The sequence below is a fragment of the Gadus chalcogrammus genome, unplaced genomic scaffold (genome assembly GCF_026213295.1).
Source record: "Gadus chalcogrammus isolate NIFS_2021 unplaced genomic scaffold, NIFS_Gcha_1.0 GACHA073, whole genome shotgun sequence".
In the NCBI taxonomy this organism is placed as follows: Eukaryota; Metazoa; Chordata; class Actinopteri; order Gadiformes; family Gadidae; genus Gadus; species Gadus chalcogrammus.
The window spans coordinates 200,284-261,231 of record NW_026613508.1 but is presented as its reverse complement, the minus strand read 5'-3'; the positions used below and the strand labels follow the sequence as shown (position 1 = coordinate 261,231).

The 60,948-nt window shown below is 45.0% G+C and overlaps 2 protein-coding genes and 2 long non-coding RNA genes across 4 annotated transcripts; all 4 read left to right on the top strand.

Moving 5' to 3' along the window:
- Nucleotides 1-815: 815 nt before the first annotated feature.
- On the top strand, nucleotides 816-24,623 carry LOC130378370 (uncharacterized). The gene is made up of 4 exons (XR_008894673.1): nucleotides 816-929; nucleotides 10,441-10,579; nucleotides 21,033-21,112; nucleotides 24,546-24,623. It is a non-coding gene; the product is annotated as an uncharacterized LOC130378370 (long non-coding RNA).
- Nucleotides 24,624-25,103: 480 nt separating this feature from the next.
- Nucleotides 25,104-26,052, top strand: LOC130378361 (uncharacterized). The gene is made up of 3 exons (XR_008894665.1): nucleotides 25,104-25,188; nucleotides 25,799-25,940; nucleotides 26,037-26,052. It is a non-coding gene; the product is annotated as an uncharacterized LOC130378361 (long non-coding RNA).
- Nucleotides 26,053-26,096: 44 nt separating this feature from the next.
- On the top strand, nucleotides 26,097-27,599 carry LOC130378364 (histone-lysine N-methyltransferase PRDM9-like). The gene is made up of 4 exons (XM_056585145.1): nucleotides 26,097-26,101; nucleotides 26,298-26,488; nucleotides 26,908-27,171; nucleotides 27,583-27,599. Exons 1-4 carry the CDS (start codon nucleotides 26,097-26,099, stop codon nucleotides 27,597-27,599), a joined length of 477 nt encoding a protein of 158 aa, XP_056441120.1.
- A 23,571-nt stretch (nucleotides 27,600-51,170) lies between these two features.
- On the top strand, nucleotides 51,171-57,036 carry LOC130378363 (translation initiation factor IF-2-like). Its single transcript, XM_056585144.1, has 5 exons — nucleotides 51,171-51,277; nucleotides 51,392-51,585; nucleotides 55,052-55,279; nucleotides 55,688-55,874; nucleotides 56,790-57,036. Exons 1-5 carry the CDS (start codon nucleotides 51,171-51,173, stop codon nucleotides 57,034-57,036), a joined length of 963 nt encoding a protein of 320 aa, XP_056441119.1.
- Nucleotides 57,037-60,948: the final 3,912 nt, after the last annotated feature.

Below are 60,948 nucleotides of genomic sequence, written 5' to 3'. Positions count from 1 at the left end.
GATGCGGAAGCATATCTCTCCTTAATGTTGCCCTGCGCCACTGAGCAGTACATGTGCCGTGGGCTCTACCAGAAGGGGCGGGACTTCGCCCAAGTTTTCCCGCTTCTTCTCAGTTTGGGGCCGAATCAACTGAACAATAGAATCTCGGATCTCCATTTTTGTGCCATTCAAGTGCATGTGGTAAGGCATATTATGCTCTGAAATGTATTATATTCTAAACTTGTTTGGTTATTATATAATTTAATGGCTTACATAACTAAGCATAAGTGGACGACGTAAGTGATTTATGGTCAGAATCCCTCCAATCATCGTGTTGACTAGTCAGCGCCAATTCACTAACCAACGTTAAGTAACTCTTATTAACTTAGCAAAGGGATGTTAGCCGTCGACATTTACCCCAGATGTTCTAATTATGTTTCATTGTTATTCGATTGATCTGGACTCAAGCTGTAGGCCGACCAGTCAGATGAGTAACTCAGTGGAGGAGGTGAGACACCATATCAATACTTTAAACATCTGTTCATGCAACATTGGTGAGTTAATCACCATTAAATACGATCAGATAAGACCAATGTGTTCATGAAAGGGACCCTCCATGGAGAGTGGCAATTTAGGAGACCGATATTACTTTATTTATGCAAAATGTGTGGGATTTACAACAGTGAATTGGCTGCTCTATAGCAACTGTTGACTTTGATATATTCAGTATTACCTAGAATGTGTTACAGTTGTAGTTAAGGTTGTTTATCTACAAAGTGGTAAGGTTGTAGATGAACAGTATTGGACAATATGTTGTCTGTTTGTTGTGAAGGAGGACTTTGCGGATATCAGGGCATACTTTTCCACAACAAAATGGAACCGCCTCTGTATGGCAGAGAAAAAAAGATTCCTGCAGATCAAGGAAAACCATTTGGTTATGTCGTCTCTTGGTAAACCACTCATACTTAAATACTGTTTTACTGAGTACATTGCTATACATACAGACACAGGTGGTGCTGCTGTACACATCACTGCTTCTTTGTGTCTGTGTCTGTGTGTGTGTGTGTGTGTGTGTGTGTGTGTGTGTGTGTGTGTGTGTGTGTGTGTGTGTGTGTGTGTGTGTGTGTGTGTGTGTGTGTGAGTGTGTGTGTCTGTATGTGTGTGTCTGTATGTGTGTGTGTCTGTGTGTGTGTTTGTATGTTTCTTTGTATGTGTGTGTGTGTGCAGGCCCGGCTCTGGGCATAGGCAGTATAGGCGAATGCTACGGGCGCATCCATCCGCCGGGGGCGCCGAAAATATGGGATTTTTTTTTTTTTTATACTGTATTCATCTAACTTTAACTTCAATGTTTATATTTCTTAATACCAGTAGTTATTTCGAAATAAATATTAGACAACATAACATAACATGCAAAATAAAAGAGCGCCCTAGTTTCCACTTCCTCCGCGCCCCCCCCCCCTAAAAGGGACTGCGGTCATGCCAGCCGACTCATCGAGATCGGCGGTCATGCCAGCCGACCCAGTTTTTTGCCGTACCTGTATATACTAGCCATTACGGTAATAGCGTCTCAGAACTAGTTTAAAGTAAAAGCATTCGTCGGGTAGCCTACAGACAAAAAGACAGTCAATAAAAGCAAATACTATCAAAGGAAGTGTACGGCCGTTGTGGTATTTACTTTCAAAATAAAAGCCCACCAAACATTCCAATCTGAGACACATTACAAATGATTTTGGATTCGATTTAAAAGAAAATGCCCTGTTATTCCATGCTCATTTCACTTCAGGGTTATAGTTCACAACCCCATAGGGTCACCCAAGAAGTTCCAGAACATTCTGATGTGGAGTTTCAAAATAAAAGCCCAGATTCCAATATGAGACATGTTACAATGATTTTGGATTCAATTTCAAAGAAAATGCCCTGTTATTTCAGGCCATTTCACTTCATGGTTATAGTTCGCGACCCCATGGGGTCACGCAAGAAGTTTCAGAACATTCTGATGTGGAGTTTCAAAATAAAAGCCAACCAAAATATGAGACTTATATTTCAATATCTAGTGGGCTTTTAATTAGAAATTACACATCAGAATATCCTGAAACTTCTTGGGTGACACTATGGGGTCTTAAACTTTGACCCTGAAGTGGAATGAGTCTGGAATAACAGGGAGTTTTCTTTTAAATTTAAACCAAAAAAATATGTAATAAGTCTCATATGTCAATATCTAGTGGGCTTTTAACTTGAAACTACCCATCAGAGTATCCTGAAACTTCTTGGGTATCACTATGGGGTTGTGAACTATAACCATGAAGTGAAATGAGCCTGAAATAACAGGGCATTTTCTTTTAAATTGAATCCAAAATCATATGTAATATGTCTCAGATTGAAATGTTTGGTGGGCTTTTATTTTGAAAGTAAATACCACAACGGCCGTAAACTTCCTTTGATAGTATTTGCTTTTATTGACTGTCTTTTTGTATGTACCCGACGAATGCTTTTATTTTAAACTAGTTCTGAGACGCTATTACCGTAATGGCTAGTATATACAGGTACGGCAAAAAACTGGGTCGGCTGGCTTGACCGCAGATCTCGATGAGTCGGCTGGCATGACCGCAGTTAAAAGGGGTAGGGGGCACCAGCAAAAATCTTGCCTAGGGCACCAAATTGGTCAGAGCCGGCCCTGTGTGTGTGTGTGTGTGTGTGGTGTGTGTGTGTGTGTGTGTGGGTGTGTGTGTGGTGTGTGTGTGTGTGCTGTGGTGTGTGTGTGTGTGTGTTAGGCCTGCAGCGGATTCGAATTGTATCCGAATCCGTTCGGTTCGTTTACCACAGTTCGGAGCATTCTGGAGATCCGCGGATTTCGGTTTCATGAAGGCATTGCCTTAAGGTACGGCCACACCAACCGCGTTGCTCGCGTTAGGGGCGTTGAAAATCGGCAATTTTGCATAGGGAACCATTGGTCTGGGCACGGTACACGCGTTGAAGCGTTGAAGCGTTGCGTTGGGGGCGTTAGGCGCGGCAGTTGCACGTAATTACGCACGTAAACGCAGTAACGCGCCCAATGCACCAACGCCCGGAGTTCAGAAAATTGAACTTTCAACGCTCCAACGCGTGACGCTTAGCCGCGGTAGCCAATCAGCGTGGAGCTTGACCCGACGTCACTGGCAGAGAGTAGTGATCTTGCACAGAAGCATACGGCCGACATCTTTCTTCATGGCTGCCGCGGGTTTTTAAAAGATAGTAAAAGGTAGTAAATTAAATTAGGCCAAATTAAAGCCAGTAAAAAGTAGTAAAAAGTAGTAAACGTCATCTGACGAGGTAGTACATTTTCGAACCCTGATCCAACTGGACCAATGGCTTTTTCAATTAATGTTACCTACGTGAAGGCCTAGTTTCTTCAATAAATTTGTGTGAATATATTTTTATGTTGCGAGTAGGACCTGTGACCTAGGATCACGTGTACCGCGCACGCGCGTTAAAGTCAGTTTGGGTACCCGGCTGGCTTGCTACCAAACCTCTCCGTGAGTTCGCATCAAAATGGGTAAATGTAAATTTTCAGACCTCTGGCTGGAGGAATCAGCCTTTAAAGACTGGCTTAAGGTGCAAACACACCAAGCGCGTTACTCGCGTACGACGCGTATAAAATCGGCATTTTTTCCATAGGGAACCATTGGTTTACGCGCGTATGAGACGCGTACACGCGTTACATGCGTATAAGCAACATTTTACTCGCGTTAGGGGCGTATGAGGCGCGTATATATACGCGCGTACATATACGCGCGTACATATACGCGCGTACATATACGCGCGTACATATACGCGCGTACATATACGCGCGTACATATACGCGCGTACGCGAGGAGTTCAAAAAATTGAACTTTTTACGCTCATACGCGCCGCAATAGCCAATCAGCGTTGAGCTTGACCCGACGTCACTGGCAGAGAGTAGTGAGCTTGGACAGAAGCATACGGGCCGACATCTTTCTTTATTCTGGTGGAATATTAACATAGTTACGCCATTAAATTCGGTTTCTGGAAACATTTTTAGCCAAGAATGTGCATTTACTTTCATAATGTTCGCCCTCTGTGCATTGTGAAGGATGTTTGTTTGATAGTTATGACGAAGAGGGAACGCTCCGTTCACTTGCATGGACAGAGTCTCTGGTTACTAAGCAACCTCAACGTCTTGGCGGACTATATATCTGCTGATCAACACTACGAATGCTGGAAACACACCAGACACACCATGTGAAGTTATTTAACCAGATTATTGATATTTATATCTGAGATTATTTAATCTAATCCGATCTAAACTCTATCACCCAAACACGACGGCGTTTGGGTTTCCTACCTCGGACTCCAGCGCAGCCATGTCCATGGCAGCCACGGCCGGCAACTTTCTTTATTCTGTGTGGAAATAGTAACATAGTTACGCCATTAAATACGTTTATGGAAACATTTCTAGCGAGAAATGTGCATTTTACTTTCATAATGTTCACTCTGTGAATGTGAAGGATGTTTGGTTTGATAGTTATGACGAAGAGTGAACGCTCCGTTCACTTGCATGGACAGAGTCTCTGATTGCTAAGCAACCTCAACGTCTTGGCAGACTATATATCTGCTGATCAACACTACGAATGCTGGAAACACACCAGACACACCATGTGAAGTTATTTAACCAGATTATTGTTATTTATATCCGAGATTATTTAATCTAATCCGATCTAAACTCTATCACCCAAACACGACGGCGTTTGGGTTTCTTACCTCGGACTCCAGCGCAGCCATGTCCATGGCAGCCACGGCCGGCAACTTTCTTTAGTCTGGGTGGAAATAGTAACATAGTTACGCCATTAAATGCGTTTATGGAAACATTTCTAGCGAGAAATGTGCATTTTACTTTCATAATGTTCGCTCGGTGAATGTGAAGGATGTTTGGTTTGATAGTTATGACGAAGAGTGAACGCTCCGTTCACTTGCATGGACAGAGTCTCTGATTGCTAAGCAACCTCAACGTCTTGGCGGACTATTTCTCTGCTGATCAACACTACGAATGCTGGAAACACACCAGACACACCATGTGAAGTTATTTAACCCGATTATTGTTATTTATATCCGAGATAATTTAATCTAACCCGATCTAAGCTCTATCATGTACCCAAACACGGCGTCGTTTGGGTTTCCTACCTCGGACTCCAGAGCTGAGTTGAGATTTTTTCTGGTTGCCCGAACGGGCAAGTGGATTTTGGGTGGATGTTAATATAAAAGCTATTTATTCAAATGTTTAAAGAAATTGCAGAACAGCCTTTTTGTTCCGCAAAACCACACAAAAAAGAAAGTAGTTGCAATTGATCAGCGCACTGTCTTCTCTTCTCTCGGAAAGCGAGTTAACAGACACGCATCGCTTAAGTGCGAATATTAAGCCCCGCCTTCTGTCCCACTCACTCGCCAGTGCGGTCTCTGGCAGTGATTCGCTAAAAGTTAGCCAACACAGCTAGCATCTCCAGTGCAGCACCTCCGCGAACGGTTTAGGTAGAAGTTAAATGGAGTAGTGATGGAGGAGTGCAGTTTGGAAGTACTTTGGATTCAGGCAAATTATCAAGGAAAGTCAAGAACACTGTTTTGGGTTTCATAACTGTGCACATGCACACAGCAATAGCGATCTTTTTCACGAAATTGGACCCTCACAAACTACTGTATATATCATGAAAGCTGAGCCTCCACTTATTCCAACAGTCCAAACCATATCATTCTGTGACTAAAACTCGCAAATAACAACTTAAGAAGAAACGTCCCCTTTTCTTTTAACAACCAAAAATGAAGTACCGTATTTTCCGGACTATAAGTCGCGGTTTTTTTGTAGTTTGGCTTGCCCTGCGACTTATATTTCGAAGCGACTTATATGTCAAAATTGTGCGTACATAATCTTCGGCCGCAAGATGGCACCGTCATTCATTAGGCCTACAACTGAATGCTGCAAGCCTACTGCACCACCGAATAAATTATATTCTCGTTGTCATCGTCCTCAATGTTCTCCGGTTCAACCAAAGCTACCCCAGCCTTAGCTGCAATGTTGTGCAACATAGCTGTCACACATATCACAGCGCATGACTTGGCCAGCGAAAACTGGAGCCATCCGCTGGACTTGTGAAGGCATCTAAAGCGAAACTTCCACCTCCCGATCGTGCGCTCAGGTTTAGGACCGCGGCGCATACGCGTCCGGTGGAATCTCGGTGTCACTGAATTCGGTATACTCTCAGAACTACGAGTGGGACCGACACACCTATATTGCTATTGCAATTTTATTCAGTCTCTCCAGACTAAACGTTCTTGTTTAAATGTTTAAAAATAAATGCGACTTATACACCGATGCGACGTATATATGTTTTTTTCCTCGTCATGGAGCATTTTTTGACTGATGCGACTAATACTCGGGAGCGACGTATAGTCCGGAAAATACGGTATTACCTTTGTGATTTTTGTCTACAAAGTTGATTCTGATCGAATAAAACCACTATAAACAGATTATCCAGTATCTGGGCCAAATTTTGCAACTTAACATGGTGTTTTCAATCAATGAATAAGAGAAGGTTTCTTAGGAAATAGGTAAATTGCCTTCAAACAGAAAACATATTCTTTAGCGCAATCTAGTGGCCATATATTTATTTGCGAGTGTTTGGCTTGGTGCATTCGATTGCCCTGAAGTTTAAATAGACGTGTCAAGTGTCAAAATTGTAAGATATCTACCTTTATTTGTGTCTCATAGTAAGACAGTGCTCCCAATTATTTCAGGTGGAAATGTTATCTTCCACTTATGCTGTGTTCCATGGCTTTATTCACTTTAACCAAGTATTATCCCCATTGAATATTTCACTTGCACAACAATCTTTCTTTTGGCCCAAAGATGACATTATCGCCCTTGCAGTTGTGGAGATATAATCTATTTACTTTGGGTATGTTCTTTCCTGAAAAAAACTTTTCCCCTGATATAAAAAATGGTATAGAATATCTATATTTTTCCAGGAATAGTGTTGAAGTTAGAAAATCCAGTATCGTGACTGACAACCCTACTAGAAACGCGATTGTGATTATTCAGTTAGAGCTACAAGAAACTTGAAAGTTAAAAAGACATATCTTTGCTACTACCTCTGACATTTAGTTATGTACATTTGCATAAAATCATGCGGGTCTACATATAACTTGGTGATAGCTTTAATAGGTTGGAATGGTGGACTGAAATCGGGGCCCCCGTGTTTTTTTTTGCATGTTTTGGACACTCGGGTAAAGAGAGGGGCGGTACTGTCAACCGACCACCATCTGGTTGTGAGTTGGATCAGGGAATGGGGGAAATTTCCGGATAGACCTGGTAAGCCCAAACGAGTAGTGAGGGTGAACTGGGAACGTCTGGAGGAGGCCCCCGTCCTAGGTATCTTCAACTCACACCTCCGGCGGAGCTTTTCTGGCATTCCTGTGGAGGTTGGGGGCATGGAACCGGAGTGGGCGGTGTTCAAAGCCTCCATTGCTGAAGCTGCGGTGGCTAGCTGTGGCCTCAGGGTCTTAGGCTCCTCAAGGGGCGGTAACCCTCGGACACCGTGGTGGACACCGGTGGTCAGGGAAGCCGTCCGACTGAAGAAGGAGGCCTTCCGGGATATGATATCCTGGAGGACTCCTGACTCGGTTGCAGGGTACCGACAGGCTCGAAGGGCTGCAGCGGCTGCCGTGTCGGAGGCTAAGCAGCGGGTGTGGGAGAAGTTCGGAGAGGCCATGGAGAAGGACTTTCGGTCGGCACCAAAGTGTTTCTGGAAGACTATCCGGCACCTCAGGAGGGGGAAACGGGGAACCATCCAAGCTGTGTACAGTAAGGATGGGACTCTGTGACCTCAACTGAGGAGGTCGCCGGACGTTGGAAGGAACACTTTGAGGAACTCCTGAATCCGAATAACACGCCCTCTATGTTGGAGGCAGAGCTCGAGGTTGATGGTGTTTCGTCGTCAATTTCCCTGGTGGAGAGTCACTTGAGGGTAGTCAAAACATCTCCGCAGTGGCAAAGCCCCAGGGATTGTATGAGATCCAGCCAGAATGCTAAAAGGCTCTGGGTGTTGAGGGGCTGTCATGGTTGACACGCCTATTCAACATCGCGTGGGAGTCGGGTACAGTGCCAAAGGAGTGGCAAACCGTGGTGGTGGTTCCCCTGTTCAAAAAGGGGGACCAGAGAGTGTGTGCCAATATCGGGGTATCACACTTCTCAGCCTCCCTGGTAAAGTTCTACTCCAAGGTGCTGGAAAGGGAGGGTTCGGCCGATCGTCGAACCTCAGATTGAAGAGGAACAATGCGGTTTTCGCTCCCCGGACGTGGAACTACGGACCAGCTCTTTACTCTCGCAAGGATCCTGGAGGGGGCCTGGGAGTATCCCATGCCGGTCTACATGTGTTTTGTGGATCTGGAGAAGGCGTATGAACCGGGTCCCCCGGAGAAACTGTGGGAGGTGCTGCGGGAGTATGGGGTAAGGGGGTCTATCCTCAGGGCCATCCAATCTTTGTACTCCCAAAGCGAGAGCTGGGTTCGTGTTCTCGGCAGCCAGTCCAGTTTCGTTCTCAGTGGGTGCTGGTCTCGCCAGGGGCTGCGCCTTGTCACCAATCCTGTTTTGTGATATACATGGACAGGATATCGAGGCGTAGTCGTGGTTGCGGAGGGGTTGCAGTTCGGTGGTCTGAGGATCTCGTCACTGCTTTTTTGCAGATGATGTTGGTCCTCATTGGATCATCGGCCTGTGACCTTCAGCACTCACTGGATCGGCTGGCGGCCGAGTGTGAAGCGGCTGGGATGAGGATCAGCACCGCTAAATCTGAGGCCATGACTTTTAGCAGGAAACCGGTGGATTGCTTACTCCGGGTAGGAAATGAGTCCTTAGCCCAGAGTGAAGGAGGTTCAAGTACCTCGGGGTCTTGTTCGCGAGTGAGGGTACTATGGAGCGTGAGATTGGCCGAGAATCGGAGCAGCGGGGGCGGGTATGCGTTCGCTTTACCGCACCGTGTGAACGAAAAGAGAGCTGAGCCGCAAGGCAAAGCTCTCGATCTACCGGTCGATCTTCGTTCCTATCCTCACCTATGGTCATGAGGGCTGGGTGATGACCGAAAGGACGAGATCGCGGGTACAAGCGGCCGAGATGAGTTTTCTCAGAAGGGTGGCTGGCGTCTCCCTTAGGGATAGGTGAGAAGCTCAGCCATCCGGAGAACTCGGATTAGAGCCGCTGCTCCTTTAAGGAGTCAGCTGAGGTGGTTCGGGCATCTGGTAAGGATGCCCACTGGGCGCCTTCCTTGGGAGGTGTTTCAGGCACGTCCAGTGGGGAGGGAGACCTCGGGGAAGACCCAGGACTAGGTGGAGACATTATATCTCAACACTGGCCTGGGAACGCCTCGGGATCCCCCCGTCAGAGCTGGTCAATGTGGCCCGGGAAAGGGAAGTCTGGGGCCCCCTGCTTGAGCTGCCTCCCCCCGCGACCCGACCCTGATAAGCGGTGACGATGAGGATGAGGATGAGGGTCAACAAATCACACGCGGGGAAAAACACATGATCATTAGCATGAGCATCGACAAACTGAGGATTTTACCCATGAGGGCGGGGTGTCAATCAGCAACCGTACAGCGATCTGATTGGATGACGGATCCGTCGCTGCCAAAAAGTTTAACATTTTTCAACTTTCTGACGGAGCCGAAGGCTCCAACGGAACGTACGGATCCACAATGCATTGCGCGTCCGTCCCCATTAAAGTCAATGGGGATCACGCAACGGACGCATGTAGTGGGCACGGGGCGTAACGCGGTTGGTGTGGCCGCACCATTATGTAGCGTATTTTGCCTACTGTAGCCTACGTCCGATACCAAAGGGTGTTTAGGACCCAGCGGAATGCATTCTCTCCAGTGCTGCCCGAGCCAATGAGACTTTTCCTGCCCCTCCCTTCAGCCTGTCAGCGTTAAAAACAAACTGGGCTTTAAACGATTCCTAAATTTAAAGAAAGTAATTGATACAATTATATTCTAAATATACGGGAGATAAATACAAACGGGTGATAAGCGGGATAACGGCCTTCGATGTCAACCGGTTCGATGGAAATAATGGACAGGTAGAGGCAACTCTGGCTTCATGCTGCGCTCGTCGCCAGAGTTCTAAGCCTCGTCGGCCGTTATCCCTTACATGTTACACTCAGTGCACCATGTTTTCAAATGCATTTAGGGGAACATTTATTGCACAAAAAAGCCTTGCAAGTTGTCTGATTGCAGTCAATTAACACATTGCAAATAGCCTGTGGGTCTCATTCATTTTTGTGTTACTCCCCCAAACCCTCCGTCAAAAAAAAGTCTGCCTTTTTACTATCACGGACATGATCCTAATCCGAACCGTATCCGAAACCGAGGCCCAAAACGGTTATCTGAACCGAACCGTGGACACACTGATCCGTTTCACCACTAGTGTGTGTGTGTGTGTGTGTCAGGCCTGTCCTTTGTGGCTCCAGCCTTCATGAGGAGAGAGAAGCCCGGCCAGGTGAGAGTCTGCTCACCTGAAGAGACAGACTCTGAGGAGGAGCAGCTCTGGACCTCTGGATTGACCGGTACAAAGACATTTACAAGACATTTCTGGAAGGAGTAATGTGCAGTGAACATTATCCCTTTCAAAGCCCTGAAGATACATTAGCCCGCATCATTTACCAAAGATATAGCAACAAAAAGGGGTTTTATTGATTTAAAGGGATTTTATTGCATCTGAAAAAAGGAAAACCTCTAATAAACATTTTTAATAATAGGTTGTACCTCATAGTAAATTAGCAGGTTATATTACCCATTTTAGTCAGTTAGTTGAAGTGAGTCGTTTATATACTTTATTAGATTAGATTAGATTAGATTAGGCTTTATTGATCCTTTTGGGATGACTCCCTCAAGGAAATTGATTGTCCAGTAGCTTACAGAAAGAAACACAACACAATATTAAATTATATACAATATAAGATAAACAATACACTCTTAGATAACTATAAAAAGTAAAATAAAAAGTAAACAGTAAACAATAATTATAATATAATATAAGATAAACAATAAACTTGACTAACTAACTATAAAAAGTAAACAAAAACCAGTAAACAGTAAACAGTAAACAATAAACTCTGAGCTAATATAGAAAGTAGATAATAATAGAAGTAAAACAGGATTCAAGTAAAATAAAAGATAAATGTAGGGAACTGTATAGAGGATTAATATAAATAAATAAATATAAATAAATAAATGTAAACATAAATAAACATATATATATACATATACACATGCACACACATATACATATACATATACACACATACACATATATACATAAACATACACATACATACTAGGGCTGGTAACATTCCCCAGAAATTAAATTTGAATATTGGTCTTAAAAAATGGTCTGAATATCGAATATATTCGAATATTAGAAGTGAGAAGTGATATTAGAAGAGAAGTGGTCGGGCTGTAAAACGCTGTTAGCTTGGGTTGTTTGGGAAGCGGGCCGTCTGCTTCGTCTTCACCAACTTTGTTCCATTCGGTCGGGTGGAACAAAGACAACAACTATTAAATGCATCCTCAAATTTGTGGTAGTCGAGTGATATGCCAGTTCCGCATCGCATAACTTGCAAACAGCCTTGGATTTGTCGACAACTTTACCTCCAACTGACCAGAATCCAAAAAAGCGCCAAACAGTACTTCTTAAATTATCTGGCTTAACAATCACTTTGTCCGTGGCGGTGTTGTTGACTTCACCGGATTCCATTTCCCCGGTTTGTTTTTCGGGCTCGCTGGTTTGTGTTTCATACATTTTCATACATTTATCGGTGTCTACAGTGAGGTGGGGAGGTGGAGGTGGTGGAGCGCAGTCCATGCTTCCTTGTTGTGACACGTGACTGCAGCTACACACAGGCCAGTAAGCGACGCACCATGGGACACAACGGAGGAGAATCAATGCGCGCGCTGCCCTGAGCAATAAAATATATATTTTGTAAATTATTCGAATATTCATTTTCACGTTCGAATATACATATTTTTCCCATATTCGAGGAATATCCGAAATTCGAATATTAATTTACCAGCCCTAATACATACACACATACACATACGGCATTGTGGATAAATATCATATCATATATGAAATGACGGTGAGCAAGGGGTGGCTGACAGTTAAATTAAATTAAATAAATTAGCAGTTCAAATTAAGCAGTGGAATAGGTTATATCTCTCCTCTTTACTCTATTACTACTATTACTTCTATTTTATTTCCTCCTACTTCCCTCCGAGTGAGGAGTTGTATAGTGTGATGGCATGAGGGACAAAGGAGTTCTTTAGTCTGTTGGTCCTAACTTTGGGAAGGAGCAGCCTTCCACTGAACAGGCTCCTCTGGTTGTTGATGACAGTGTGCAAGGGGTGGCTGGCATTGTCAATAATGTCCAGCAGTTTGTCCAGTGTCCTCCTCTCTGCCACTGTCACCAGTGGTTCCAGCTTCATGCCGACCACAGAGCCAGCCCGCCTGATCAATTTATCCAGTCTGGAGGTGTCCCTCTTGTTTATGCTGCCTCCCCAGCACACCACAGTGTAGAAGAGGACGCTGGCAACCACAGACTGATAAAACATCCACAGCAATTTGCTGCAGATGTTGAATGACCGCAATCTCCTCAGGAAGTACAACCTGCTTTGTGTCTTCCCATACAGGTAGCTGGTGTGTGTTTTCCAGTCCAGTTTGTTATCCAGCCAGACCCCGAGGTAATGGTAGGAATTCACAGCCTCCACCTCAGCTCCGTCTAGCAGGACTGGTCTCGGACTTGGTCTGGATCTTCCAAAGTCAATGACCAGCTCTTTTGTCTTAGAGGTGTTGAGCCGTAGCCGGTTAGTGTGGCACCAGAGAGCAAAGTCCCCCACCAGACTCCGATACTCCCCCTCTCTGTCACCCCTAATACACCCAACGATGGCTGTGTCATCGGCATACTTCTGTAGATGACATAGCTCAGAGTTGTAGCAAAAGTCTGAGGTGTACAGAGTGAAGAGAAGAGGGGCCAGCACTGTACCCTGGGGGGCTCCAGTGCTGCTGACCACAGTGTCAGACGTGATGTCCTTCAGCCTGACATACTGTGGTCAGTGAGGTAATCATCAATCCAGTCCACCAGATAGGGTTCCACTCCCCATCCTGTTCAGTTTGTCGTGAAGCATAGGGGGCTGGATGGTGTTAAAGGCACTGAGAAGTCCAAGAGAGAATCCTCACTGTGCCGCTTCCCTTATCCAGATGGGAGTGGACTCGGTGTAGCATTGTAGAGGATGGCATCCTCGTCACCAACATCTGGCTGGTACGCGAACTGCAGGCGGTCCTGGGCGTGTTGTACCTGGGGTCTGAGGAGGTTGAGGAAGAGCCGCTCCAACGTCTTCATCAGGTGTGAAGTGAGTGCCACCGGTGGGAAGTCATTCAGCTCGCTGGTCCTGTTCTTCTTCGGAACCGGAACGATGCAGGATGTCTCCAGATCGTGGGCACTCTCCCTAGCCGCAGGCTAAGGTTGTAGATCCGTTGTAGCGGCTCTCCCAGTTCTGCAGCGTAGGTCTTCAGCAGTCTCGGACACACTTTGTCTGGGCCTGCTGCTTTCCTGGGCTGGAGCTTCCTCAGCTGTCCTCTGACCTGGTCTATGGTGATGTGAGGCGGGGATTGTGTTGAGGGTGGGGGGGGAGGAGGGGGATGTTGTGGTGTCTGGGGGGAGGTGTGTAGAGGAAGAAGGAGAGATGGCTGTGGTGAGGGTGGGGGTGGTGGTGGTGGTGGTGGTGGGGGGGACGAGGGCTGGTTGAACCTGTTGAAGAAGTCATTCAGCTCGTTCGCCCTCTCCGTTGTCTGCATTGTCCCCCCTGTAGCTCTGGTCTTTGTGTTGTGACCTGTGATGGTCCTCACACCTTCCCAGACCTCCCTCATGTTGTTCTCCCTCAGCTTCTGCTCCACCTTTCTCCTATAGCTGTCCTTAGCTTTCCCTCACACAGTGTTTCACCTCCTTCTGTGCTGCCTTCATGGCCTCCCTGTCCCTGCTCCTGAAGGCAGCCTTCTTCTTGTTGAGGACAGCCTTGACTTCCCCGCGTTACCCATGGCTTGTTATTAGGGTAGCAGCGGACAGTCCTGACAGGGGAGACCACGTCTGCGCAGAAGTTGAGGTACTCCGTCAGACAGTGTGTCATCCCCTCTATGTCCTCACCATGCGGGTCGATCAACACATCCCATACTGTGGTGTCGAAACAGTCTCTCAGGGCACTTTCCATCTCAGGGGACCACCTCCTGATGGTGCGGTTGTCACCGGCTGTCTTTGGACCAGGGGGATGTACAGTGGCTGTAGGTGAACCAGGTTGTGATCAGACTTCCCCAGTGGGGGGAGGGGAGTCGCTCTATATGCATTCCCTCACATTAGCATAGAGGAGATCAATTGTCCTGTTGTTTCTGGTAGTACAGTCTACAACCTGGTGAAAAACTGCCAAAGTAGAATCCAAAGTTACATGATTAAAGTCCCCAGAGATGATCATAAATGCCTCAGGGTGCTGTGTCTGCAGCCTTGCTGTGACGGAGTGTATCTTCTCACAGGCAGTGGCTGCGTCCGCTCTCGGAGAATGTAAACACAGACGGTGATCACATGACTAAAATCCCTCGGCAGATAATATGGCCGCAGGCTAACAGCTAGCAGCTCGAGGTCCCGGCAACATGAGTCTTTATGGAGATATGTCCTGGGTTACACCAGCGGTTGTTGACATACATGATGAGACCCCCACCTTTGCTTTTTCCGCTCGCTTTAGTGTCTCTGTCGGCTCTCACGGCAGTGAATCCCAGCAGGTCCACGTTAGCATCCGGTACAAGGTGGTTGAGCCATGTCTCTGTAAGATGAACAAGCTGCTGTCACGGTAGATCCGTTGGTTGTTCAGCGCGGACAGCTCGTCGATCTTGTTCGGCAGCGAGTTCACATTCCCCATGATTACGGAGGGAATAGATGGTTTGTAGCGCCTACGATTATCCGCAAGCTCAGCCTTTATCTTAGCTCCAGCCTTGCAGCCCCTTGGTCTCCTCCTCAGCTCCGCTGGGATTGGGTGTCGTATCCCAGCCCGTCCGTTTGTTTGTTTGTTGTTTGTTTTGTCCGTTTGTCCGTTTGTTTGCAAAGCCAGTAGTTCCTCTCTTGAGTAAGTGAGAGAGCTGGCTCTTGGTTGCATTTTTAGAAAAAATAAATAGAATAGAAGTATCTATAGTATATATTATATAGTTTAGTATAGTACAGTATATATATTAAACACACAATAAGTAGAAAGAAGTTAAAAACGGGAGAGCTACTGGAGAGGCAGCCGTCTCCCACAGCGCCATGGCAACAAGAAGTGTCCCTTTTATTGTCAGTTAGTAGGAGTTAGTAGCATACATCCTTACTTATAGTTAGTCAGATATAGTATGTAAGTTAGGTTTTATACTTCATTGGTATATGAATAGTAGCTTATACTACCTTTTTAGTCAGTTAGTAGTCAGTAGGATACTTCCTTACTTAGATTCAGTAAGTAGTTATTTGGTTATTTGAGTACCTTGTGGCAGCAGCAGAGAGAGGTCATGTTTCCCGAAGCTCCGCTAGGCATTGGAAAAAACTACTTAATTCATCATTTAGATCTACTTTATCTTATTTTATTTCATGATCATAATACCTAACAGTATATAGTTTGTTTTCGTCGTCCTCCATCGCTCGATTCAACAATACATTTTGGCACTTTTTACTCCCGGATCAGACCGCAGAAAAAGCCTTGGACTTTCCTATCGCCAACATGCCTCTGTACTCGGATATCTCAGGCACGGAGACTGGGAAATGCACAGACTGCACCAAAATGCAACAGAGGGTGGCTTTAATTGAAACAAGACTAGCAGCATTAGAAAAATGCAAAGGACCCCTACAGGATACAGTGCCGATGGGTGAGTTTGCTGAGCTCACTCAGATACAGCAAGATGATCAAAGCTACACTGTATCCTTCCCGAAGCTGGACAAGAGAGAGACAGTTCCAGCTGCGTTTCAATGGCACAGAGTCGGCGCTAAGCCAAAACAACATACCAAAGTGAATCAACAAGATCACTCAACGCCAAATGCTAAACTACCCAAAGCTAAAGTTATCAGCCGGATTAGCCCGTCACTGAAATTAACCCTGCCACTGAAGAACCGGTTCCTGCCACTTCAAGAGTCCACGAACGAGCCTGCCACCCATGCACCCCTGAGCCCCGAGATGCGTCCGGACGGACAGTGCGGACAGAGACGGAACATGAACCAGTCGCCATGGAGGCGAGCTGCGCATGCCTCGGCCACCTGTGCACCCCTGACCCCTGAAATGTGTCCGGACAGACGGTACGGACAGACATGGAACAACCAGTCGCCACGGAGGCGGGCTGCGCATGTGTCTGCCACCGTCCAACAAGGGCCCATCTCAGAGGAAGCAGATGAACCAGACACTCTGATTATAGGAGACTCAACCATCAAGGATATAACCGGTAAGAAGATCAAAACATGCAACTTCCCATATGGAATGGTTAGTGATATCAACCATAAACTAGCCAAAATCATATTGGAAAACCCCAAAATCTCACAGATTATTGTGCATGCAGGATTTAATGATATTCAAAGAGAACAGTCAGAACTTCTGAAGAGGGATTACACTGATCTATTGGATACACAGGACAAAATACACATCAACTCTTTCATCAGTGGACCCATACCATCAGTTGACAGGGGAATAAACAGATTCAGTCGTCTACTTGCACTGAATACATGGCTTTCCAGAGTCTGCAATGAAAGAGGAAGGGGCTTTATTGACAATTTCAACTTATTCTGGGGGCGCAAATATCTTTTCAGAGCAGATGGCCTACACCCAAACAGGTTAGGCTCAAAACTGTTGAGGGACAATCTTCTCTTCTCGCTTTACGCACAGGCCACAATCTTGCCATGGTCTGAAGCACAGGCCGCAATCAGAGCACAGGTTGAGAAGAAGCGAGACTACAGCCTCCCCCACACATCTACTCTGCCACTATCTGACACACAGATAGCAGACAGCCCACAGACCTTGAAGAGAGACAACAGCCCGCCCGACGCCATCAACACTGTGCCTTCCCCAATCGCTGATGCTGGCTTGACGAGGAACGGCCACCCCCCTCCTCTGCATTACAGACCAAAGACCTTGAAGAGAGACAACAGCCTGCCCGACACCATGGACACCGTGCCCTCCCCCATCGCTGATGCTGGCTTGGCGAGGAACGGCCACCCCCCTCCTCATCTCTCCCATAGCCACAACAACTCCAGCTCCACTGTCTCCTCCCTTTGCGATTTTCCAGCTGAATTTAAGAAACAGGAATATGTAGGCATCAAACTTGCATCTGTGTCAATGATAGCATCGCCAGGTCATTCCCACAGGCTGATAACACCAAAGCGGAGGGCGCCCCAGCCCCCTGCCCCCTGTACTGATAGTAGTCCTGAGTATTACTGAGACAAAAAAGGGTTCAGCCGTAGACAAAGTATAAAGGACGTTTCGCATAATCTGCTGAACCCAAGGTTGCCTATGTCAAAACATGGCAACTTTTGCATTCCTGCTGTAACCACTAAGAGAGTAAACAAAGGGAAACGTAGACACACTGCTAACCTCACAAATCTCATACATATTTCCTCCAAACCAAAACAACCTTAAAGCCTATCAACAACACCATCAGGATGGCTCTACTTAATGTTAGGTCTCTTAATAACAAATCATTTTTAGTTAATGATTTTATTACCACCTCTAAACTGGATTTTATGTTTTTAACTGAAACATGGCTGGAACAAAATAACAGTGCAACCGTTCTGATAGAGACAGCTCCTCCCAACTATAACTTTTTTGATGCATGTAGATCTGGAAAAAGAGGTGGAGGGGTTGCTGTTATATTTAAAAAAGATTTTCAGGGGAAACAGATGTTATTTGGTGATTTTCCATCATTCGAATACCTTTGTGCTGTATTGAAATGCTCCCCCAGAGTTCTCCTATTAATTATTTACAGGCCACCCACATACCCACAATTTTTTCGATGAATTCACAGAATTATTGTCTAGCATCTCCACAGAATTTGACTGTCTAGTTATAACTGGTGACTTCAATTTTCATACTGATGATTTGAATGACAAGTGTGCAAAAAAACTTTTTACCATTTTGGACACATTTGAACTGTCCCAACATGTGAAAGAGACTACTCATTGTAAGGGCCACACTCTAGACCTGGTTATCACAAAGGGCCTCAATGTTTCTGATCTCTCTGTGACTGATCCTTCCTTGTCTGACCACTTTTGTGTTTTCTTTAATATATCTTTTATTCCCGACATACAGACAAAATCAAATACTGTCAAAAAACGGTATATCAATGAAGAATCGTATGTACTTTTTAGAAAGGCCATCTCCTTACTACCACCTCTCAACCCATGTTCTGCTGATGATCTTGTAGAAAACTTTAATTTGAAAATTTTGAAAATCATGGATGTCATTGCACCTTATAAGGTTAAAACGGTTTCTGGAAAGCAAAAGGCACCCTGGAGAAAAGCTGCCTCTGTAACAGCACAGAAAAAAGAATGCAGGAAGGTTGAACGCATCTGGCGTAAAACAAAACTTCAAATTCACCATGATATCTACAAAGAGAGCCTCCGTGCCTACAATTCAGACTTAAAAAGTGCTAGAGAAACATTTTTCTCCAATATCATTAAATCCAATAATAATAATGCAAAAACCCTATTTGCAACTGTTGACAGACTGACCAACCCCCCAACACAAATTCCACCTGATCTCCATTCCACACAGAAATGCAATGAGTTTGCAGCTTTTTATACTGATAAAATTGAAGGCATCAGACGCGCCATCAATATCTCCACTTCAAACAAAAATGTTGGACTACCACCCTGTTCAGGCAAAAGTAACGTGGCAGGGATGGCATGCTTTAATGTTATTGACTCTAAAACTCTTGTGGAAACTGTTACACAACTAAAGCCATCCACCTGTTGCCTTGATTCGTTACCTACCAACCTCTTTAAGAATGTTTTTGACTGCCTAGCAATAGACATATTGCAGATAGTTAACAACTCTCTCCAGTCAGGCAACTTCCCAAAAGCCCTGAAAACTGCAGTTATTAAACCCCTTTTAAAAAAGCGGAGCCTAGACACCTCTATTATTAACAACTACAGACCAATATCAAATCTGCCCTTCATAAGTAAAATCATTGAGAAAGTTGTCCTCCAGCAACTTAATCACTTCCTGGCATCAACTGGTTGTTATGACACCTTCCAATCAGGATTTCGACCCCTGCACAGCACTGAGACCGCCCTCATTAAAGTTGTAAACGACATCCGTCTTAACACAGACTCTGGCAAAACCTCAATACTAATGCTACTAGACCTCAGTGCTGCATTCGACACTGTAGACCATACAATACTTCTGGACAGGTTAGAAAACTTGGTGGGGCTTTCAGGCACAGTCTTAAATTGGTTCAGATCCTACCTACAAAATAGGAACTGCTTTGTTTCCATCGGCGACTTTGTATCAGAATCAACCAACGTGATGTGTGGAGTCCCACAAGGTTCGATCTTAGGACCCTCTTTATTCAACATCTACATGCTCCCACTAGGGCAAATCATGCATAATAACAATATTGACCATCATTGCTATGCTGATGACACGCAAATCTATGTATCGCTATCACCAAATGACTATCGGCCCATAGATCTGCTGTGCCAGTGCATTGAGCAAGTGAAAGACTGGATGTGCCGAAATTTCCTTCAGCTAAATGAGGATAAAACTGAGATAATTGTATTTGGTGCTAAAACGGAAAGGCTTAAAGTAACCCAACACCTTCACTCTCTGTCCCTGAAAACCTCAATCAAAGCCAGAAACCTAGGGGTTATCATGGATTCTGATTTACATTTCGAAAGTCACATCAAATCAGTTACAAAATCTGCATATTATCACCTTAAAAATGTAGCAAGACTTAGAGGGCTCATGTCCACAGAAGACTTACAAAAACTTGTACATGCCTTTATCACTAGTAAGCTTGATTACTGCAATGGTCTCCTTACAGGTCTCCCAAAACAAACTCTAAGGAAGCTTCAGCTTGTTCAGAATGCTGCTGCTAGAGTATTAACAAAGACCAAAAAATTTGAACATATTACACCAATTCTTAAATCGTTACATTGGCTTCCTGTAGGTCAGAGAATTGATTTTAAAATCATGTTGCTAACCTATAAATCCCTACATGGTTTTGGCCCAAAATATTTAACTGATATGCTTCCACTACATAAGCCTTCTAGAACACTAAGATCTTCTGAGACCAATCTGTTAATTATCCCCAGAGTAAACACGAAACATGGGAAAGCAGGATTTAGTTACTATGCAACCAATAGCTGGAATAAACTCCCTGAGGATTTAAGACTTGCCCCAACTCTGAGCACCTTCAAAACAAGATTGAAGACTTTTATGTTTTCTTTAGCTTTCTGCTAAATCTTAAATACTTTAGCTTTATTTTACTAAAATGCCTTTTTAACTTTCCCTTTATTTTCAATTTAATTTTCTCACTTTCTTAAATACATTGCCTTTTTAACTTTCTATTTTACTCATTTCTTTGCATATGTTTTCTTTTACTTATCTATTATTTTATTTTAATGTATAACAATGTTTATATGTGAAGCACTTTGAGTCTGCCTTGTGTATGAAAAGTGCTATATAAATAAAGTTGCCTTGCCTTGCCTTGCCTTGCCTTGCCTTAAATATTAATTGATTGTAAGTCAGAAAGTTAAATACTAACTTATAGTAAGTTAATAGTAATAGGTTTTATACTGCCTTGGTTGTTAATAGCTTCTAAGCTACCTTTAAGTCAGTTAGTCATAGTTAATATAGTACATCCTTACATATGGTCTGTTTGTTGTAGTAATAGGTCACATCCTAACTCATATAGTCAGTTGGTAATAGTTAGCAGGTTACATCCTAACCTAAAGCCAGTTATGTCAGCAGGTGCTCGAGTGTGGAAGCCACCAACAGTCAGACAGGGGTCTCTACAACAGCCCAGTACGTCAGATGCAGTGTCTGTACAGGTATAAAACAGCACACATCACCTTCAGCAGCCTTACCATGTCCTGTCCTCTATGGTACGAGACCTGCTTCATGTCCGTGTGACAGCAGACTCATGGATTAAGGGTATTAATTACACCAGCACGATGTATAACCTTAGACGTATTGTTGCTAGGAGGTAAGGTACCTACTAGGGGTGTACGGTATAAACGGTGCTGAAGGTATACTGGTGTGAATTTGCACTACGGTATAGATTTTGACGTTACCTCGGGACCGGTGTGACTGGTAGACAATGTTGTGTGTAACGCGTAACAAAGTAAGTAATGCGTTAATACAGTTCCCTAACTACTTTTTCATGTAAAAAGTAAAGTTACGAGCAACTACTGAAAATATGGTAACGAAACATAGTTCCTTTTTCAATTCGGCACCACGTTACTTTTCCCAGGGACAGATTGACAGCGATACTGCCTGAGAAGGCAGTATGCAAGCACGCAGCAAGCGCTCCTGCGTGCTCGCGCAATAGTCCCTTCACGAGCTCTCATTCCACAACGTACGAGACAGACACTGGAAGCGTGAAGCCGTCGCTGCAATCAGACATTGCTTCCGCAGGCATTTTGAATGCCAGTGGTGGAACGAGCTGACAAACGTTGTCACTGTTTACCTGTCTAAGGACATGGTTCCCTTTCAAAATGTCGATAGAAAGGTTTTTAAAGAGATGGTCAAAACACTCGATCCCAGGTACGCGTTTCCTGCCCACACACACTTCAGCCAAATTAAGATGCCAAAACTATACGGCAAGGTCCGCAAGCAAGTGGAGAAACAAATCCATACTATTAAACATTAGTGTTTTTCAGAGATGGAAGTAACTTCAGAAAATAATTTTTTTGATGTGGTTTTGCTGCCTTTCCAGTATTTTTCCCCCTTCAGAGGCATTTATATCGAAATTAGAAAATAAAATTAACATACCGTGATATAATACCGTTACCGTCTATTCCTCAAATCATACCGTGATATACATTTTAGTCCATACCGTACAGCCCTAGTACCTACTAGGGGTGGGGGAAAAAATCGATTTTCCGAATTTAATCGATTCTCTCTAGAACGATTCGTTCTCGATTCAGAAAGGTTCATAATCGGAATTTTAAAAATGAAATTAGTTCGCCTGCTGCAACATTCTGTTCGCCCGCTGCAGAACGCAACAGAAAACTCTCCTCTCTGCTCCGCTATACACGCATGCGCACTAAGCGCACTAAACGCACATGTTGAATGTTTATAAACAAAGTTTATAAACATTCAACTGCAAGCTCAACTCTGCCAGGATACGACGGGCAACATTGCAGAGTCATCAATTACCCGCGATATAAAGAAGGCGATCAATGAGGACCTCAGCAAAAGGTACACGTCTGACCTAGAGAGAAGAACACTTCGTTCAGCTTCTGCTCTGGACCCGAGATTCAAGGGACTGCCTTTCCTTTCTGAAGATGATGTAGCGGAAACATTTGGAAGAGTTGTTGCTGAAGCTGCATCACTTGAGGTAAATTTCATTTTATTGTATGTAGCATTATTGTAAGATTTTAGGCTGGCCTACTTAATGCATAATACGGGCTCATGTATTGTCCGGAGGTCATTATCCAAAAATAAGTCCCGACGGGGCAAACAGCGCCCCGACGCGCAGCATACGACGGACAATACATTATCCCTAACATTATAGCCTACGGTTACTTGCCAAAACGATAAAAGACATTCCTCCAAAATACCTAATTTTAATGATTTAGTTGCCGTTTTGTGATTTCCGCTAAGAAATAAATAGTTCTTCAAGCAAATAGAACTTTTAAGTTCCAGGCGTTGCGAAGAAAGCCATTACGTGCTGACTTCAAATTAATATGAGTCTGTTACGTTAAATGACCGTACCACTTTCGGAATTATATGAAATATGTGAATTAGAGGCACAAAACACAATATTGAATAGATATTGAACAGTAACCTAATACCTAATTTATGGTTTGACTTGTTTTATTTCGTTTTTTATATTATTTTATTTATTTCTTATATGGTTAGGATTGGAGATATTTACATTATATGGCAATGTAAAATGAGGCTACTGTGGTGATCTGTTCTTATTGTGTTTACCTACAGCAACAGGTAAGAGTGGAAGAACATGAAGTCACAGAGGGCACCCAACCTACAGAGGAGCAGAACCAAAGCTCCCCCCCTGCCAAGAGAAGAGCACCATCCTCTTTGTTGGAGAATCTGCTGGGGAATACCTTCTCTAGTGCAACTCAGCCCATCTCTGCCTATGCTCAAGCTGAGGAGGAGGTTAACAAGTTCCGTGGTGCTCCACCAGTTCCTCTCTCTGAGGACCCTCTCAGCTGGTGGAGGAAAAATGAGATTATGTATCCCCTGCTCTCCAAGTTGGGCAAGCGATACTTTTGTATTCCGGCCACCAGTGTCACTGCAGAAAGAGTGTTCTCTACTGCAGGAGATATTGTGACTGCCCAGCGGAGCACACTCACACCAGAGCATGTAGACCAGCTCCTGTTTTTACACAAGAACTTGCATATGCCATGAGCTTGTTTTCTTTGTCAGATCACAACACTACATTACTTAGATATGTTAACACATTTCACCCCCCTTTCTCTGGCAATTTTTGCTTTGTGTACTAAAGATGCAGAGACACTGCCTCGTTTCTGTGCTTTGAGAACTATGTATATATGTTATTTTGTTGGTCCAAGTTGTGTTTTGCTATTTATACAGTGTGAGATGCAGTTAGCTCTACGTTAGCCTAATGATTGGGTAGAAATATTGCCTTCAATTTAATGTTAGTCACATGAATATGAGAACTTGCATATTCCATGAGCATCCACCAGTTATTAACTGGAAATGAAGCACCTTTAAAATGCAAGCGCCATAAAGTAGCATATTATTGTGTAACATTATTTTCTTTCTCAGGGACATGCTGCTTATTATCAAAAATAAAAGTGGCATTTTGTGTTTGAAGTCTTATTCTTATCATTGACTAAGAGCAGCTTTTTCTTTAATAATTTAAAAGAAAAATTAATGTATTTACATTTTAACTTGGCTACTTCCATATTGTGTTGAAATGCAAGCTGCATTGGTTATTGTGTTGTCGATAGAAATTCATATTTGTGACAAAGATATTTTTTCTTTTATAAAAAGGTAATTCATCTATTGATTTTTTTGAGCAATGCAATAATCGATGCAGCTTGCATTTCAACATAAAATGGATGTGTTAAAAAAAAAATATATATATATTATAAAAAAAAAAAAAAATTTATTACAAAATCGATTTAAAATCGATAATCGATTTAAAATCGAATCGTTGACCTCTGAATTGATTTCGAATCGAATCGTGAGATGCCAAGAGATTCCCACCCCTAGTACCTACCCACATTAATAAAACAGTGAGTACTCCTAACTAGTCGTTCTGTCTTTCAGAGTCTCTCAGGGCGGGGCTGGAGTGACCAGGAGGTCTATGGAGGGACCACTCCTTCTCATCCAGAGATCGACCGCCCCAGAGGAGGAGTAGAGAGGGGCTCTGCAGTCCAGGAGGAGGTCTCATTGGGTTAGCTCTGATCCCACCACTGCTTCCCTGCAATAACACCTTGTTGTGCACTTATAGTCTGTAACTGTGTGTGTGTGTGTGTGTGTGTGTGTGTGTGTGTGTGTGTGTGTGTGTGTGTGTGTGTGTGTGTGTGTGTGTGTGTGTGTGTGTGAATCAGTTATCCATGAACATATGAAGGGCTCAAGTGTTTATTCAAGAGAGACGAACCTGAGAAATTTTCTCAGAGTTAACTACAAAGAACCGGAAGTACCTAAGGATGACGACTACTTCTCTCCCCACCTCTTTTTCATTCACAAACCAATTTTTAATCTTCCTGTTTCTGTCTATTTAATATAGATTTGTAGCTGAAGCTCTCTTGGACGTTATAAATAAATGAACTCTCCAGTCTGTGATGTGTGTAGGACTTTCTTCCTCAAAGAGTGCGAGGTCCACGGTCCTATCGTCTTCGTGGCTGATCGCCCCGTTGCTGTCAGAGAGAAAGACAGAGCCAAGAAGACGCTGCCCGCTGGGTTTGAGGTATATGTCGTACTTTAACACAACAAAGTTCTCCCCGTCCAATGAGACAGTATAACATTCATTGTTTAATACATTTCCCAGCTAATGTATATAAAAACAGTAATGTGAACAGTTATATTGCCAAAGCAGATCGATATACTGTATCCCTCCCCCAATGGTTCTTCTTCCTGAATCGTGCTTTCCGTCTATCTCTCCCTCTCTCCCCCCATTTCCCTCTATCTGCCTCTCTTTGTGACTCCCTCTCTGAACTCCCCCCCCCCCCCCCCTGCCCCAACCCCCTCTTTCCTTTCCTCCCTCCCTCTTCCTGTCTAAATCTCTCTTTCTCACTTGTTTCCCAACTACTCATCTCCATTCATTTCTTATCATATCTTATCTTCCTCTCCCCCCCTCCATCTCACCACCTCTCTTCCTCTCTCCATTCCTCTCACCTCTCTTTGTCTCTCCCTGCCTCATTCTCTCTACATCTCTCTTCTCCATGTGTCTCCATCTCGCTCTCCTCTACCTCTCTTGTATTCTATCTCTCCTCCCTCCTCCACCTCTCCCTCCCTCTATGTATTCCTCTCACTCTACGACTCTCCTCCTCTCTCCATCTCTGTCTCATGTGGGGTAGATCAGAGATTCTGGGATCCCTGGGGCCGGTCTAGGGGTGTTTTACTGTGGAGACGGTGGCCTTCCCATTGGAACACACTTTGGACCCTACGAAGGACACAGGACCGATGAAGAGGGAGCCCTAGAGTGGATACTCCTGGGAGGTCAGTGTGTTTGTATTCATTTATTTTGATCTAGTCTTGTATGTGTGCTTTTGTGTTTATTGGATGGCATAGAGTCTGATTAAAACATTTCTCCAGATCTACAAGAGCAGACACAAGGATTACATTGATGCAAAGAGAGAGACACTTTCTAACTGGATGAGGTAGGACCCTATTCACTTTTATACCATCTACTGCTTGAATAATGTTGACAATTTTCTTACTTACATTACTTTATTGATAACATTTATATTTCTCCATGTCTGTTATCTGATTAGATCCACAACATTTTCTGTGTTGCTATGACATATGCAGAAGATACACTGTAAAGGTGTGTTGACGTACCTGTCTGTTTGTTAGGTACGTCAATTGTGCTCGCAATGAAGAGGAACAGAACCTAATAGCGTTTCAGCACAAAGGAGGAATTCCTTATCGCACCTGTGGCCTCGTGACTTCAGGAGCAGAGCTCTTGGTCTGGTATGGGGACGAATACGCCAGACATCTGGGAATCGGATTTGATCGACTGTGGAACAACAAGAGCTCTACTAAAGGTCTGCCTTCAAGTCTGTCTTTCTGTCAGGGTTTGGTTTCTATGCGGCACTTCATGACCACATCTCTCATTTTAATTCAAAAGAGCTTGGACAATAAACATCTACATTAACAAAGCAGGTCAGAAATTATACAGGAAATAGTAAAGTTTTAACATAAATTTAAACATAATAAACAAAAGATGACAACATAATAGAAAAATATTCTTACTTGGAAAATGTCTAAATATACAGTACCATGGAGGTTTCAAAAAAACTATACAAGTATACTAATTCAGGTATGCTTGATTAGGCTGATTAGGCTGTGCAGCCTTATCAAGCCCCAAAGCCTAAACCACCTGACTCTGGCCAGGTGAGGCTGCTTAAACCAGCCATCAGCAGCACTCTCAAAAATAAAATAAATATGACACTCTTTCTCCTAGGAGGGAAATCCCAGCTGACACCAGCACAGGCTTTCCCCTGTCCCGAGTGTCCGTACTCCTACACGTCTCAGATCTTCCTCCACAAACAAATGAAGAGGAGCCATGGCGACCTGTACGGCCGACTGCTGAGGAGTGGAGAAATCAAGGTGGAGCCTAGTCTCCTCCCATACGTCGCAGCCTCCTATCAAGAACCGATCGGAGCCTCCCCGGGAACCGTCCAAAGCACGAGCCAGATTCCAGCAGAAGGAGCCGGACATTACAGATGTGAGAAGTGCAGTAAAACCTTTAGTCGCCCTCGTAGTCTGAAGAGACACCAGCGCATCCACATGGGAGAGAAACCATACCTCTGTAAACAGTGTGGGAAAACATTTAGACAATCTAGTGATCTGACGGTACACCAGCGCATCCAAACAGGAGAGAAACCATACCACTGTAAACAGTGTGGGAAAACATTTAGTCACTCTGGTGATCTGAAGAATCACCAGCGCATCCACACGGGAGAGGAACCATACCACTGTCAGAAGTGTGGGAAAACATTTAGTCGATCTGGTCATCTCAAGAGACACCAACAACTTCACAGAGGAGTCTCCAACCAAACAACCATGTGAAGAAACTAAATGGTTCCCAGACATGTGTTATTCAAATCTAATGGTTCTTGCTGTTATATGGTAAAAGGGCACATGAACGGTTAATTGTTTATCTTATCAACTTTATGTATTTATTTATATTCATGTCTGTATGAGTGAAGGGTTTTACCCAAAAAATGTTCAGAAAAAAAAAAGTTTGAGAGAGATAATGTTATTATCTGAATTATTTAACTTCCATTTGTCATCAGTAAGGTATCTTATATCTGACGTCATTGTTATATTTACTTTATTCTTTATTCTTTATTCTTTATTTCAAGGATAGCCCCTTGAGATGTATCATCTCATTTTCGAGGGGGTCCTTACAATAATGATAAATAATACAATGAAAGTAAAAAGTAAGTTATAAACATAAATTCAAACACATAAGCACAAGGACAAACACACGCACACTCACACACACTCCAACAATGCTCCCCATAACTACCCCCCCCCCCCCCTTCCCACCTCCTACCAGCCAGTATTACACAGAGTACAATCAAATATATGAATATACATTACATACAATACATTTTCATTTTCTATTTACTACATTTGTATGTATTTATTTATTTATCCTGTAGAAATTCAAATAAAATCGGATATGCAGTGCTGAGAAGACTGGTTTTGTCTGGATAGAATAGAAGCAGTCCAACATGTTGGTGAATTATATTTGATATGCTGTGATGCATAACGTAGGATGCAACGGATGAGCTGAGGTCCCGTTACTGACCACCAGAGGGAACCACAGCACCACGAAGATGTTCCCCTTCCCCGGATTCAGTGACATTTTGAATTAATTATTGATAATTATGCTTCAATCTTCCAATAATAATTACTATTCACCTTCCTTCAATGGAAGTGAGAAAAAAAGGATGTCTGATTTAAACCGTTGAAGAGGCCTGTGATTTGGTAGGCTAATACAGTGAACAAATGATAGATATATCAACCAGTGGCGGTGGGTCAATAGAGGGCGCTAGGGCGCCGCCCCTCCGTGAAATGATCATTTCAATATATCTGCCAACTATTAATCAACTTTTATCAACAAGAAATTAATCAACAAAAATACATAGCGTTTATCCTCGTTTAATTGTGTGATATACTTGTCACTGCCAGCACCCATTTAAATGCGTCTGAACGTCAATGATTTGGGCTAGGCTAGTTATTGGTAATTCAAAATAAAGCCCTCCTCCAAGTCAGGGGCGCCGGCCACGTTGAAGTCAATCTAAACTAGCTAACTTTGCTGTCTATCAAGTGTGACCGGCTGAATCTGCGTTGTGTTTCTTTTTTTTAATGAATGACGTGAACCACGATCTGTCCGGATTCGGGCACTCCGACGTCCATTTATTCGTTGCTGAATCTCTTCCCAAGGGTATCGGAACAAAAAGGGCGACTACATACAATATTATAACAAAAATTGTTGAAATAAAATAAATAAAAGACATACCTGAATACACACATGTACAAATAGCTTCCTCTTAGCCCTTGTGCCCTTACTCCAACCCCTCTACGAAACACACAGGGGGGGAAGGGGAACTAGCATGACTACACGAGGGTCAGGTGCATGCTAGGACATCGCAACAAAACACAAAGTTCCCCAAAACACTGAAATCTATCTAATAACTATGGATAGATATATACCCCAGACTTCCAATTAAACAATGTATAATCAAAATAACTAATATAAATAATGATAAACTATAAGATGGTCAAAGATTTGATCACAAAATAAATGTACACACCTCTTCCCAAGGGTATCGGAACAAAGGGAAGAGGGCAGGGGGCGCGGGAAACTTATGGGGTTCTCTGGAATGTGGGCGGGAGTACAGAAGGAGGTGGAGCCAAAACAAAGAACAAAATCAAATAGAGCATAAGGCGGCATGGAAAGCTAAACTTCAGGTAATAGAAAGAAAAACAAAGGCAATTGTGTAATTATAATTTAAAAGATATAACAACCCTGTTACATGCATACAAATAATTAAACTAGCTGAAAACAGGGTGATGGTTTAAGGTACAGTCCAGATGAAAGCTCTATCAGTTTAACACAAAGCGTTTCCCTTTCTTTGTGGTTTGATATAGAGAAGATTCATCCACTGCAACACACGCAAGAGGCAAGAAATACATGGTGTACGAGAGCTGCATCATGGAGTTGTTTAATGCATGTCCAGTCTGCACGGGGGCATGTGAAGTTACAACCCAAAGGCTGGGGACATTCCTGTCTGTGAAGCAGCAGTGCCCCCATTGCACACTCGGAAGACGCTGGAATAGCCAGCCTATCCTTGGGAGCACGCCAGCTGGAAACCTGCACCTTTCTGCCGCTGTGTACCTGAGTGGTGCATCTTTCCTAAAAATCGAAAAGGTAAAAGATGTGCAACTGTAAATGTGTGACTGTGAATTGCTTCAATATAGATCTAATTATATGCATTATTTATCCCTCCACACCAAAAGGTCTTCAAGGCAATGAAGCTAGTTGTTTCGGTATGAAGCATTTCGCCGCCCTGCCAAAAGTTTCATTGAACCAGCAGTTATTCACCAGTGGAAAGTCCTAAATGATTTGAATCTGCAGCGGTTAAGTCAGGAGGAAATAGTGATACTTGGTGGTGACATGAGAGCTGAATCTCCAGGTATTGATGCCTAACTGAAATAGTGCATTTTATACAGGTGTTCAATATTGTTTGAAGTTAAAATAAATGACCTAAATAAAGTCAGACATAATACCAAAGTATTGGAGGGTGATTACTACACTAATTTCCCTATTTGAACAAAAATAGGTCACTCTGCAAAGTATGGGAGTTACACAATGATGGATCTCCATACTAACACCATTGTGGACATTCAGTTGGTCCAGGTGAGTTGTCAAAATGGATATTGTAAAGCGGTTATTGGTTGTAATTTCAAAGTCTAACATGCATATTCTATTAATATATATTTTTTCTGTGTTAACAGAGCAACGAAGTTGGTGGTAGCACCCATATGGAGAAGGAGGGACTGAAGAGGAGTCTAGCCTTACTGGAGTCGCGTGGCGTCAACCTTGACTGCATTGTCACTGATCGTCATCCTCAAGTACAGACGTTCCTCAGGGAGAGAAACATAACCCATTACTACGATGTCTGGCACTTTGCAAAATGCATGTTTCTCCAGCCTTTTCCTTTCTTTGATTTGTTTGTGATATCCTTTTGGTGAGAAGGACCTGATGTTTTGAAGCTTGCGTAAAGCTCCCATTTGGTGGTCCTTCATTTTAAAATTGTGACACTGAGTAAATGGTAAGAAATTGGTAAGAAATGATCAAATGCTACAATCGAGTAATCACTCAGTTTATGAGTATCTTAACTAAGTGGAAAGTACTTTGCTCTCATTGTAGGTATTTCAAATAAGCTGTTGGCAATCAGTATGCATAGGGTTGCCAACCGTCCCGTAAAATACGGAATCGTCCCTTATTTGGCAATTAAATGTTGCGTCCCGTATTGAACCAATACGGGACGCAATTTGTTCCGTATTTCCATAAATGTCCAATACACATGTCTGTCACACACACAAATACTAAATCTAACAATAATGATCAAAACAAAACACAGGGAATACTACGGTCAGCAAAATTGTCGCGGCGGGATCTACGCAAGACCCGCTCCGGTCATCTGTGTGTCTGCGCATGCGTGTGGTGGTCGCGGTTGCCTAGCGACAGACACCACACACCGGCGCTGCTCACAAAACCCGCGCCTTTTAAAAATGCCCGCTACACCCGGTACTCCACCACGTCCTCAAAAGCGTAAACGCTTGCAGAAGTACGGACGTGAGTGGGAAGACGCACATCCTTGGCTGGACAGCGTCAATGGAGATGTTTACAAGGCAAGTTGTAAAATATGTCGACGAGTGTTTTCAGTGGCGCACGGTGGGCTGTCTGACATCAGACAGCATGCAACAGGAGAGCAACACTGCAGACACGAAAGATCACAGAAGACCCAAGCGTCAGTGTCACAGTTCTTCATACCCCAATCATCTCCTGAGGTTGATACGGTATGGGACATTATGTTGTGATTGATTTCCTATCTGGTTGTGCTTTTGCCAGAACATCGCAGTGCATGGGCAGAGCCTATTTTAGTAAACTGTTGTGGTTTGATTGATTGTTTAGGATGTTGAGTTTTAAAAGTCGAATGAACGACCATTTATTTAATATACAGAAGTATATAAATATTATATATGGCCATTTAAAGAACAAATCATACTAATGGATTAACAGTTAATAAAAAAAAAAATACATTTGTTAAAAGAAAACCTTTATTCTTTAATATACATACATTTCCTAGATTAAAAATGTTTGTAGAGCTTTCTGTGTATTCCGTGTCACAATTTTTATATTTTTGAGGAATGCAGTGTTCAGTGATCATTACATCAATTATATTATTAGTGTGGTTTAACTGTTTGGATGACCTGACTTCTTTTCAAGTCATAAGACAGGGAGCAGACAAATGTTCAATTTAATCAACAATATGTCATCCCACTCTTCCTCTCTATATTACCGCAGCTGAGGTGACACAGGTGTACCACACAGTCAGACACAACCTCAGCTACAACAGTGTTGACTGTGCACATAAACTGAATCAAAAGGTTCTCCTGGATTCAAAAATTGTAAAAAAAATGTATAGGGAGAACAAAGGCAGAGGCAGTGGTTAAAGATGTCCTTGCTCCAAAGGCAGTGGCTGATGTTCTCAAGGCCCTAACATCAGATAAACCCCTCCCATTTTCCATTCAGACAGATGCATCAAATAAAGGCAACAGGAAGATGTTCCCCCTTGCTGTTCAATACTTCAGTCCAGAATGCGGGGTCACCAACAAAATGCTGGATTTCATTGAAAATGCAGATGAGTCCGCTGCTGGGATTGTAGCTCTCATTGAGCAGTCGCTTGACAAATTTGGCTTATCGTTGGATCATGTGACAGCATTTAGTGCACTGCAGACAACACAAATGTGAATTATGGAATTCAAGACTCTGTCTTCACCAACTGGAAGAAGTAATAAAAAGATCTGCTGCAAGGAAACTGCCATGCCCATATTGTGCACAACACAGTGAAGCATGCTCTTGACCAGCTCACTGTAGATGTGGAAAATGTTGTGCTGAAGGTCTATGCCTTCTTTTCCACATCTGCCAAACGAAGAGAATCACTCAAAGAGTTTTGTAGGTTTTGTGATGTTGCGTTCCAGGAAATTCTGCGACATGTCACAACCAGGTGGCTCTCCCTTGATCCAGCCATCACCCGGCTAATGCAAACCTGGATTGCACTGAAATCGTACTTCATCAGCCTGGGGGGAGGAGTGTCCCAAACAACTTCGAGCATTGTTCAATTTCAGTGAGGACTCAACTGAGGAAGATGGAGACATTGTGGAGGTTTACCTTCTTTTCTGCAATAATATCCTCTCTCTCTTTGAGGAAGTTGTAAAGAAGCTGGAGAGTGATGAAACCACCTGTGTTGAGTTATATTCCATCATGGAAAACTTCAAGCAAAAGCTCACACAGAGACGAGATTAACAGTTCTATGGGTACTTAACTAAATTGAAGCTGCAGCGTCTCCGTCCACTTGATGCTGACATGGCAAGGGCAGATTTTACTGTATTCCTCAACACAGCACTCTCATATGTTGAGAAATGGTTCAACTTTTCGGAAGACTACTGGTTGTTCTCACTGCAACCTCTCTCTCTGCACCATGGCACCATGACCTTTACTGACATTGAGAGGGTGACCACCAAGCTCTACGTCATCCATAAAGTCAACATGGATGAACTTTATGATGAATGCTCCACAGCAAAACCCATTCTGAAGAAGCTCAAAGAAGATGCTGAAGATGAATGGAAGTCCAAAGGTGTGGCTGCCAGGTTGGTGGCTCTCTTTCGAGTAGCTGACCTGCCAAACATGCTGTCTATCACCAGACACATCCTGAGCATCCCAGCATCCACTGGATGTGTGGAAAGGATCTTCTCCAGAATGGCCAACAAATGGAGTGACTGCAGGAATAGGTGCTCCACAGAGCTCATGAGAAGTGAGCTGCTGATCACTCTCAACTTTGAGCAGTCCTGTTCAGAGTTTTACAACAGCGCTTTGAAAGACAAAGAGTTACTCAGTGCTGCAAGGAGTAACAAGAAGTACACCTGGAAAAAGAAGTAACAGTTTTGAGGGGAGGAGTAATGTTGAGGGAAGGAGTAATGTTTTGCACTTTCTTTTTTTACATAAGTTTGTAAGTGTTTTTGTTGTTTATTTGTACTGTTTTTTTTTGTAAAAATGTTCAAAGAGAGTCCCTATAGTTATGCACTTAAAAAGTAACATGAAGTTCTCCGTTTATTTAGTTTATATTTTAAAAGTTCATTGCTGCACACGCCACACAAAGAGATTTCATTCAAGATTTAATTGACTGCACTTTATAAGAGAATGTTATGTGATAATAAAGCATTTCAAGCTTTAAGTATGACTAATTCCTTTCTTGATCAACCCTTTACTAAAAACACCAGCACAAAATAAAACATACCACTGCTGCGGGTGCCCCGCCCCACAGGAGTCGGGCCCGTGGTGAGCGTCCCTTATTTTAATTTCTGATAGTTGGCAACCCTAAGTATGCAGAACAACCCGGTATCACGCAATTGCGTGCTCCTGCGCACGAACGTTAATCTATTGAAGCGTGTTCCCGAGCACGATAGTCCGACTTTTTGCGTGTTACACAAAACGAAATGTAAACCAATGCATTCTGAATGGGAGTGTTCTAAGACAATTAACGTGCTCCACAAAACGGTACGAGAGAGAGAGAAAGAGAGAGCGGGAGGGACAGAGAGAGAGAGAGAGAGCGAGAGAGAGGCTTCAGAAAGGGTGTGCGCAGATAGTACAGTGCACCCTAGTTATGTTTATGCCAAAACCTATATATATAATTAGGCTGTGGAAATTGCAATGTTAAGAACACAACTTCGCACGTTGAGCACACAGCCGTGTGACTCGTTTATTTTATAAAAAAGAAAACCGGAAAACAAAGCGTGCTGAAGGTAAACAAATCCAGCATGGTCTGTGACGTCATGAGACGCACGTAATCCTTAGGGACCGCGATCCCTGAACCACCAAGAACGTAAATGACATGCAGTAAACAACAACACAATTGAAAGAACAACACATAACGAAATACTGTAGGTGAATTATGTTACGGTCACTACAAAGCTATAATTATATTATTTAGCGTGTAATGAGACAATCTATAGCCAAATTGTCGAAGATGCCCGAGAATCTTCGGGGATATCAGCATGGGAAATCGGCGAATCAGACCCACGAAGGGGGGGGGGGGGGGGACACGTTAGTTGAAGGGGGGGGGGGGGGGGGGGACACGTTTGTTGAGGGGGGGGAGACACGTTTGTAGGGGGGGGCACGCTCGACAACGAGAGTTGGTTTTTATTGAACGCTCGACAACGAGAGTTGGTTTTTATTGAACGAGACTTCAACACGGAACAGCTGCACGAAACGATGGTCACGTCACTCTCGGTGACGGTGTCGACAATAATGAACACACGAACAATGTTAATAGAACAACACACAACCACATAACATCCCGAACCCATTAACCCCACTTAATCCTAACAACAAAACAAGTTAACAAAAGCCCCATTTGTCAACTGAGAACCCCAATTCCCAGAATCCCCCGCGGCTCCGGAACACGGCGTAGCTTATATTAATCTTTATTATCTGAATGGGAAATGCAATATTTTAGGACAGATACACCATTAAACGCGTTTCTAATGACATTTCTAGCGAGAAATGTACATTTTCCTTACATAATCTTCAGTCAGTGAATGTGTATGATCTTTATTAATCTTTATTATCTGAATGGGAAATGCAATATTTTAGGACAGATACACCATTAAACGCGTTTCTAATGACTTTTCTAGCGAGAAATGTACATTTTCCTTACATAATCTTCAGTCAGTGAATGTGTATGATCTTTATTAATCTTTATTATCTGAATGGGAAATGCAATATTTTAGGACCGATTCACCGTTAAACGTGTTAAACATTTCTAGCGATAAATATACTTTTTACTTGCATAATCTTCAGTCAGTGATTGTGTCTGATCTTTAGTTTTATAGTAATTAGGATTTGATCGGCTCGCTCGCATGTTTCAACGACGTCAGGTTGCTTTCGCTAAACTAGCAGCTCACGTGCTTCCTGCGTTTGTGTTATTAAACTGTTACTTTATGTAACTTTTAATGATATCATCTTGTTACAAACACGTATATCTGAGAGCCAACCCAGTCGCCAAAAGCATACGTTGACAGTGTACTTTTCGTGAACACTGGATTACGTCGCATTTCAACATAAAATAGCGTGTTATACACACACACACACGCACGCACACGCACAGACACACACACACAAGCACACACAAGCACACACACGCACGCACAGACACACACACACACACACACACACACACACACACACACACACACACACACACACACACACACACACACACACACATGCGCACACACGCACACGGTGCATTTCGCTGCTAAAACAACAACAAAAAAATATTCCATCAAATATTATTACTTTCAAAACGTTGGCCAAAATGGCCAATAATATCATTTTTTATTTGGGATGCTTCTCGGACATTTTGGGTGGATTTTGAACGCTATGTGGGGGGCATGTTTTTTTGCAGGACCTGGCAACCCTGCGCTGTTGCCCGAGATCTGGATCCACCCCGGCGTGGTTCCGTCTCCTTTTGACCTTTTGACCCCAGACTTCTGGGGGAATAGCTGAATCAATTCATTAGTCAATCAGAAGCATGTAAATATCGTCCCGGTGGCGTAAGAGGACGAACAAGGTGTCCTTCAACATCTACGCTTCCAGGAGATTGCAACGGTGCCACACATGAGCATATTCGAACATGTTTAATGGTAGTAATTAGCTGTCGAAATTGGAGGCCTTAATCAATACTGAGCAGCGATTGATTTGCTTCCCGATAAAGATTTGTCACAAATGACATGTTATTTAGCATCTACACGTTGAGCTGAGTCCAATGACACCAAGAACGACACTCTAGCTAATGGTAACATGTATTTTACATGGTACACCTAGGTCTAGGACATGATCTCGGTGTAGCAAGAGGCCGAGCTTGATCTCATTGGACTCAGCTTAACGTGTAGATGCTAATTAACATGTAATTTGTCAAAAATCTCCATCGGGAAGCAAATCTATAGCTGGTCATTATTGATAAAGGCCTCCAAAATCGACAGCTAATTACTACCCCGAAACATATTCAAATATGATCATGTGTGGCACTGTTGCAATCGTCTCGAAACGTAGATGTCAAAGGACACCTTGTTTGCTCTGTTGCACTACCGGGAAGATATTTTCATACTTCTAATGGATTGATTCATATTTTAAGGTTCTCGGAGTGAGACTTTAAGTGGCTGCAGCAGAAGTGTTGAGACGAAAGATGATATCAAGAGATTTATAGAATATTCCCATTCACATTATGATTCTTCGTCGTAACATCCGACCAAACATCCTTTACATTCACAGAGCGAAGATTATGAAAGTCCAGGCTCAGCAAGTGCTCCATCTCGTTGCACCTGCACCCAGCGGCTCGCTTGCAAGATTTTGGCCTGAAGTTCTTCCCAGACCTACACCCTAGCCATCCAACATGCATATCTGAGAATCAGGCCTCTCTTTAATAATGACAAAAAGTTATGAGAGAAACACACATTAACTTTTTGTTATCTCATAAGCGGCGTGGTGCCGGCTCCTTTTGACCTTTTGACCCCCGACTTCAAAAACGTGGCCACAGGCCAGCTGTGTCTACACACCTTTAGCCACAAATGTACACCTCCATCCCACAAAAAATGGGGACTAGAAACTAACCTCTGTCTTATGTACATTTACTGTACTGTTGGAGGTCACGCCCCTTTGCCGACCTTTTCGAGATAGCTAGGGATGCTAAAATGTTTACACACATTTCCCGGGGTCCCCGTGTACGACATATCCGAGATTTGGAGTTCTAGCCCTTAGAGAAAAAAAGTTTTCCCAAATGGAGTGTCATTTGGACAAAGCCCCTCAGAAGTGTAGCCTGCAAGGCCTAATGGTTCAGAATGTGGTGGAAAAACAGTTTTTGAGATAGGAAGGTCCTACCGCCCTGAAATTTTAATACCTTATTCTAGGGCCTAACTGGGACCTCCGCACCGAAACTTGGCCCGGTCGGACCCCGAGGGCAGGAAGGGGGGGCCCTTCCTGCCCGAGACTTGGCCCGGTCAGACCCCGAGGGCAGGCCCCCCCTTCCTGCCGTGTTCCGGAGCCGCGGAGGATTCTGGGAATTGGGGTTCTCAGTTGACAAATGGGGCTTTTGTTAACTTGTTTTGTTGTTAGGATTAAGTGGGGTTAATGGGTTCGGGATGTTATGTGGTTGTGTGTTGTTCTATTAACATTGTTCGTGTGTACATTATTGTCGACACCGTCACCGAGAGTGACGTGACCATCGTTTCGTGCAGCTGTTCCGTGTTGAAGTCTCGTTCAATAAAAACCAACTCTCGTTGTCGAGCGTTCAATAAAAACCAACTCTCGCGTGCCCCCCCCTACAAACGTGTCTCCCCCCCCCTCAACAAACGTGTCCCCCCCCCCCCCCCCCCCCCCCCTTCAACTAACGTGCGTCTCATGACGTCACAGACCATGCTGGATTTGTTTACCTTCAGCACGCTTTGTTTTCCGGTTTTCTTTTTACAAATAAACGAGTCACACGGCTGTGTGCTCAACGTGCGAAGTTGTGTTCTTAACTTATTGCAATTTCCACAGCCTAATTATATATATAGGTTTTGGCATAAACATAACTAGGGTGCACTGTACTATCTGCGCACACCCTTTCTGAAGCCTCTCTCTCGCTCTCTCTCTCTCTCTGTCCCTCCCGCTCTCTCTTTCTCTCTCTCTCGTACCGTTTTGTGGAGCACGTTAATTGTCTTAGAACACTCCCATTCAGAATGCATTGGTTTACATTTCGTTTTGTGTAACACGCAAAAAGTCGGACTATCGTGCTCGGGAACACGCTTCAATAGATTAACGTTCGTGCGCACGAGCACGCAATTGCGTGATACCGGGTTGTGCAGAAAGACGGTGAGAAACTCAAGAAGTGGATGAAGAGCATCAACAACCACATATACTGGACTGCAGCAGGCTCAACCTCCGGGCCAGAGAGAATCGCAAAGTGGACCTCGATCCTGAACCACGTTCGAGATGTCCATGTACATGAAGATCCTCTTTACCCCAAGTGCGAGCATGCGATCCGCCAGACAAGTGACCGGAGTAAATGGCTTCAAGCAGGTATTTCACCAATATAAAGGCTAAATGTCAAAACAGTGAACAGACAACTACAGTTATTTAGTGGCTTTCAGAAATTTACCAGAGGACATGGTTGTAGTATTCTTTACTGTATGGGTAATGGTTTTCTAATATCATATTTTCTTATTGTCTGCAGCAACTCCAACTTTCTCCAAGTTGGAGAAGTTGCTGACCAATAAAAGGGCGCTGAAGGATGTTGCAAAACTGAGCCCCCACCACCGAACTTCATCTTTGGAGGCTTTCCATGCGGTTATTCTTCGTTTTGCCCCAAAAATGTTGTCTTTCCCTGTATTGGAATGCTGTGCAGGTTAAAGAAAGTTTGTTTACTAAATACTGTTTGGAATTGTAGCCTAAAATATCTGTCAATATTAACATGTTTTGTCTTGTACTTCCAGACTCTACCTGGCTGCTATGCATTCAAATCACAATGTGGACCGACCACAGGCCGAAACAAAGGAAGGAGTACCGATTTATAAAATCTCCTTTGCAAAGGCTAGGAAGGGAGAGGGCAGAGCTAAACCACAAAAAACACAGCAGACCTTTGGTAAGGGTTCAAATCAATTCAAACGACACATATTTTGGATTTCTAAAATGTTTTTATCTTGATGAAAAATCGAATAAATACAAAAACACAGTAACACAAGACCCAACCAATTTGTAAAGAAAACATGTTTTACGATACAGGTTACGTTGATGACATCATGGATGTCATTTTTGAGGAAGTCTTTCCCAACCCTACGCCATACAGAGAGGCCCTGTTGGAGATCCCTGTTCCAGAGCCCCTAACGGCACAGTATGAGAAGCCTGACAAGGTAGCGGTCATCAGCAGCCTCGTATCAAGGTTCAAACGGGGGGACGTTTAAAACCGACATAGTGGCCTTCCTCAGCAGGAAACACAGAGCGGATACGCAGGACCACACAAGCTGGAATGACAACCCGGGTACTGCGTCCCAGGAGGCCCCAGCCTCAGCTTACAAAGGAACGATAGGAGAGATACCTGTAGCGACTGAACAATTGATTCAGAGATTAGGGGCCCTATCTTGCATCCGGCGCAAGTGACTTAGTCACTGGCGCATGTGTCGTTGCTAGTTTACAACTGGCGCAGAGCGTTCTTTTCCCACCAGCGCCACTCGCCGGTAAATTAGGGATTGATCATGCGCCCCAAGGGGCGGTTCGGCGGAAGGAGGAGGCGTGTTCTGGCGCAAACGCTATTTTGCCGTTGCTGAATACCATTGCGCTACTGACATCGAAATACCTGGTTTAAAGTCAGTGGCGCGTTGTTCAGATGCTATTTTAAGGGCGGATGCATACATGCGCATGCGATGCATACGGATTGCTAGTGCACCTCGCGCATACACTTTGCTTCTCTCATCTACCTAGCCGCACATATTGGTAAATTATTTGGGAAAGAACAGCTGATGCAGCGGTAATAAGTTGTACTTTTAAATCAATGCATCTGCAAACACCGTACAGCAAACACATATTTTCTTGACACAGACATCGTGTAGGCCTACATGCCCATAACTTTTAGGATTGATGAGTATTTGATCGTGAAAAACATTGTTTTACCGCGAGTGAGTGTTAAAAAGAATGAATGAATGCGGGCGCGCGTGTGTGCTCTGTTTAAACACACGCAAACTAAACACGTAACGCATAATACAATCAATGGCAATGTCTATTACGCGGGGACACATGCATATTAGGATAGCATACAATACTGATAAGAAACAATGTTTATAATGTATTATATCATTAAATAGAACCACAGTTACCGCATATCATATGTTATATCATATACGTTTTCTTTGGCGAAATTTATTTGAGGACTCTGTATTTCTGAAGTTGTGGAAGAAAACCCCTTATTCCATGTGTGAATTAGGCCATATTATTTGGCAATAAACTGAGCCATTTGCAGTTTGGAATTCATGTGCATCTGTCTCATCGGAGATTGCAGACGCGCTGTCAAAATATCAACTTGTCCGATTCAAATGCGCTCATGGCTCTTAAAGGGGATGGGAGCTGGCACTCTCATTGGTTTGTTGGACGTTACGCCCAAACCACACCTACGGGTAATTAGGCTGCTTCAGACCAACCCTTTTGACACTTGCGCCGCGACGCAAGTGTCATTTATCCGCCTGTAAAATAGCGATAGCGCCGTAGAACCGCCCACAAAGCTACTTGCGCTTTGCGCTTCCCACTTGCGTTTCAGACCGTTAAAATAGGGCCCTAAGTCTTGCAGATTCATCATTGCTTTGTGTTATGAAAAATTAATATTACTATGGCTGGTTTGTTCTGCAACTATTTAAGTTTTTTTTTTTAGCTCGGATATAAATACATCTTGACAAAATTAGGCACAAGATTGAGAACAACTTCATTTATTTTATTAAATTCTGTAACAATGCACAACTTACTTGTGTAGTCTTCTCAATTTAGAGGACCATAGTCGGCTCTATATATTTGGGCTGGCATTCTGAATAGAGTAAACATTTAGGCAGTCCGGCTCCAATCCAGGATGGTCAACCTTACACGTTAGCTGTAGTTCGACCTCCGTAGTCTTCTAGTAACCTAATTAGAATTTGAAAGGGTAAGTTATATTTTTAAGCATAATCTGTCAAATGAGACAAAGTAGTTTCCAATTTAGTGGAGAGTGCTACCTGCGGTATCTCCATGCAGCAAATATTCTCTGCTTCTGTGGGCATGGTCGCACATTTCCACAACAGCACCTATCCAAAAAATAATGGTAGATGTAATAATGGCAGAGGTCTGACTATAGTGGCTCTGGTTAGTGTCTATAGCTATACATATGACAGTGGACAAGCTGATGTTAGACGTAAATCTTCACGAGTAAATCATGGGTTATGTGTAACATGACTTCAATATAGGTTGAAATTCACCCATTAAATGAGCCAGTTACTTCTCTAAACTACAAAGATGACTGATATAGATGCAAATATAACGCTGTAACGATAGCAAATCAGCAACTTTAAAAAACCAACAACGTAGGCTAGCGTTAGCACATGATAATAACTAACCGCATGCATAAACAAACCAACTAAAGTACCGTATCCAGACACAATATTTTAAATTACCATTCAGAGACGTCCTGCTGTAGCCGCTGAGTACCAACTTCTTCAGGTGCTTCGTAATCCGGATCCCATTCTGGGTCAAACTGAAAGGCTTGAACGACTGGGTTTCTACGAGCCATTGCGATACAACCACCGTAAACAGAGCGCACGTGGCTGCAAGCTGCTCAGGGCCACACCCCCACCCTCCTCCTTGACACGCCCACGGAAACAGCGCATTTGGGGGAAGCTCAATGTGCGACTGGCTCGGAGTGGCTGTAACTCTGCAACCACGGCTGAATTTCGGGAACGTCTTTGAATACTGTGTTAGTTGCCCACTAATACCTATATTAAAGAATACATAAATAGCATGCATGGGACCTTTAATTCAGTGTCTTGATGGTGCATTGATAAGTTAGGAGGTTAACAGCTCAGGTTCGGATCCCCGCAAAAAACGTAGACAGGGGTACCACTTTCATTTTTATTGGTCAACAGGGAAAAAACATGAGGGGGTAACTGTCGTTTTTTATGTGCTGTCATGAAATAAACATAAGGGGTAACACTGTCCTTTTTATTGGTCGTCATGAAAAAAACATATGGGGTGAACACTTGTCTTTGTCAAGTAAAATATAAGGGGTAACGTTGTCATTAAAAAAACATTTGAAAAAAAAAAAGAATAGTTCTGGTCAAATAAAATATAAGGGGTAACACTGTTGTTTTTCATCAGTCATCATGGGAAAAAACATAACGGGTAACAATGTCGTTTTTATCAAATGAAACGTAAAGGGTAACACTGTCGTTTTTTATCTGTCGTCATGAAAAACCCATAAGGGGTAACATTGTCGAAATGTATCGAATAAAACATAGGGGGTAAAATGGGTGTTGAGTTCAGGAGGGACCTGTCCCCAGTTGATCTAGATAGAATGACCATCTCAAACTGTGTGTGTGTGTGTGTGTGTGTGTGTGTGTGTGTGTGTGTGTGTGTGTGTGTGTGTGTGTGTGTGTGTGTGTGTGTGTGTGTGTGTGTGTGTGTGTGTGTCACATCACAACATGACTCATCTTCTGTGTGAAGGCACGCCTACAGGTTCCTCCCCACAAAATACAATCTCTCCCTCTGGTTTCCATCTATTCATTCCCCCTTATGCATGCTACATGACCCACCACAACATCTGGAGTCAGTAGCCCACATCATGAACAGTTGCCCTTCCTACAAAGGACTGTATATTGCCAGACATGACAGACTGGTGGACCTCATCGCTGCCCAGATCCCCTGTGCTCCTCAGGAACAACTATACAAACATACCTCTGTCAAGTCCCACTGGTTTAACACATCCACAAACTGCTTTTCAGGAATTCCCAACACACCAGACATCATTTGCATATCACAAGAGGAAAAAATAGTCAGACTCTTTGAAGTAGCCTGTGCCTTTGACCTGTTCATGGAGGAATCCTATTGTACAAAAAAACTGAAATACCATCCTCTAACATCTGCCATTGAAAGCTGTGGCTATAAATGTGTCCTCATTGTTCTTGTCTTTGGCAGTCTAGGCCATGTGCATAGGCTGGTGGTCAGTGGACTTAACATCAGTGGACTAAGTAAAAGAAGGGCCAGACAGCTAGCTAAGTACTGCTCAATATCAACTGTTATAGGGAGCATGTTAATCTGGAAAAGGGAGATGTTTCCTGTACCCTTAATGATGCATTCCCATAACAAGATGTTTGTTGGTCAAATAGTTGTTGGATAATTCATCACATTTGGTTCCTAAAATGATATTAACTTGTAATGTGGAATCAAATAAAGTACATAAAATGTGTGTGTGTGTGTGTGTGCATTTATCCTTTGAGTTTTATACGTCACCATAATCACGAAACATTGACAGAGCGTCTCTCTCACCGTCCCTGACAGCAGACAGGGCCCAGAGAAAGGACCTGTCCCAGGTATTGGGGAACGTGAGGGTCGGATCAGGAGGAGGTGAAGCCTTTCCGGCCCTTCAGGACGGAACCCCTTCTGACACATTAAGATGGCCTGGGCCGAAACCAAAGCCGTCATCACCACCGACGCACCCCCGAACAACCCTGAACATCAAGATTTAGTCGTTGAGGCTGAGAAGGAGGGGGAAGCCACACAGAAGGCTGAGGGGAAGGGCCTCAGGCCTCGGTTGAAGAACGACACTCTCAAACTTGTGTTTGAGTATCAATAGAATTGATCAGAGACAAACTCATGACTAGTCTTTCTTGGCCCCACTGTGAGTGTTAATGCAAATGTTTGGGTATAAAACATGAATAGATTTGGAAACAGCTGATGGACTTGGGAGAACAAATTTCAAATGGTGACTTTGTAAACACGACTGTGTTATTGTCAACTTTTTGTATTAAAGTAATATTCTTATTTCAGTGGTTTCCATTTGAGTTATTAAAAGGCCTATTCGGTAGATTGCAAATAAAAACAAATCCAGTTGCCTGCGACGACGAATCAACATCAGGTACCACCTCTGGCCGGTCGGAACCTGACGAGCCGTTGTGACATCACCGCCTCTATATAAGTCCCCGCTCCTCAGTCCAGTCCTCAGTGGTGATCAGAGAGCAACGACTGAGCTGCATATCAATAACCAGCGACAGCAACAAACTGAGAGATCCACTATGGTGAGGAAGAGACAGGTAGAGATACAGGAGGGAGACCAGGAGACCCTGTGGGGACCCCACGTCGCCCCCCGGAGAACAGCGTCCGGCACAGGTGAGGAAGGAGAGGACACGCACGCCAACCGCACACGCACACTTTGATTCTGCAGATGCACATTAGTATTCTGTAAAAACGTGTGGTTGTACATGATTATATTAAGTTAGGAGTCCAACTGACTTTCTTTAAAGAAGTGGCAGGCAACACACACCCACACATACACACACACACACAGCACACACACACACACACACACACACACACACACACACACACACACACACACACACACACACACACACACACACACACACACACCCCCACACACACACTCAAATACAAACACACGATTGTACACATTTAATATCAGTGCTTTATAAAAAATATATATGATATATATGTATATGATCTATAAATACGTTTATGCATGTTTTTCTTGAACTTTTCTAATCGAAAAAACATCAAAATTATTGATTTATGCTTTACATATTTTTGCCATTTTCAAAAGAATGTATACGCCAAACATTCCGTCCCCGTGACGACGCCCCGTGACGACGTCCCCGTGACGACGTCACCGCGGCGGCCCTCTGACATCACGGGGCCATGCTCCTCGATATAAGATAATAATAAGATAGTTAGATAGATAGATAGATAACTACTTTAATAATCCCAGAGGGAAATTATTTAACAACTAACAACTAGAAAATGCATTTCCTGCATCCGTAGCGCGGCGAACTCTGTAGGGGTTTGTTTAACGGCGTTGCTATGGTTACCTAAATTATTATAAGCAACTGAAAACGATGCCGGTTTGAAACTAAAACTGTGATTCTGAGAAAGTATAAATGCTATTGAAATTCCGTTGGGATAGTATTGAAGATACAAGTGTGTAGATTTGTTTAATGGTTTGAACGAGGATAAACGGTTGAAAAAGGATTGAGTTAACTTACGATGTTATAAGAAGTAGGTGTATCAGAATGGGCATTGACGTCTTCAATGAAAACAGCTGAAAACGAAGCGGTATGAATCTAAAAGTGTGATTCTGAACAAAGTTTAAATGATATCGAAATTCCGTTTAGATATTATGGAAGATACAAGTGTGTAGATTTGTTAAATGGTTTGAACGAAGATAAACGGTTGAAAATTGATTTAGTTACGTTACTAAGTACCAGAAGGACGGCTCTGCCGTCCCTCCCATTGACTCCCATGTTATAAAAAAGATAATATTTAAAAGTAGAATATCTCAAAAAGTATAAAATATTTTCAAAATCTGAAAAGAAACGCGCGATTCCAAGCTATTCTGAATATTTAAAAATTTGAATGGAGGTCTCTCGGTGAAAAATTGAGGAAGGAGATAGGTCCCAAAGTTTGTAGAGAATAAGAAAGAAAGAAAGAAAGAAAGAAAGAAAAGAAAGAAAGAAAGAAAGAAAGAAAGAAAGAAAGAAAGAAAGAAGAAAGAAAGAAAGAAAGAAAGAAAGAAAGAAAGAATAAAACTTATGAAGAACATTAGTTTGAGCGCTGCATGCAGCACTCACCTAATAACCTGTATTTATGCATTGCTTTTCTAAAACAGAGCTACAAAGTGCTACGTCAATGCCCAAAATAAAAAGAAAGACAGCAAAACAACCAAACAAAAATCAATGTCTAAGATTAACTGTATCACAGGTCTTAACCTAACCCAAAAATACCATCAATGAAAAGTGTACCAGGCAAAAAACATAAAAATAACATTAAACCTAAATAAACTCTTTAAAAGCATTGTGGTACAGGTGAGACTTAAGGAGGGACTTAAAAGATGTCAACGAATCAGCTAACCTTATTTTCTCAGGCAATGCATTCCAAAGCTTTGGGGCTATCACAGAAAAAGACCCGTCCCCTTTAGCAGCTAGCCGGGACTCAGGAATAGTGAGTAAAATATAAGTCACCGCTCCTCAGTGCCGTGCTCAGTGGTGATCAGAGAGCGGAGCGATGAGCGTTACCGGGTGATCAGAGAGCGAGCACAGCGGCCAGTGAGCCAAGTTAGCAATCAGCGAGGGAACTATGGAGAAGAGAGGGGCGAGGAAACATTAACGTGATGATCTCTTCCGACAGGAGGAAGAGGCCACCCCCGATCCGGACTCCTCCTCCCCCTCTCCGGACCCCCCCCCGCCCCATCATGTCCTCCACCTCGTCTCAAAACAAAGAACGTCTGAGAACAGTGAGGGAGGAGAGGACACCAACACCAACACGGAGCGACTGAGACGTCTTTTGTTTCCTGTCGTGGGGTCTTCAGTGGACCCGAAGAGTTCCTGATGCCGTGTGTTTGTGTCCTAGGTGGTGATCAGATGGATGGAGACAAATGAAGAGGCGAATGACCCGGACCAAGGCCAGACCGCCCCGGACCAAGGCCAGACCCCCCCGGACCAAGGCCAGACCGCCCCGGACCAAGGCCAGACCGCCCCGGACCACGGCCAGACCGCCCCGGACCGAGGCCAGACCCCCCCGGACCGAGGCCAGAACCACCCCGGACCGAGGCCAGACCGCCCCGGACCGAGGCCAGACCCCCCCGGACCGAGGCCAGACCGCCCCGGACCGAGGCCAGACCCCCCCGGACCGAGGCCAGACCGCCCCGGACCGAGGCCAGACCGCCCCGGACCAAGGCCAGACCCCCCCGGACCGAGGCCAGACCGCCCCGGACCGAGACCAGACCGCCCCGGACCGAGACCAGACCGCCCCGGACCAAGGCCAGACCGCCCCGGACCAAGGCCAGACCCCCGGTGAACCTGGTGAGTTCGCAGCATTGTTGTTTTTACCTGTTTGTGTGTGTGTTTACCTGCTAGTGTGTGTGTGTGTGTGTGTGTGTGTGTGGTGTGTGTGTGTGTGTGTGTGTGTGTGTGTTAGAGCCCGACTAATTATCGGCGGTCCGATATTATCGGTCGATATTAGGCATTTTCCAAACTATCGGTATCGGCCGATTAATTAATTGTAATAAAATAAAATAAATATATTGTTTTTTAGTCATTGTGTTTTTGTTCAAAGGAGATTGATTTTCATATCTCAAGTTTGTATTTTTATACATTTTATTCATCAGAATTGTAATGAATTTTTAGATTTTAGACTTTTCTGTTGTGACAATAAAATAATAAAATAAAGTTTATGTTTAAACCGCATTACCTTATTATTTTAGTGAGGACTCATAAATGACTTCAAATAACCAATGTTAGGTAAATCTGTTGATGTTTTGTTATGCGTTTCTGGAATTTCTTTTTTTAATATATATCGGCCGATATATCGGAATATCAGATTTTTAAATCACCAAATATTTGTATCGGTATCGGCCTTAAAATCCTTTATCGGTCGGGCTCTAGTGTGTGTCTGTGTGTGTGTGTGCGCACGCTCGTGTGCGTACGGTATTGTTTGCATTTATCTTTTGAGTTTAATGTGTCAGCATAATCACGAAACATTGACTGAGCGACTCACTGTCTCCGACAGCAGACAGGGCCCTCAGAAAGGACCTGTCCCAGGTCACGGGGAACACGAGGACCCGGTTGAGGGGACTCAGGGAGCTCTGGGCTGAGACCCTTACCATCGCCCTGCTGGATCAGGAGGAGGAGAAGCCTTTGGGCCGCCCTTCAGGCCTGATCCCCGTCCCTGGCCAGACTGCCCCGGACCGAGGCCAGACCGCCCCGGACCAAGGCCAGACCGCCCCGGACCGAGTCCAGACCGCCCCGGACCGAGTCCAGACCGCCCCGGACCGAGGCAAGACCGCCCCGGACCACGGCCAGACCGCCCCGGACCGAGGCCAGACCGCCCCGGACCGAGTCCAGACCGCCCCGGACCACGGCCAGACCGCCCCGGACCGAGTCCAGACCGCCCCGGACCACGGCCAGTCCGCCCCGGACCAAGGCAGACCGCCCCGGACCGAGGCCAAGACCGCCCCGGACCGAGGCCAGACCGCCCCGGACCAAGGCCAGACCCCCGATGAACCAGGTGAGTTCGCTGCATTTTTTTAATCTGTTTGTGTCTGTGTTTGTACCTGCTTGTGTATGTGTGTGTGTGTGTGTGAGTGAGTGAGTGAGTGAGTGAGTGAGTGAGTGAGTGAGTGAGTGAGTGAGTGAGTGAGTGAGTGAGTGAGTGAGTGAGTGAGTGAGTGAGTCGGCCGATATATATTTGTACCTTTATCGGTCGGACTCTAGTGTGTGTGTGTGTGTGTGTGTGCGTGCGCGTACGTGCGTGCTGTATTGTGTGCATTTATCTTTTGAGTTTATGTGTCTGCATAATCACGAAACATTGACTGAGCGACTCACTGTCTCTGACAGCAGACAGGGCCCTCAGAAAGGACCTGTCCCAGGTCACGGGGAACACGAGGACCCGGTTTGAGGGGACTCAGGGAGCTCTGGGCTGAGACCCTTACCATCGCCCTGCTGGATCAGGAGGAGGAGAAGCCTTTGGGCCGCCCTTCAGGCCTGAACCCCGTCCCTGGCCAGACCACCCCGGACCAAGGCCAGACCGCCCCGGACCGGGGGCAGACCACCCCGGACCGAGGCCAGACCGCCCCGGACCAAGGCCAGACCCCCGATGAACCAGGTGAGTTCACTGCAGTTTTTTTATATGTTTGTGTCTTGTTTTTTACCTGCTTTGTGTGTGTGTGTGTGTGTGTGTGTGTGTGTGTGTGTGTGTGTTGTGTGTGTGTGTGTGTGTGTGTGTGTGTGTGTGTGTGTGTGTGTGTGTGTGTGTGTGTGTGTGTGTTTATGTATGTGTGTGTTAGAGCCCGACAAATATATCGGCAGGTCCGATATTATCGGCTGAATTAGGCATTTTTCCAAACTATCGGTATCGGCCCGATTAATAAATATTAAAAAAAATTAAAAATATATTATATGGTTTTAAGTTATTGTGGTTTGTCAAAGGACTTGATTTTCGTATCTTAGGTTTGTATTTTATGCATTTTATTATGAGAAATGTAATGAATTTGAACTTGACTTTTCTGTTTTGAAAATAAAATAAGATTAATTAATATTAAAAAAACATAAAATATGTATATATTTTTGTAGTTATTGTGTTTTTGTTCAAAGGACATTGATTTTTTCATATCTTAAGTTTGTAATACATTTTAATTATGAGAAATTTAATACATTTTGATTTTGACTTTTCTATTGTGACGATAAAGAATAAAATAAAGTTATATTTTAAACTGCCTTACCTCATTATTTTAGTAAGGACTCATAAATAGCTACAAATAACCAATGTTAGGGAATTCCGTCTATGTTTTGTTACGCGTTTCTGGAATTCCTTTTTTTAATAAATATCGATATATATATATTTATACCTTTATCGGTCGGGCTCTAGTGTGTGTGTGTGTGTGTGCGCGCGTACGTGCGTGCTGTATTGTATGCATTTATCTTTTGAGTTTAATGTGTCAGCATAATGACGAAACATTGACTGAGCGACTCACTGTCTCTGACAGCATACAGGGCCCTCAGAAAGGACCTGTCCCAGGTCACGGGAAACACCAGGACCCGGTTGAGGGGACTCAGGGAGCTCTGGGCTGAAACCCTTACCATCGCCCTGCTGGATCAGGAGGAGGAGAAGCCTTTGGGCCGCCCTTCAGGCATGAACCCCTTCCCTGGCCAGACACCCCCGGACCGAGGCCAGACCGCCCCGGACCGAGTCCAGACCGCCCCGGACCGAGGCCAGGCCGCCCCGGACCACGGCCAGACCGCCCCGGACCGAGGCCAGGCCGCCCGGACCGAGGCCAGGCCGCCCCGGACCGAGGCCAGGTCGCCCCGGACCGAGGCCAGGCCGCCCCGGACCGAGGCCAGGCCGCCCGGACCAAGGCCAGACCCCCGATGAACCTGGTGAGTTTGCTGCAGTTTTTTTTAACCTGTGTATGTGCGTGCGTGTGTGTGTGTGTGTGTGTGTGTGTGTGTGTGTGTGTGTGTGTGTGTGTGTGTGTGTGGTGTGTGTGTGTGTGTGTGTGTGTGTGTGTGTGTGTTAGAGCCCGACTAATATATCGGCGGCCCGATATTATCGGTCGATATTAGGCATTTTCCAAACTATCGGTATCGGCCGATTAATTAATTGTAAGAAAAGAAAATATATATATTGTTTTTTAGTCATTGTGTTTTTGTTCAAAGGAGATTGATTTTCATATCTCAAGTTTGTATTTATATATTTTATTCATCAGAAATTTGATGAATTTTGATTTAGACTTTTCTGTTGTGACAATAAAAGATAAAATAAAGTTTATGTTTAAACCGCATTACCTTATTATTTTAGTGAGGACTCATAAATGACTTCAAATAACCAATGTTAGGTAAATCTGTTGATGTTTTGTTACGCGTTTCTGGATTTCTTTTTTTTAATAGATATCGGCCGATATATCGGAATATATCGGATTTTTAAATCCCACAAATGTTGTCTATGTATATCGGCCATTTTAAAATCCTTTATACGGCGTTCCTTTTGGCTCCGAGTGTTTGTGTCTGTGTGTGTCCTTGTTCCGTGCGACGCAGCGTGTGCGTTACGGTATTGTTTGCATTTTATCTTCCCTGAGCTTTAAAGTCGTCAGCATGAATCATGAACACATTGACCTGAGCGACTCTCACTGTCTCCGACAGCAGACCAGGGCCCTCAGGAAAGGACCTGTCCCAGGTCACGTGGGAACACAGAGGACCCGGTGAGGGCGACTCAGGGAGCTTCTGGGCTGAGACCCTTACCATTCGCCCTGCTGGATCAGAGGAGGAGAAGCCTTTGGGCCGCCCTTCAGGCACTGAACCCCTTCCCTGGCCAGGACTGCCCCGGACCGATGGCCAAGATCCGCCCCGGACCAACGGCCAGTGACCGCCCCGGACCGAGGCCAGGCCGCCCCGGACCGAGGCCACCAGACTGCCCCGGACCGAAGGTCCAGACCGCCCCCGGACCCCGAGTCCAGACCGCCACGGACCGAGTCCAGACTCCCCGGACCGAGGCCAGATCCCGCCTCCGGCAAACGAGGCCAGACCTCCTCGTGACCATACGGCCAGACCCTCCGATGACCTGGTGAGTTCGCTGCTGTGCAGTTTTTAGAGCCTGACAAACTATATCGGCGATCCGACATTATCGGCCAATATTATGAAATTCGTCCAAACTACTCGGCCGATTTATTAATAAAAAAGTTTAGTTATTGTGGTTTGTTCAAAGGACGTTAATTTTCATACCTTAAGTTTGTATTTTATACCATTTTATATATGAGAAATTTAATATACAATTTAGATTTTGACCTTTTTCTATTGTGACAATAAAATAACAAAATAAAGTTACTTTTGAAACGCATTACCTTATTATTTTAGTGAGGACTCATAAATGACTCAAATAACCAATGTTAGGTAAATCTGTTTATGTTTTGTCACGCGTTTCTGGATTTCCTTTTTTTATATTATATCGTCCGATATATCGGAATATCAGATTTTTAAATCACCAAATATTTGTATCGGTAATCGGCCTTAAAAATCCCTTATCGGTCGGGCTCTAGTGTGTGTCTGTGTGTGTGTGTGTGCGCACGCGCGGGTGCGTACGGTATTGTTTGCATTTATCTTTTGAGTTTTAATGTGTCAGCATGAATCACGAAACATTGACTGAGCGACTCACTGTCTCCGACAGCAGACAGGGCCCTCAGAAAGGACCTGTCCCAGGTCACGGGGAACACGAGGACCCGGTTGAGGGGACTCACGGAGCTCTGGGCTGAGACCCTTACCATCGCCCTGCTGGATCAGGAGAGGAGAAGCCTTTGGGCCGCCCTTCAGGCCTGATCCCCGGTCCCTGGCCAGACCGCCCCGGACCGAGGCCCAGGACCGCCCCGGACCGAGTCCAGACCGCCCCGGACCGAGGCCAGGCCGCCCGGACCGAGGCCAGGCGCCCCGGACCGAGGGCCAGGTCGCCCCGGACCGAGGCCAGGCCGCCCCGGACCGAGGCCAGGCCGCCCCGGACCAAGGCCAGACCCCCGATGACCCTGGTGAGTTTGCTGCAGTTTTTTTTAACCTGTGTATGTGCGTGCGTGTGTGTGTGTGTGTGTGGATGTGTGTGTGTGTGTGTGTGGTGTGTGTGTGTGTGTGTGTCTGTGTGTGTGTGTGTGTGTGTGTGTGTGTGTGGTGTGTTAGAGCCCGACTAATATATCGGCGGTCCGATATTACCAGTCGATATTAGGCATTTTCCAAACTATCGGTATCGGCCGATTAATTAATTGTAAGAAAATAAAATAGATATATTGTTTTTTAGTTATTGTGTTTTGTTCAAAGGAGATTGATTTCATATCTCAAGTTTGTATTTTTAAACATTTTATTCATCAGAAATTTAATGAATTTTGATTTAGACTTTTCTGTTGTGACAATAAAAGAATAAAATAAAGTTTATTTTTAAACCGCATTGCCTCATTATTTTAGTGAGGACTCATGAATGACTTCAAATAACCAATGTTAGGTAAATCTGTTTATGTTTTGTTACGCGTTTCTGGAATTTCTTTATATACATCGGCCGATATGTCGGAATATCGGATTTTTAAATCACCAAATATTTGTATCGGTATCGGCCTTAAAAATCCTTTATCGGTCGGGCTCCAGTGTGTGTGTGTGTGTGTGCGCACGGCTGTGTGTGTACAGTATTGTTATGCATTTATCTTTTGAGTTTTATGTGTCTGCATAATCACGAAACATTGATCTGAGCGACTCACTGTCTCCGACAGCAGACAGGGCCCTCAGAAAGGACCTGTCCCAGGTCACGGGGAACACGAGGACCCGGTTGAGGGGACTCAGGGAGCTCTGGGCTGAGACCCTTACCATCGCCCTGCTGGATCAGGAGGTGGAGAATCCTTTGGGCCGCCCTTCAGGCCTGAACCCCTTCACTGGCCAGACCGCCCCGGACCAAGGCCAGACCGCCCCGGACCGAGGCCAGACCGCCCCGGACCGAGGCCAGACCGTCCCGGACCGAGGCCAGACCGCCCGGACCACGGCCAGACAGACGCCCCGGACCGAGGCCAGACCGCCCGGACCGAGGCCAGACCGCCCCGGACCGAGGCCAGACCGCCCCGGACCGAGGCCAGACCCCGATGAACCAGGTGAGTTCGCTGCAGTTTTTTTAATCTGTTTGTGTCTGTGTTTGTACCTGCTTGGTGTGTGTGTGTGTGTGTGTGAGTGAGTGAGTGAGTGAGTGAGTGAGTGAGTGAGTGAGTGAGTCGGCCGATATATTTGTACCTTTATCGGTCGGGCTCTAGGTGTGTGTGTGTGTGCGTGCGCGTACGTGCGTGCTGTATTGTGTGCAGTTATCTTTTGAGTTTTATGTGTCTGCATAATCACGAAACATTGACTGAGCGACTCACTGTCTCCGACAGCAGACAGGGCCCTCAGAGAGGACCTGTCCCAGGTCACGGGGAACACGAGGACCCGGTTGAGGGGACTCAGGGAGCTCTGGGCTGAGACCCTTACCATTGCCCAGCTGGATCAGCTAGAGGAGAAGCCTTTGGGCCGCCCTTCAGGCCTGAACCCCTTCACTGGCCAGACCGCCCCGGACCACGGCCAGACCGCCCCGGACCGAGGCCAGACCGCCCCGGACCAAGTTCAGGCCCCCGATGAACCTGGTGAGTTCGCTACAGTTTTTTTAATCTGTTTGTGTACCTGCGTGTGGGTGTGTGGTGTGTGTGTTGTGTGTGTGTGGTGTGTGTTGTGTGTGTGTGTGTGTGTGTGTGTGGTGTGTGTGTGGTGTGTGTGTGTGTGTGTTAGAGCCCGACTAATATATCGGCGGTCCGATATTATCGGTCGATATTAGGCATTTTCCAAACTATCGGTATCGGCCGATTAATTAATTGTAAGAAATAAAATAGATATATTGTTTTTTAGTTATTGTTTTTGTTCAAAGGAGATTGATTTTCATATCTCAAGTTTGTATTTTTATACATTTTATTCATCAGAAATTTAATGAATTTTGATTTAGACATTTCTGTTGTGACAATAAAAGAATAAAATAAAGTTTATTTTTAAACCGCATTGCCTCATTATTTTAGTGAGGACTCATAAATGACTTCAAATAACCAATGTTAGGTAAATCTGTTTAAGTTTTGTTACGCGTTTCTGGAATTTCTTTTTTTATATATATCGGCCGATATATCGGAATATCGGATTTTTAAATCACCAAATATTTGTATCGGTATCGGCCTTAAAAATCCTTTATCGGTCGGGCTCCAGTGTGTGTGTGTGTGTGTGTGCGCACGCTTGGTGTGTACAGTATTGTTTGTATTTATCTTTTGAGTTTAATGTGTCAGCATAATCACGAAATATTGACTGAGCGACTCACTGTCTCCGACAGCAGACAGGGCCTCAGAGAAAGGACCTGTCCCAAGGTCACGGGGGGAAACCAGGGGACCGCGTTGAGGGGAACTAAGGGAAGCTCTGGGCGAGACCATTACCATGCCCTGATGGATCAGGAGGAGGAGAGCCTTTGGGCGCCCTTCAGGCCCTGAACACCTTCACTGGCCAGAAGCCCCGGACCGAGGCCAGACCGCCCGGGCGAGGCCAGAAGCACGGACGAGGCCAGACCGTCACGGACCGAGGCCGACGCCCGGAGCAAGGACAGGACCGCCGGACCCGAGGCCAGACCGCCCCGGACCGAGGCCCAGGACGCCCCGGACCGAGGACAGACCCCGATGAACCAGGTGAGTTGCCTTCTCTGCAGTTTTTTTTAATCTGTTGTGTGGTCTGGTTGTACCTTGCTTGTGTTGTGTGTGTGGGTGTGTGTGAGGATGGTGGGTGAGTGATTGAGTGAAGTGAGTGAGTGAGTGCGTCTGAGTGATCTGAGAGTGATTGAGTGAGTCGGCGTATATATTGTCTTATGGTCGGTGGCTTAGTGTGTGTGTGTGGTGTGCGTGGCGCGTTACGTGCGTGCGTATTTGTGCATTTATTTTTGAGCTTATGTGTCTGCATAATCCGAAACATGACTGAGCGCTCTCACTGTCTCCGACAGCAGCCAGGGCCCTCAGAAAGGACCTGTCCCAGGTCAAGGGAACACGGGACCCGGTTGAGGGGACTCAGGGAGCTCTGGGCTGAGACCTTACCATCGCCAGCCGGAATCAGACTAGAGGAGAAGCCTTGGGCCGACTTCAGGCACCTGAACCCCTTCACTGGCCAGAAGCCCCGGACCACGGCCAGACCGCCCATCGGACCGAGGCCAGACCGATTCGGACGAGGCAAGACCGCCACGGACGAGGGCCAGACGTCGCCCTGGACAAGGCCAGACCAGCCCCGGACCAAGTAAGGCCCCCGAGGAACCTGGTGAGTTCGCACAGTTTTTTAATCTGTTTGTGTACCTGCGTTGGTGTGTGTGTGTGTGGTGTGTGGTGTGTGTGTGTTTGTGTGTAGAGGTGTGTGGTGTGTGTGTGTGGTGTGTGTGTGTGTGTGTGTGTTAGAGCCGGACTAATATATCGGCGGATCGAATTATCGGTAGATATTAGCATTTTCCAAACTATCGGTATCGGCCGTTAATTAATTTGTTAGAAAATAATAATATATATATTGTTTTTTTAGTCATTGTGTTTGTGTTCATAAGGAGATTGATTTTTATCTCAAGTTTGTAATTTTTATATATTTTATTCACAGGAAATTTGATGAATTTTGATTTAGGACTTTTTCTGTTGTGACAATAAAAGAATTTAAATAAAGTTTATGTTTAAACCGCATTACCGTATTATTTAGTGAGGACTCATAAATGCTTCAAATAACCAATGTAGGTAAATATGTTGATGTTTTGTTAGCGCTTTGGAAATTCTTTTTTTAATATTATATCGGCCAGTAGATCGGAAATTATCGGATTTTTAAATCACCAATATTTGTATTGGTATCGGCCTTAAAAAACCTTTATCGGTCGGGGATCTAGTGTGTGTTCTGTCTGTGTGTGTGTGTGCGCACGCGCGTGTTGCGTACGGTATGTTTGCATTACTTTGAGTTTTAAAGTGTCTAGCATAATCACGAAACATTTGACTGAGCGACTCACTGTCTCCGACAGCAGAACGGGCCCAGAAAGGACCTGTCCCAGGTCACGGGAACACGAGGACCCCGGTTGAGGGGACTCAGGGAGCTCTGGGCTGAGACCCTTACCATGCCTGCTGGATGGAGGAGGAGAGAAGCCTTTGGGCCGCCCTTCAGGCCTGAACCCCTTCCCCTGGCCAGACTTCCCCCCGGGACCGAGGCCAGACCAGCCCGGACCGAGGCCAGACCGCCCCGGGACCGAGGCCAGGGGGGCCCCCCCGGAACCGAGGCTCAGACCGCCCCGGACCGAGTCCAGGGACAGCCACGCGGACCGAGTCAGACCGCCACGGACCGAGTCCAGACCCCCCGGACCGAGGCCAGGACCTCCCGACCAAAGGCCAGACCCCCCGATGAACCTGGTGAGTTCGCTGCAGTTTTTAGAGCCTGACAAAATATCGGCGATCCGACATTATCGGCCAATATTAGAAATCTCGCCAAACTATCGGCCGATTTATTGATAAAAAGTTTAGTTATTGTGGTTTTTGTTCAAAGGACGTTGAATTTTCATACCTTAAGTTTGTATTTTTATACATTTTATATATGAGAAATTTAATAAATTTAGATTTTGACCTTTTCTATTGTGACAATAAAATAACAAATAAAGTTTATTTTTGAACTGCAATTACCTTATTATTTTAGTGAGGACCTCATAAATGACTCAAAATACCAATGTAGGTAAATCTGTTATGTTTTGTCACGCGTTTCTGGATTTCCCTTTTTTTATGTATATCGTCCGATATATCCGAATACTCGGATTTTTAAATCACCCAATATTTGTATCGTAACGGCCTTAAAAATCCCTTATCGGTCGGGCTCTAGTGTGTTGTCTGTGTGTGTGTGTGCGCACACGCGGGTGCGTACGGTATGTTTGCATTATCTTTTGAGTTAATGTGTCAGCATGAATCACGAAACATTGGTACCTGAGCGACTCACTGTCTCCGACAGCAGACAGGGCCCTCAAGAAAGGACCTGTTCCAGGTCACGGGGGAACACGAGGACACGGTTTGAGGGGACTCACGGAGCTCTGGGCTGAGACCCGTACCATCGCCCTGCTGGATCAGGAGGAGGAGAAGCCTTTGGGCCGCCCTTCAGGCCTGATACCCCGTCCCTGGCCAGACCGCCCCGGACCGAGGCCAGACCGCCCCGGACCGCCCGTCCAGACCGCCCGGACCGAGGCCAGGACGCCCCGGACCACGTGCACAGACCGGCCCCGGACCGAGTCCAGGCCGCCCCGGACCGAGGCAAGGCCGCCCCGGACCGAGAGGCCAGGCTGCCCCCGGGACCGAGGCCAGGCTGCCCCGGACCGAGGCCAGGCCGCCCCGGACCAAGGGCCAGACCCCCGATGAACCTGGTGAGTTCGCTGCAGTTTTTTTAACCTGTGTGCTGCTGTGATGTGGCGTGTGTGGTGTGTGGGTGTGTGTGTGTGTGTGTGTGTGTGTGTTTGTGTGTGTGTGTTGTGTGTAGTGTGTAGTGTGTGGTGTGTTAGAGCTCCGACTAATATATCGCGGTCCGATATTCTCGGTCGATATTAGGCATTTTCCAAACTATCGGTATCGGTCCGATTAATAACTTGTAAGAAAATAAAATAGATATATTGTTTTTTATGTTATTGTGGTTTTTGCTCAAAGGAGATATGATTTTCATATCTCAAGTTTTGTATTTTTATACATTTTATTCATCAGAAATTTAATGAATTTTGATTAGACTTTTCTGTTGTGACAATATAAAGCATAAAATAAAGTTTATTTTTTAAACCGCATGTCCTCATTATTTTAGTGAGGACTCATAAATGACTTCAAATAACCAATGTTAGGTAAATCTGTTTATGTTTTGTTACGCGTTTCTGGGAATTTCTTTTTTAAATATATATCGGCCGATATATCGGAATATCGGATTTTTAAATCACCAAATATTTGTATCGGTATCGGCCTTAAAAATCCTTTATCGGTCGGGCTCCAGTGTGTGTGTGTGTGTGTGTGCGCACGCGTGTGTGCTGTACAGGTATGTTTGCATTTCTTTTTGAGTTTAATGTGTCCTGCATAATCACGAAACTATTGATCCTGAGCGACTCACTGTCTCCGACAGCAGACAGGGCCCTCAGAAGGGACCTGTCCAGGTCACGGGGAACACGAGGACCCGGTTGAGGGGACTCAGGGAGCTCTGGGCTGAGACCCCTTACCATCGCCCTGCTGGATCAGGAGGAGGAGAAGCTTTTGGCCGCCCTTCAGGCTGAACCCCTTCCCTGGCCAGACCTGTCCCGGACCGAGGCCAGACCGTCCCGGACCGAGGCCAGACCGCCCCGGACCACGGCCAGACCGCCCCGGACCAAGGCCAGACCCCCGATGAACCAGGTGAGTTCGCTGCAGTTTTTTTAATCTGTTTGTGTCTGTGTTTGTACCTGCTTGTGTGTGTGTGTGTGTGTGTGTGTGTGAGTGAGTGAGTGAGTGAGTGAGTGAGGGAGTGAGTCGGCCGATATATATTTGTACCTTTATCGGTCGGGCTCTAGTGTGTGTGTGTGTGTGCGTGCGCGTACGTGCGTGCTGTATTGTGTGCATTTATCTTTTGAGCTTTATGTGTCTGCATAATCACGAAACATTGACTGAGCGACTCACTGTCTCCGACAGCAGACAGGGCCCTCAGAAAGGACCTGTCCCAGGTCACGGGGAACACGAGGACCCGGTTGAGGGGACTCAGGGAGCTCTGGGCTGAGACCCTTACCATCGCCCTGCTGGATCAGCTAGAGGAGAAGCCTTTGGGCCGCCCTTCAGGCCTGAACCCCTTCACTGGCCAGACCGCCCCGGACCACGGCCAGACCGCCCCGGACCGAGGCCAGACCGCTCCGGACCGAGGCCAGACCGCCCCGGACCGAGGCCAGACCGCCTGGACCAAGGCCAGACCGCCCCGGACCAAGTTCAGGCCCCCGATGAACCTGGTGAGTTCGCTACAGTTTTTTTAATCTGTTTGTGTACCTGCGTGTGTGTGTGTGTGTGTGTGTGTGTGTGTGTGTGTGTGTGTGTGTGTGTGTGTGTGTGTGTGTGTGTGTGTGTGTGTGTGTGTGTTAGAGCCCGACTAATATATCGGCGGTCCGATATTATCGGTCGATATTAGGCATTTTCCAAACTATCGGTATCGGCCGATTAATTAATTGTAAGAAAATAAAATATATATATTGTTTTTTAGTCATTGTGTTTTTGTTCAAAGGAGATTGATTTTCATATCTCAAGTTTGTATTTTTATATATTTTCAAAAAAAAAAGGACCTTTCCTCAGAAAGGACCTGTCCCAGGTCACGGGGAACACGAGGACCCGGTTGAGGGGACTCAGGGAGCTCTGGGCTGAGACCCTTACCATCGCCCTGCTGGATCAGGAGGAGGAGAAGCCTCTGGGCCGCCCTTCAGGCCTGAACCCCTTCACTGGCCAGACCGTCCCGGACCGAGGCCAGACCGCCCCGGACCGAGTCCAGACCGCCCCGGACCGAGGCCAGACCGCCCCGGACCGAGGCCAGACCGCCCCGGACCGAGGCCAGACCGCCCCGGACCAAGACCAGACCGCCCCGGACCAGGGCCAGACCGCCCCGGACCAAGTCCAGACCGCCCCGGACCAGGGTCAGACCGCCCCGGACCGAGTCCAGACCGCCCCGGACCAGGGCCAGACCGCCCCGGACCGAGTCCAGACTGATCAGAAGGAGAAGCCTTTGGGCCGCCCTTCAGTCCTGAACCCCTTGGGAGACATTAAGACGGCCACACAGCAGGCTGAGGGGAAGGGCCCCAGGTCTTGGATGCATGTCCTGTAAAAAAATTATATATATATATGTATATAATAATAATAATAGCATACAAAAAACCCCAAAAAATAAAAGCCCCATAAAATGTATTACTGCACCATTGTACAGACAAAGTATGTACGTCAAACATCTGATGGCACCCAACCGATCATCAATGTGGACTTGGGCGGGACCCATCTGATGTTTGAGGTCCATACTTTGTCTGGGCCCAGGTGAATTTATAAAAAGTATGTACGTCAACATCTGATGGCACCCGACCAGGTCGACATCAATGTGACATCACACAGGAGGGAAACGCAGCTTTGTCGGAGCCCGGGTGAATTTAAACAAAGTAGTCAAACATCTGATGGGACTCAACCAAGTCCTCATCGGTGTTGCATCACACTGAGGTGTGTAATGCTTTGTTTAAATTCACCTGCGCTTGGACCAAGCTGCGGTTTCTCTCCAGTGTGAAGTCACATCGATGTGGACTTGGTCGGGTCCCATCCGATGTTGGACGTACACACTTTGTTTCAAT

What these genes read in the sequence shown, in the direction of transcription:
- LOC130378363 (XM_056585144.1), top strand. Translation starts at nt 51,171, where the DNA reads ATGAATCATGAACACATTGACCTGAGCGACTCTCACTGTCTCCGACAG. An exon ending in GTGGGAACACAGAGGACCCG is followed by an intron (nt 51,278 to 51,391) that starts GTGAGGGCGACT and finishes TTCCCTGGCCAG; the next exon opens with GACTGCCCCGGACCGATGGC. An exon ending in GAGGCCAGATCCCGCCTCCG is followed by an intron (nt 51,586 to 55,051) that starts GCAAACGAGGCC and finishes CTGATGGATCAG; the next exon opens with GAGGAGGAGAGCCTTTGGGC.
- LOC130378364 (XM_056585145.1), top strand. An exon ending in CAACAAGAGCTCTACTAAAG is followed by an intron (nt 26,489 to 26,907) that starts GTCTGCCTTCAA and finishes TCTTTCTCCTAG; the next exon opens with GAGGGAAATCCCAGCTGACA.